This window comes from Sebastes umbrosus, chromosome 8 (genome assembly GCF_015220745.1).
Source record: "Sebastes umbrosus isolate fSebUmb1 chromosome 8, fSebUmb1.pri, whole genome shotgun sequence".
In the NCBI taxonomy this organism is placed as follows: Eukaryota; Metazoa; Chordata; class Actinopteri; order Perciformes; family Sebastidae; genus Sebastes; species Sebastes umbrosus.
The window spans coordinates 5,738,471-5,810,559 of NC_051276.1; the positions used below are offsets into that span (position 1 = coordinate 5,738,471).

The following is a 72,089-nucleotide window of genomic DNA, read 5'->3' on the forward strand; positions in this document are numbered from 1 at the left end:
TTAATGACAGATCGTAGGTCAGCTCGTTGGTGCCTGTGCAGTATTTCTACATGGACGAGCCTGTTTACATGACCGGCTGCATAATGATCTGAGAAGTGTGGACATGGAGGGGCTGTACTGTGGAGTGTCTTGTCAATCCTGTGGTATGTTGTCAGCGAATGTGCAGCCCAAAATAAGGCTGAGTATCTCAGCCAGGATTTATGGCTCCATATGGTTCGCATTAGTGGAAATTTAGTAGATTATCACAGATGGAGTTGTTTAAAGCCTAATTAGTCAATAGGACATGGCTTACTGTATTTGGTCCCACTCTGCAATTTAATGTTTTAACTTCCTAGAGCACACAGTGACCCAGACCAAACCTCGACATTCATCAGATCCAGCGAGCTCAATTTCTTACTAAGGTTAGGGTTAAGTTTGATGATGAACATGTGGAAATTGGTTATTCAACCTTGTCCTAAGAAAAAAGAAAACATACCCACCAGGCTTAGTTTGAACAGAAAACAAAGGGATGACTATGTCTATACACCCGTTTGTGTGTTTATTCTTAGGAACGGCAATGTTTGTCAGTTGGCTGTTTGACGACTATTGGATGTATTGCCATGACATTTGGTACACACATTCAGGATAAATCACAGTAGCTTTGGACATGCTTTAAGCTTTCATCTAGCGCCATCATAATTCAACTTTCTCCATTACTCTGGTTTATGACCTGCAGAGCTAACGGCATTTCCATCAGCCTCAGCTGTGCTTTTGTGCTTATTAACAAATGTTAGCATGCTAACACGCTGCCCTAAGATGGTGAACATGTTAAACAGTTTTACCTGCTAAACATCAAACTATTAGCTTTGTCATTGTGAGCACGTTGCCATGCTGACCTAGCTCACAGCACAATTGTTCTACAAGTGCAGCGTCACAGAGCCGCTTTAATGACACGAACATTGTCAACAACCAATAGGTGCGCTCTCTCCAGCACCAATCAGGGCACAGCAAACAAGGTAAAACGTAAACATGGTGAAACTAGTGGAGCTATAGCTAGCTAGCTAACCACTGTCCCAAACAGGACTACTTGCAGGCTAGCTAATGGAATGTTTGCTATTAGCCTACAACCTTACCAGGGAACAACCGGGGAATTTGAGGGCTGGATCAATTTCTGTCCACAGATTGCAACAGATTTTCTTCTTGTAAATTTCCACCAGGAGCAGGATGTGACATTATCTCAAAAGAAATGTAGTTGTAGTCTTGTAAATAGTGACTCTGAAAGATCCCAGTCTTTGCAAAATATTATAGTCTGTGACTAAAAACTCTGATTTAAGACGTATTGTGTTTAGATGTGAGACGGTGTCAGACTTCAGTCTTTTAAAAGTCTTTTCAAAGTCTCCTAGTGTATAAGTCTGTGTCATGAGCAACACCTCAGACATCACTTATCGGATTTTAGATTCACTGATGCATTTTGACATTTTTAAAAACACTAAACCTGTCCAATCCAGCCTTGAGACAGAAAAGCACGAAACCAAGTCAGTCAGTCAAACAGTGAGCCAGTCAGTAGGCCAGTGTGTGAATGACCTTATCCTGTGTCTTCCCATTGGCATGTCCCTGTCCTCCCCTCTCAGTGCAGGGACCCAGATGGCATGAGGCGGCAGTGACCGGGGCAAAGGCTTGTCTGTCTGACTGACAGCAGCTCAGTGCCAGAGGCTCATTATCAAGCAGCAGCGGCCGCAGCAACAGCAACGACAACAGCAGCCGTGCAGCCTCCAGACAGCAGCATGAGGCGGACCACACGCACAACACCATACATAAACCCATCATAATGCCTTTGGTAAGTGGCAAAAGAGCCCTTTTCCTGAAGTCTGTTGCTGCGAGGGATACGATTTAAAAAAAACTGAACATGAACAATCATGAGCACTCATTGAGAAGAATTAGGAATTCAAGAATGTAATTAGCAAAATCTGCAATAAGAAACAACAGCAACAACAACAAGACAGTTTGAAAAGTCAATTTGTCTGCTAGGAGAATAAACTGTTCATGAATTTGTTTTAGTGAGACAAGTGTGACAACAACATGTACTCATACATCTGGCACAGTAACATCAGGACCTTGAAAGACAGACTTGACAAACAGACTTGACATATTGTGACATAAACTAGGAATAATGAACATGAACAATAATAAACAAGAGGAGAATTAAATTATTGTTCTGACATACCAAGCAGCTAAATCTGCTCTTTGCATCACTGACTGTGTTTTTACTGCTGTTTCTTAACAAGCCTTCGCAGCTTTTGATTTCTAACTGTGCAATGCGAACAAATCATTACAGCCGCTCAATCATCTCACTTGGCACGGAAGCACAGTAGCAGATTACTTATATAGCAAATTAGAGTTGCTAGAAGAAGCTATGAGGCTTGACATTCACTTAAAACACTCGCAAACCATCTGTACAAATTATTTTTGAGCATCTGAGGGTTTTTACGTTTTTATTGCCAAAATATCATCAAAGCCACTTTCTGCATGGAAATGATACGGCCTTGTACTAAATTACCAGAATTCCGGTATTTTGGGGGATGAAGACAGTCAGTCAATCTGTCACTTCCCGATTAAGAGTGAGAGCTTTTAGCTATAAGTCTGTTTTTCATGACAGGATAAAGACAGAAATCATTTGTAGACCGAAAAAGAAGATGAAAATGTGCATCGTGCAGCTATTGCGCACAATTTGGTGTCTTCCAGATTGCCACTTTTATCACTACATAAAACAAATGTGTAGGAATCTGTCGAGGTGCAGAGACATACAACCAACTTCCCAAGTTTCCGAGAGACGACAGGATGTCTGATATAACGCAAACAGATGGTGCTGTACATACAGTGGGGAGTACAAACAGAAACGCATACTCTCAGCTAAACTCCTCAGCATGAAGAGCTAAAAATAATTTCATATCACAAAAATGTTTTGAGCCGAGTTGTTCTAGGAGGATTTCTCAGAGACAAAGCTATTTTTGAGGCAGAAATAATCTCATTGGTTGAGTTTAACTGTAATTGCACAAATAAAAAAAAATCACAGGGTGAGAATTTCTGACAACCAAACAGACCTTTGTAGATCAAGTCACTATATAGTAGCTAAGTCGTTTAAGATTGAGTTTCATGATGAGTAATACATGTTTTAAAGCATGGTTGGTTTGCAATCTATAGTACAGTGAAAGCCTATTCACTATCAGAGCACTACAATTAAATACACATTAATGGGTGCATTTCTGTTATATGATTATTTATTTTACAGGATTTTTATCATCTAAGAATAAGGCTGGCATTGACTTGATCCTACTGACAAGCAGGATTGAAGCCTGATTTATTTCTCTGTGCATTGGACCTCTATTGTTGTCCAAAAACTATTCAGTAGGGCTGAGTATCGGTACTCGATACCTTTAAGGTATTGAACGAAACAACCCGGTACCAAGTAGTATCGAAACTTCTCCAGTCAAACAATACCTGCAATTGATCCTTTTTGTGCCCAGCTCCGAAAAAGATGACTGTTTGGCTCGAAGTCAATCACTGAGAGCGTTCTTTGATTTATTGCGACATAATTGGCTCACTACCACAGCAGCTACAACCCATACAGCCGGAATTGTCTGCCTGCCCACGGCTCTTAAGACGGAGATGTCTGAACCGATGGCTTGCAGCTAATGGTGCTTACAGTGCTAACAACAGCAACAAGTGCTGACAGAGCTAACACTTAACGTGGGTGGGGACCAGAGGGTGGCCGTTACAGTTCCGCGACAATGCGGTCCCGCAATCATGGGTCGGGTCAGCAGTAACCGCTGTTTGAGCGCTGTGCAGTGCTGCAATGATTAGCTAGCTAGTGGGATACACACACACAGCTTCGATTCACATGATGGGTATCGAATTAAGTACTCTATTGGTAACGGTATCACTTTAAGGGTACTGGTATTTGTACTGGTACTGGCATCGTCATTTCTGAAACGATACCAAGCTCTACTATTCAGTGAGCCTCACCGTTTGCTTGGGTGTTCCTTCATTATCATGAACATAGGAACTGTAGTTTATTTTGAGTCACTCTCTCATACAATGTTTTGCTGCCAGAAATACTCACTAGTAATCCGCAGCTGAAAAGTCCCCACAACAGCATGATTTATTCCTGACGTTTGCTAAAAACCACAGCTAAAACCTGCCACAAACAGGGTAAGGAAGTCTGAAAGTATTGACAGATGATCTGAGCATAGTTGGAGTCTTTTCATGGGATTTGTATAAAGAATATTGCCAGACTTTTTGGCCCCTCCCACTAAAGCTCAACTCAACCAATGAAATCCTTTCAGCCTCTAGAGCAGCCTTGCACCCAGAGATGTTTGAATAACTAAAAAGTCCAATGTGCAGATGGGCACACAGGCCCTTTGTAGCCCCCTCCATGTGTTCCTTCATTGTGCCATATAATATAAGCCCAGTGTTTGTTGACTGTGTGCTGTAAACTGGCACATTGCAGACTGTAGACTGAGCGTGAGTCACGGACAAATCCTGGCAAGCTTGTTGCTCTTCAGAGCCTGCGATGATGTCAGCACAGAAACAGCCAATCAGCTGGCTACGCTCTCTGAAATAACTCCAACCCAAATTAGAGCTCAGACACATTCCTACAAAACATGCACAAGCACAGCATATGCAATCCACCCAATGCATGTAGCCATGCACAAACCAATGGATAAACACTTGCTCACGTGAGTACTATTCAGAAAACACTGAGGACAAGCATGTTCAAGAGAAACTGTTAGCACACTCACACCTACTAAAAATACACACACCACAAAACACACACACAGACACACACACATGCACACATCCTGCCAACAGACAAGACACAGCTGTGGGCCCAGAGCAGCGCTCCAGCCAGCACAGCATCGGGCCTGCTGCTGACTGACAGGACCTAAGGGCTTTCCTGCCCTACAATAACATATTTTCATAATCATCCTTCTTGCGGCTAATAATAACCTTTTGGGGGAATTGTGGCTAAATAATGAGGGTAGCAAATGCACCTCCACTCCTCTGCTTGGAGAGGCTGGTTGGCAGAGGCCTTGAAGTTGTAAGTGGAAACACTGGATTAGAAAACAGGCTGCAAGCTGCAGGCAGACCAATCCTCTCATCCTCACTCACTTTAATAAATGTTAAGCACATCAACCTGGAGTTATTCACTCAAAAGAGTACTTGTGGTACTTGCACTTCCTCTTAAATATTTCTATATAAAAAAAAAAAACACTCATTTGAGCAACTCAAAATCTAAATGCAACAGAACAGCATCCCATGAAGCCTTAGTGAAACACTGATTATTTTTAACACAACTAGTGGTAGGCCTAGTCTTTCAATCCTTACACAGTGGACAACAACATACAGCTATCAATATGAACCAGTTCAACCTTAAATCTGTGCTATATGCCTTTGCCATTTGTTGATACCTTACATAGTTATAGTATGTGCCAAACCGATTAGTCGGTCGACCTCTACTGTGAATAGAGGTTTTCCTTTCTTTAATTCAGTTAACCAAATAGATTTTGGGGTCTTTCTATGAGATCTGTGTTGACGGTTTTGACAAAATGACAAAATGTGTGAAACCAATACAAAGTGTTAATAACACATTGGATCCCAGCATCTTAGAGAATAAATTAAATCAGTTTAATACACTGCTATAAAAGAATATTAAGTTGTTTGGGAGATGCTCATTATACGAGATCAGTCTATAAAAACACTGCAGGGAACCCTGATATATAGGAACAATTGGCCTTTTTCACAGAAGACATTTCAAGATGTAATAGTAGGTACATGTAGTAATTTTAATGACTGAATTTTAATTAGCGGGAATTTCTTCTCATGATGTTTAACTCTGATCTTATCCATCATACAAATCAGTTCTGTAATATCTCAAAGAATAATAGCTAGGGCTGTCAATCGATTAATGTATTTAAACGCAATTAATCACAAATTAATCACACATTTATCTGTTCAAAATCTACCTTAAAGAGAGATTTTTCAAGAATTTAGTACACTTATCAACATGGGGACATGTAAATAAGCTTGCTTTATGCAAACATATGTATATATTCATTATTGGAAATCAATTAACAACACAAAACAATGACATATATTGTCCGGAAACCCTAGTAGGTACTGCATTTAGCATAAAATAATATGCTAAATTCATAACGTGGCAAACTGCAGCCCAACAGGCAACAACAGCTGTCAGTGTGTCAGTGTGCTGACTTGACTATGACTTGCCCCAAACTGCATGTGATATCATAAAGTGGGCATGTCTGTAAAGAGGAGACTTGTGGGTACCCATAGAACCCATTTGCATTCACATATCTTGAGGTCAGAGGTCAAGGGACCCCTTTGAAAATGGCCATGACAGTTTTTCCTCGCCAAAATTTTGTGTAACTTTGGACTTACTTAACATCCTTTGTGACAAGCTTGTATGACATGGTTGGCACCAATGGATTCCTAGGTTTTCGTATGATTCCAGTCTTCACTCTAACTTTAAAACTGAGCCCACTGCAACCTAAAAATCACAAGTTGCGTTAATGCGTTAAAGAAATTAGTGCCGTTAAAGCAAATCTGCTTTAACGCGTTAACTTTGACAGCTCTATCCATTATTTAAATCAGTTCTGTAATATCTCAAAGAATGATATTTCTTCAAATAATTTGTTTGCTTTGTAATTACTCTGAGACATGCCACTTTCTCACCACTCAGTAGGGTATGATCAGGTTTTCTGTGTGCATCTGCTGTTAAATTTCCAGGGCAAAATGTAGGTATGTATGTAGATCATGGATAAGGGGACAATTACAGTAGACAGCAGTGGCGGCCGGCCAATAGAGGGCCACGGGGCCTGGCCCCACCCACCTTGAGCCACCAAAAAAAAAAAAAAAAAAAAAAAAAAAATTATAAAATTATTAATTATAAAAATTATAAAAATTCTAAAAATTGTCAATATGTGTGTTTTTGACCTATGGAATATACCCGTAATATTTGTAAAATAGGATAACTGCGCCAAATATCTGCTTTCCTCCTTGAACTCTCTGCTAGTGCACCTCTCAGCTGCTCACATGCACTTTCTGGGGCCAAATGGATTTGGCCCAAGGAAGGCGGGTCTAATAAGCAGTACAGCCAATCACTGATTAAAGATATATGATTACAAGCATGAATGACATACAATTCATCCAATCAGCGCCGTAAAAAAGACTTCCGGGGGGGCCAAACTGATTTGGCCCATGGCGCACGTTCACGTTCACGTGTGTCTCTCTCTGTTCTCGTCAGGGCTCATGTCAGTTCTCGCGTGATCTTGACAATGGAACAGCCAAGCACTAGTAGCGCTACTCTTGCAAGACTCAACCCTAACTCGATCAAATCTCTCCTCCAAGACCCGTTTGAGAGAAGGACTTTGGCGGAGAAACTCCTGGTGAAACAACTGGGCCCAGATCAACCTCCTGGACTCAGCATAGAACAACAGACCGGCGTACAAGGCAAGCCACACATGCGGAGCTTCTGTAAAGACTGGTACGCGAGGAAGGCCTGGCTAGCTGGATGCAGTCAAGCTAATGCTGTATTTTGCTTCCCATGCGTGCTTTTTAAGTCGACAGGGTCAGATTCAGCATGGGCAGAGACGGGAGTAAGAGACATGAAACACTTGTCTGAAAAAATAAGAAAACACGAGAACACCAGGATGCACATAGATAACTCCGTGAAGCTAGCTATGCTAGGCAGAGTGAACATTGCAATGCAGCTGGACGAAGGACACAGGCTTGCGGTAAAGAAGCACAATGAGGAGGTGGATAAAAACCGGCACATTTTATCAAAAATAATTGATTGTGTCAAGTTTTGCGGGGCTTTTGAGTTAGCCTTGCGTGGGCATGACGAGACTGACTCCTCGGACAACCCCGGCGTGTTCAAGGGACTTGTGGACTTTGTAGCGTCCCTCGACAGTGTGCTGGAGGAGCACCTCGAGACAGCCAGCGTTTTCAAAGGCACGTCGAAGACGGTACAGAACGAGCTGCTGGACTGCATGCTGTCGGTTGTAAGGGATTACATTCTGGAGGAAGTCAAAAACGCGGATTTTATCGCCATTCAAGCGGACGAGACGACGGACATTTCCACCCACTGCCAGCTGGTGCTCGTGCTACGCTACATAGATGCTAGCGGTAATGTACAAGAGCGGTTCTTCGAGTACATCACCATCCAGAACGCGACCGCTGACACCATCGCTACAGCGCTTATGGAGAGGCTGAGCACCATACTCCCACCCGGACAAACAGACAAACTTATTGCCCAGGCGTACGACGGGGCTGCCGTCATGAGGGGAATTGAATTGTATGAATAAGATGTCCTTATGTCAGTGTTGGAATAAATGATAGAAATGTAACTGCAAAGTAGTAATGCGTTTTTGATACCTTTTTTTGCATTGAATCGTACTAGGATGTTTGTTGAAATTGATTGGCCCTACCCAAAAAAAAATCCACCAGCCGCCACTGGTAGACAGTATACACAGCTGAGCAAGCATTAATATAGAGTCAATACTGGCCTCCTGGCATGCAGTCGGAAAAAAGATTTTTTGCCACACTCAATCTGTAATGTGGAAAAGGACAGTAAAATAGGACCAAGGTAAGTTATGCTTGCAGATGGTGATTCACCTCCTCACTGCATTCATTATGGATGAGGTTCTCTTGGTGCTTTCATGACAGCCTCTTTCATCCCCACAGAGACCGGAGAACTTTGAACTCTCCTCTCCCCGTAGCTTTAACAGTGCTAACAGTAACAAAAGCATACAGTTTCTCTGGACTAGACATACTGTACATGACTGCTGGTAGAGCTCTCCTGGCAGTTTACAGAACATGCTAGCATGTGTGTAAACGTGTGTTCAGCAGGTCTTAATTAATGGAAGCCCTGAGGATCTGTATTGTGTTATGCATGAGAGTAAAATAGACCTATGAATATATTACCCTGTACAGTATGTTAAAGGCATGCTTTGTGTAGTAGCTGCAAATGCCAAAGCACACACACACAACAGCTCCTTTATGGGGAAATTTATAGATGACAGAATTCAGTCTGCTCTTGAAAAATGGGCAAGTGGAGCTAAGTGCGGCTTTCCAGGGAGCGATTCCTTGAGTCTGTGGTCCTTATGTCGATGGTTGTTAACGGCTCCCTCTATTGCAAAGTCAACATCCAGCATCAGTCTGTGAGTGAAATACCTCCGCTGTTGACATCGTAAGTCTGTCGGAGGAGACTTGAAATATGGCTCTCCTCGGACCACCTAGGAGTTGAACCCAGAATAAGTGCTGAGGTTTGTGTTCGAGCCGGAGAGTGCTGCAGCTTTTAGTTCAATCATAGCACCACCCTCTTGTTCTTCTTCTTCCTTCCTCTTCGGGATCAGCTTCTCTTTGTCCCACTGTGGTTCACAGTGTGGACACCAGACCAACAAGAGACCGGTCTTTGGGGCAACAGCTGATGAATCCATAAAGAGATTACTACCCTACAAAAACCCACCAACATATAAAAGCTCCGGTATTGATTGCACCCTGGTTGGACTCCTCCTTGTTTTCCACCCACTGGAGCATGCCTGGAATATGAAGTCATGAAAAGCTCTTTGTGCTCATGTTGGGAGTGATCACTAATACATGTGTAAAGTTTTAGTTTTTTTCTGCATTTCACTCAACTTAAAGGTTTTCCACCCGATCATTTTCGCTTGTCATCTCTGCTCCCACTTTGATGTTGTACCTGCATGAAGTGTTGCACAGACAGGAGGATCATAAAAGATGCAAGAGTAGCAAGAGTTTAACAAGAGAGAATGCCTTAGGAACACGGTGATGTGCCCTGCACCATCAAGTGTTTGATCTATGATAACTTTCACTGTAAGTTTCATAAAACTCTCAAACAGTGTGATATATAGTATAGTCTGCTGTCCATAGAAAATGTTCTGTGCTTTAGGCAGTGTACGGTCCTATTGTACTGGCGCTATGTCTTTAGGTTTATGTACAGTTCAACCAGTATTATTTTAGAAGATGGATAAAGTTTATTATTAAACATGCTCTATTAATAAGTTTTAGTCTAGTTAGTAACTCGGGATAGCTGATCATGTGTGTCAATACCCGTTAGGGCTGGGACGATATGCTCCCGATTTGATAATGTCACAATACTTGGGTGCCGATTCGATATGTACTGCGATTTTTAAGTATTGCAATTCTACAATTAGATATTACGATTTTTTTTTTAACACTAGACCATTGGAAAAGTTGAATCATACACTTCCAGGGACTTTTACTTTGAAAAAGATCAAAATGTATTCAGTAAAAATGCTTGATTTTGTGTCTGTATATAGTCAGAGATGTCCTTAAGTCAAATATATCAGTTATTGCCAGTAATTATTTAATTTTTTCCAGCAAGCACAAAATCAAACAAAGACATTTTCCTCACAATTAAGTGTTATTTTCTTTTTAATTTATAAGTGACATGTAATGTTTTATACTTCTGGTGAATATAATCTAAATCAATCTTATTTCCATATATGTATTTTGTATATACTGTACAGTTTGTTAACACCGGATGTAGTCACACGTGTATACTTCCGCTAACTTCACCAAGTCCGTCTCTAGCTCTCCTGTCAGCTCCGTTCTCTTTATACATCTATGGTCAGCTCCATCGGGGCCGTTTTAATGCATTTCACATAAATGTCAATAAATGTCAGTATATGGGTGCTCTACAGTTGTAGCGTCGGCTGATTTGTCCACGGAGATGCTAGCGGCGCCTCGACCGCATGTTACCGCAATACGATAATGTTTCCAGTCCATGACAGAGTTAGACAGAGTTGCAGCTTTAGCCGTGATGCCTAGCTCTGCTTTTCCTGACAATGTGTGAAACCCAAAGTGTTTCCATACTTTACTATATGTGTAGTGTTTACCACTTTGGATTTAAAATGTGAGGGTGCAGGTCGTTTCCCCACCAGACCCTTCACCGTTTTCCGCTTTCTCGTTCTAATAACGCATCCATGGTTTCAGTTTTCTGCAGCTCTGTTTTGGTTATTGAAGCGGATAGGGCGTCATGTTACTCAGACTGCAACAATAAAAGCAGTAACTTCCTTCTACCTCTGCAGATACTCAAATGAAGCAAATGTGTTGATTCAGGCATTAAAAAAAATCAATTTCAAAACCATGAAAAAAAAAAAAAAAAGAATGGCGATACATCGGTGAATCGATTATTTCCCCCACCTCTGACACCCCATATGTTCAACAACATATTTTTCTTCTTTGGGAAGGTGTGAAAGCCTCCCACAGGACCAAATGGTGCATGAGGAATCAGGCTTAGGGCATCCCATAAGCAATCCTTGCAGTACTGTTATTAATTACCCAACAAATACGTAAACAAACAAACTGCATCACACTGTATGTATCATATTAGATATCCAATAAAAAAGACCAGCATTGGCCCTCTATACTGTATTGTGAAACTCTAAGATACCACTATGTGTCCAATCTGATGACATTAATGCCAAACTCCTTGCATTTATTCAGGGTTTATTATTGCTGATTTTATTTATCTTCATTCATTTAGAATATTAAAAAATCTGGGTGTAAAATCAGATTGTAAAAATTCAACTTGCAGTGTAAACACTGTACTTTTAGCCTTTCGATTGTATATAATTGTTTCATTAATAACTTAAAAAGGGACTCAAAGTGCACAAATTCTGCAGCGTGAGAGGGGCCAAGCATCAATAAATGATGGAAATATGTTTAAAACAATCCGCTGCTTTTAAAAAAAAATACAGGTATTTTTCAATTTAATTACAAGAAAAAGAAAAAGATGAGTGATATTTTTTGTACCTTGATTATGTTGTTTTTGTCTCCGAGAGGCCAATAGACTGGTGCGGTTTGTCTGTGAAAAACCCACTTTGAGGAAGCTCTTCACCACAGTGAACATTCAGACAAGTGGAAAGTGCTTGACACTTGCCATTAGTGTTTTCCTTGTGTCAGCGAGGCCCCCTCAGCTGCCATCACATCACAGGTTATCCCTGTGACTAGTAAACAGAACGACCTTTTGACCCCTGGCGGATGGCCACCCGCCAGCTCAGACATTCTTCACCTGCTGCACTTGGAAGGTCACTGCCTGTCATGGTTTGTGCATTTGTTTGTGTTGTCATTGTTTCCCCATGACTTTTGCTGTGGTCCGGGTGAAAGACCTGTAAAAGGTCTATTGATGTTTATTTGTTTGGATCAGTTCTGTAACACCAGTGCGCTAACATACAAATACTCATTTAACAAACATTTATGTAAACACATTCCATGAACAACATTTAGTCCGTTATAGGACACGAAGCCTATGTCAAAACCCATAAACCTCCAAAATTCAATATTGAATTATGTCCCCTGAACACTCAAATCATTCTATCTGTGAACTAAAATCTTGTCTTTTCCCAGCATTTCAGACTACCACTTTGAACTCCTTCAGTTTGAATCACACTATCAAAGACTTCAAATTAGCACAGCAATGATCCTATTAATTGACTTCATCCTGTCAAAGTATCAGGCAGAGAGAATATCTCATTTGCAGCTCAGCATGACACTGAAAAGAAAACCTCTAATGAGCGAGCCCTTTTTGTCAATAGAATATCTGCTTGATAGCTCAATTTGTCTATACAATCATATTTATCTCTGTGTATTTCTGGACAAGAGTTGTCATAGCTGTAGCACATGTGGGTCAGTCATAGGGAGGATTAATCAGTGTTCCTTATTAATGCCTCACAGGGGTCACCTGGCTAATTGGCATTTGGGGGACCTTCCTTTAGCCAGAGAGAATCAGCTGATGATGTATGTTCTTTTCAGCTGATCCTTGGCTCTGATCCATACAGCTTTGCACAAATACACTTGTGAGACTCAGAGTCTCGAGCAGCTCAATCTCAGAACCCATCGGCTATCGGTCTGACAACGGATAAGCCTCTGGGGGCAGGGGGCTATATTTCTGGGGTTCAGGTGTAGCCAGCGGATATCCAGGCCAAGACTTCCTTTTCTGCACGCTGCTCATTGTTTACACGCCGATTAGCAACTTGAGATGGGACACTGGACTTGAGAGGCGACGTGTAACACCGGATACGACCTACAGATTCTGCATATGAATGCAGAATCTGTTTATAGAGATTACGAGCAGCTCCACTAGAGTTACCTCAATAATAAATTGAGTTGCTGGGGAATAGGAGAATGTTACTAAATTCATTTAGATCCAGCATGCAGTGCTGCTGCTGCAGAAGTATATAAACAATGTGCATTGGGCTACAAACATACATAATTTAAATTGTAAAAGAAATTTTAGGTGCTGACTACCTTGCAGAGGAGTCTTAAAACTTCCAATAACTGATATTTGTTGATCCCTTGGGGGCAGCAAAAACAAGTTGTGAGCACAACATTGTGTGTGTGGCGTTTGTCATCACCTGATGAACATAAGTCAAATATTAACTTTCTTTTAGCTTTGTTTTGGTCTCTACCAATTCTTGAGGGAAATATCTGGCTCTTCAACTGCTAAATGCTCCATTATGTTCACCAGCTAGCTGCTAGATTTGAGTGATACTCATCTGTTCATCACTACGAGTGACCCATTTGATACATTGTTATTCTAAAAAAATTATTAAAGCCGCTTTAATGTTTTGACCTTGAAAACAAACACACACAGTCATATAGTTAGTCATTGTAAATCTGAAAGTCATGTTTGCAAATGCTGGAGTCAGTAGCTGTCAAATTTTGTCGGCTGTTATGTAGAAAACTTTGATTTAAATGTACAAAAAACAATCATTGAATTCATAAACAAAGTCAGCAGTATTGCAAGACAGCTTGAACAGAAGCCACCATTCTGCAATTACACCGAGGACTTATTAAGTACACTGTGCAACAACACAGAAGCAAACAGATTAGTGACAAGCTTGTATTGACCAAGCCAACCATTCTTTTGTTTGATTTGCTCAGCAATCCTTGAATATCGGACAAAGCCTGTCCTGTAGCGGAACAATAATTAGATCCCAAGTCTCTTCAGTTTACACCACTGTAAGTGGTTCAAAGTGGATTTATAGCGTGTGTGTTTGAAATAGCAGTGAAAGAGTCTGCAACCTAATTGCTCGAAATCCATGTCCATTAATAGGATATACGCCATGACCTGAATCAAAAGCAAGTTCCACATTTATAGTGTCACATGGTTCAGTGCTGCAGTTTACTGCTGTTCATGCTGTGGTCTTCATGCAAACATTGCAACACGGTAGAGATAATGGATTTCTCTCTCACACATACAGTATTCAAAAGTACAGCATCCATTAGAGCCGTTTTAAAGTTAAAATTAAAGTCAACTCTTTCAGATCTGAAAATTGACCATTAGAATAACACAGCTTATGAACTAATTATTTTCAAAGTCGGAGACCAACTCATTTCAACTCATACTGTAGGGTTATATGTGAATGCAGTGTTGTCTTACAGCAAGAACATCCTTACTGCTGCTTCCTGTACATAATGGAGGGATGTCACAATACCAGAAATTTAGTAGTCGATACCAATACCAGTGAAATTCCACGATTCTTGATACCCAATTCAATACCACAGTAAAATCAAAAACAAAACAATAAATCCGGCGTATTTCAAAATACACTCCTTTAGTGTTGTCACGGTACTGGAATTTCTAACTTCTATACAATACCTTGAAAAATATTGATATTCTATATGTTTTGATACCAGAGTGAAAATTTTACACAACATTGAGGGCATTACATTTTTAGATTTTTATTAAAAGACATGTCAACTGACACATTGCTGACGGAGAGAAGAGAGACCAGAAAATGCAGCTGGTACACGTGTATCGATACTGTGGAGAATGAGTATTGAAACGGTTTCAAATATTCAGTATCAATATTCAACACAATATGTATTGATACTTCAATATTTTTGACAACACTACGCTCCTTTGTTACCGATTTCATACTTTTTTTGCAAATTTATTATCAATCGCTGATAATCCGCCTCAAAAACTACATTTTACAATTACATTTGAACACATCATAATAATGTTATAATTTACCTTCGCCCAATACTAATTTTTAATGAATAGACATCAAAATGTAACTCAATGCAACCTCCGTCCATATATTAGCTGTTGGCTTTGTTATTTAGCCAAGCAGGACTGTGCTTCCCTCCTGCTGATAACAGCTAACGTTACTAGCGCTCCTCCTGCAGATTTCACCACAGATTTGTTGTTCACAGTGTAGCATTATCAGGGACATTTTCTATCGTCCCTGGAACGATGTTAGTCTCAAGCCCTGATCCCCGGTAGAAAAACAAATATCTTCACATTTTCAGAATTTTGGCATTGACTTGGTACCGAAGTATCGGTTCTCGTGACATCCCTTACAGAATGGACACTAGTACGGACACAGTCTCTACCTCTTCCTCCATCAACTACTCCTCCAATGACAGGGGTGCCAGAGTTGGAGGAGAAATGTAGGCTGGCATCCAGCTCTGAGTCACTCTCTATGTTTGTGATGGTCCAACCTGCCTACTAAAGAATGATTCCTCCTCAAATTAGTTCTTATTTTAGGCAGATGTCCTCACAAAGAAATGCCAGTTACTTTTGTCTTCATGACAGAAAAAAAACTAATCATTGCTGGATTGTGGATCATTTCCACCAACAGAGTGACATCTTCCAAGTTGCCCACAGTGGAAGAAACAATCCACCTTTACACTTCTTCCTATTCCCTCCTCAGCCGTGCTCCCTCTCATCTCCCCTCTGCAGTCTCTGTGGTCTGTTTAATGAGCTCACCCTGAGCTGTGTTTAAGCTCATTAACCTTTGTGGGTGGTGAGTCCCACTGAGAGGGGAAGCCATTGATACACAGGCAAAGATATAAAGAGGGAGGGTTTTTTACACTTCAAACACACAGCGGTTTAAACGTATTAACATTCTGCAAATTGTACTTAAAAATATTTGAGAATTCTTCATAGATCTAAAATGGCAAGAATTTGAACTGTTTCATAATTTGTTGAATAAAAAAGCAGTTTCAAACAACTTGATTTGTAATGGGAACCTGACATCTATTAACTGTCTTACTACTGTACGCGTTACACAAAAACTTGATTTCCCCTTACATTTCCTTTCAGGGTATAACTCCCATGAAAATGTAAACGCAAATAAAATCTGATTATTGAATGTACATCTTTTAATGGAAATAAAACATTTGATCGACTGAAAGAATGAGGCTAAAGCTTCATGTCCCAGGCAAAAAGTTTCCCTCACCACTTAATGATCCATGTAGAATACATGGAACCAGTTGATAATCCATGTAGAAGACATAGAACTAGGGAGCAGCATTGTCCATGTGTTGCAGTGTAGAGCTAGTTAGTCATAGTATGATAAGGAAAAACATGAAATCAGACCGCTGTTTTGCTTACATACTTTCAAACAGCATGTTTTCACTTGAGAAAAGCCTTTTAGGATGAGAACTAGTCGTGTTTGCCAAACGTAACTCTATCTTGGATAAAGAGTTTGGCTGGGGTTGCTGGAGCGTAAACTTCCCAAATCCAGTAAAATGCAGGAGAGAAACCCTAAACAGCATCAAGGCCAGCTTCCATGCAGTGGGGGAATACTATACACTGGATGTGCTAGTCGTGAATGGGGCTTTTTTGTTACATATATGTAACCCCCCCCCCCAAGCTAATGCAGTCAGCTAATGATATGCTCCTTGGCCTTGAACGCTGGGTTACCAATGTAGCTAGTAAGCTAGTTAGCTCAACATGATAACAACTGTGCCTCACATTAGAGCAGATAAAAACACAATTTAATCCATTCCTTGCATTTTGCTGTTGTGTTTTGGGGTTTTGGAAAGGCTAGAAAAAATCTTTAAATGTGGAGTATTGCTCTTACCACAGCCCCATGCACCAGGTGTATGTGTAGAAATACAAATGTTGACAGACATGCTGACTGCTTAACTGTAATTGGACAATTGCTGTTCAGGGTAGGGGGTTAGGGAATAGTCAGCTGCCCAGCAGGATGATTAGAGCCCAGGTTCAACCCAAGCCTGATTAAATATGTAATAATAACAGCACTGCATTTGTTTCATTTTTGCCATCTACTGAAGACGGGGAGTATTTTGAGCAGCCGTAGACCAATTAATCGACCAAACCGATTAATCAGCACCAATAGGACGTTTTACAAACTATCGTTATCAGTTGAACTGGGCTCCGATAGTGGGCGATGTCTGATGGACAGTCTCCCCCAGTCACATTGGGACGTACATCACCTTTTTGTATGGAGCCTCCATACACAAAGTCAAGGTAGAGGGGGAGAAAAAAAATGATCTGTCAGATCTATAACGCATCACTACCAGCTCTTTGTCCACGATACAAGACAGGTAGACAGGGAGGAAAAGAAATCATTCACTGTTATTTTAACTTGCCTACCAATTTGGTGTTCTCTCTTCCAAATCATCCAGCCATGTAACTATCCATTCATGAAATGAAATATCACACTTTGGGATCTTCCTAACCCCGGGAATATTCACCAACCTTAATGGTTTGTAAGAGTGGAATTTAACAACATGCAACAGAAGAAGTCCTGGCAAGTCATAAGCCACAGAGCGGCGCATCGCACATTGTAAATAAATAGAACATATTCCAACAATGTAATCCACCAAATCACACTTCAGATTCAAATTAACAGTGACATAAAACCGTTTAATAAAAACGTCATATGTAAAAGTAGCCAACTAGGTTGCTGCAGAAGTAAAGAAGATATTGGCCAACTAATCGGCTTTTCCCCGCTCCAAACTGTCATATGGGCCTTAAAGATCGGTCAACCTCTAATTTTGAGCAAAATAAGGATGAATAATAAGATACTTTGACACACACAGACAAACACACACACACACACACACACACATTGAGTCACCTAGCATTGGACTGTTTCCAGTGAAATCTTGAAGAAGCAGGAAGTAGGCATGAGAAGTGAGAATGGTGTCAATCCCAGGGTGTAATATCCTCATATTTGGTCAAATAAAAATTTGAAGTGTGTGTCAGCCAGACGTCAGACAGCCTTCATCTGTCATTCTACGGTGTGAACGAAGGAGAGAGGATTTCTTTAGCTTCAGAGGTAAAAACCACCAGACGCATCCTCCAAAATAACACAGGTTGAGAATGTATTGTTCTTCATCCTCAGATCAGACAGAAGTTGCAGTTTTCATTCTGCTCAATTTAGTTATTTTGTTACACAAACAAACAATCCTGTACTTCTTGCTTTTCAGCTCATCTTACTCCATATTTTTCTCTCTCTTAGTGACTTTGAACAAACACACATTCATACAGACACTTCCACTAACGGATTATGTCAGTGCACAGACAATAGTAGTAAAAGCGTGTGAAGTGCATTAGCTGCGGTTCTGACATAACATGCTCCATTACCAGCTGGCATCATGCCCTGTTTTAGAGCCTCATACCATCCTCCCACCACACCGGGACAAGTAGAAACGGGAACCTCAATTCACTTCTGACCTTTGACCTCTGAAATACAGCAGCTGAACATAGCTTATTTCTCATCCCTTTCTATAAAAATGTCTACAGCAGTTTTTCAAGGCAAACAACATTAAAAGGAAAATACATTAAGTCATTCATTTAGCAGTATTCAGACATGTTGCTACTTGATTTCGGTCTGGTTAGCACAGGTTAGATTGCTGAATTTGTATTCAAAATCCAGAGATAAGTTACTACTATGTTATTTACTATTGGAGCTACTTTGTTATTTTTCATTTTCCCTGTTGTCTAAATGGTAAATGGAATGCATTTATATAGCGCCGTATTACCTTACCGGAAAGCCCTTTATAATTTGCCTCTTGTTCTTGCCGAAGCACACGCAGACAAGCGGAGCCAGGGATTGAACTGCCAACCTTGTGATTAAAGGACACCCCGCTCTACCTCCTGAGCCACAGCCGCCCACACGTTGTGTTTCTCAGCACATCCCTTTCATATCAAATTAGCAGGGACTAAAACATCATTGTTACATAGCTATTGTGAAGTAAATAAGTGGCATACATATTAAATGAGTACACAGATTGACAGTGGAAAAAAGATATCCCTCCCGTCACTCTCTATACTCTCCCACCGGGACTTGTGGTTTAATGCTTACATGTTTCTTCAAGAAAGCCTGGTTGTTTCCATCCCTCTGTCTCTTTCTGATTGTCTTTTACAGCCACTGCTCCCTGGGGAGGAAGCCGTCATATTGTTTCTCCCTCCAGCAGATGCTCTCCTCCTGCCGTAATCTGTCTGCCGCTGAGCCAATATTATTAGGCGCTGATTTTTACAGGGGGTGGGGGGGGGGAGTGAGGGGGGGTTGCATATTCACATCTTCACAGCTCAGTTCACTTATTCGGTGGCAGAAAAGGTTAAGAGCTAGTGAGACCGGAGGAGAGGATTAGTGCTGTGAGAATTGCTTTTTATTACTGTTAAGGTCACAGCCATATTTAAAATCCATGAGAGAGCAGCGTCGGTGGATATGTGGCCAGATGGGAGAGCTTGTCTCAGCGCCGTGCTGCAGAATCAGCTCTGACTTTGATTTCATTAAAGAGACACTGCGAGGCTTCTTATGAATACAATATAACCACGTAGGAGCGGGAGATAACCGCAACAATGGTATCAGCAATCACTGGAAATCAAAGTGTATTCACATGGAGAGGAGCAAAGATCCTGTTTGTGCCATGTGATATAATGGTCTGAAAAGGATTACATCATCGTTTGGGATGTAGGTGGGGGGGCTGAAGAGAGAAGACTTGGACTGCCACCTGGTGTCCGTCTCACCAACTACACCCTCCTCTGATCTAAAACCACCAGTGTTGAAACAAAGCTCCCTGTGGGTGCTGCTGAATGAGAACATTTGTTCTCCCAGACGCGCTGCATGAATTACCAGCAGCAACGCTCCTCTATGCTAGATGAAACAGGAAAGTGTCCGTACACAGGGGGAAGAGTGGCAGCCATAGTTTTCCATATGAGAGCATGGTAAATAGTGCCTGCACAGCACCCATACATCCTCTGGCGGAAGTGTTGCCATTGCCAAGATGCCATTAGACAGCTGCTGCGTAGTATTTGCAGAACTGCAGCATAATGACGCAGAGGGCTGCGTTTAGTGCTTGTCATTACTTGGGGATTAGGACTCCTCTTTCAAGTCGACACATCTCTGAAGATGTGTGCAGCCACGAGGGAGCCATCGGGCCTCGTCTGACGATGAGACGGCAACATGTTTTCACATATTTCCAGCAAAGCGAGCGTGTTTGTTTGCAGCCAAATCGGGAGCAAATCTCAGAAGAGCCTCTTAATGGCACTTATGAACTAATAGCAAAATGGCAACTGCTACATCAGTGTGTGTCTGCAAGAGACACTCTGCCATAGCAGCGTGAAGCCTGTTTCTGCCCTACCTACTAATCATTTGGTTCCTGTGGCAATTAACATTTTCATTGTCCTATCTCAAAGAAAAACCTAGTTGAATATTAAATTAATTACACATCATTATAGAGATGCTTATGTGACATTAGTGAGGTGAAAACAGCAGATGACTAGAATAGAGTATAAACTCATGTCTTGTTGGGTGGCAACCAATGCGAGAAACACCTGATGAGCCTCTAGTGGCTTGAGGTCATTTCAAATAGACTTTCTATACACAGCTTAACGTTTGACTTAGCTTGTGTTTCAGGGCACATACATAAACTTTTACATCTCGTAGCTATCAGATCTTCTTGATGCTGAGAAACTGAAGCAAATGGATGTCAAGGACCTTACTTTAGGGCACCCACCCAGCAATTTTTGCCATTTGATTTGCCAGGGTGTCCCAGCTGGTCCAGTGAATTTTCTGGGATCCTCAGATTACCACCACCCATTAACTGGAAAGGTCAGTACCACCAAAAGAAAATCTCACTTAATCCCGATGGTATTGAATCATGCAGATAGTTTTGTTTTGTTTTGAAATATCCTGCTCTGATTCTCAAGCAGCCCTCTCAATACGATGGAGCCAATAAGATTGGTCTGTGATGCTCAAAGAACTAAAAATGACAATTATAAAAAACACTTAACAGGAACATGTCTTTCCAGAAACAGGGTCCTGGCCACTCTGGATAATCCACAGACCTCACCGTCTTTGCCAGAACTACTTTCTACCTAAGAAATAGTCCATATTATCCAGAGTAACTGTGACACTTCACAAGATGCTTCTGCTGATATTTTTAAAAGCAAATTTTCAATGCTGTGACCACCACAAAATGACATTCACATTCATTGAAAGATAAGATAAGACTTTATTGATCCCCAAAGGGAAGGTCACATGTTAAAAGGAGCACAAGAGATGGACTACGAGGTAAATAAATGAAATGAAATAAATACAAATACAGCTAAAAAGGTGCAGTCAGTAGAGTGGAGATCTCCACCAGATGTGCAACAGCCACTGCTTTAATGTTTGATTGGATGAATACAACCCACAATTGGCTAACCCCCGGTCAAGCCTGCAAGTTTATTGGACCGTTTTTTCACTCGCACGTCTCACACAAAAAATAAGTCTAATGAGTCAACCATTTTCCCCAGTGTGTCTCTGCGATGCAGTCATCAGCAGCTGAGCGGCAGCAATGCAGTCAACAGTGTGTGTAGTTTCGTTAACTGTTAGCTGATAGCCAAACACACCGTCCTAAATAATCAAAGTGAGCAAACAGTTTTCCCTGTATTCGAAAGCACATACTATTCATACTAAGTATGACATAAAATTGAGTATGTAGTGCGGTCACAATGCATAATATGTGGATTTTGTGTACGAGAGAAATGCCCGGATGTATATTACATTAGCAAGAATTTCTGAGTATGAGACGTGAGCTTACTACACATTCTCAACTGCCCCACAATGCATTGAGTCTGGGTGCCTTGAAACCGGACGTCAGTCAGAGATTTTGGGCCAGGATAAAAGCTGTTAATGTGTGTCACTTTATTAAGTTTCAACATGTTTTCATGCAAGAAAATAAGCGTTTAGATTCCCAATATGTGGTCAGTTTATCCAAATAACACCTATTTGGAAATTTGCTGCGATCGTTTTTCGGAAACGCAGCTGGGTGCCTTAAAACCGGCCCAGCTGTCACTTGAGTGTACTTCATTGTGAACAGTGTACTCAGCTGTGGGATCACTTGCGGCCCCTAACGGCCGGGGGCGGGTTAAGAGTAGCGAATGAGGAGTCAGTCAATTAATGGCAGTATCAAACAGGTAATAAAAGGTGTTTTGAGAAAGTGTGAGCCACTGCAACCACGAGAGGTCCTTGAGCATGCAGCCATAAATGAGCACCCTAAATATTGTGCAGTTTGGTGGATCAGTATGAGAAATTAGCCGTGGACAGACACAGAGATGCACACACACAACCAATCTCATTATCTTCTGACAGAGATAAGAAATTACGGAATTTTAAGGGACATTACATTAAAAATCACAGAACCTTAGACTAAATAAGAATATTGTGCAAACATTTCTGCAAAAGATGATGTACATTATGTATAATGCAAGCAAAAGCACTGAGGAGCAGGCAGAAATTTTACAAAAGGATATCTCAAAACCTGAGCAAATTAAATTATCTGCAGGGCCAATAAAGTTAAATGAGAATATGTTCGTTTTTTGTTTTATAATTTGGTTGTACCTACCCTTTAGAATTAATCAAAATGATGATATACATTTGGGGTGCAGACATATTGGGGGCACTAAACCTGCTTTGGCCATTAGCATTTTATATTCATTGAGTCCACAGCCCTGCACTGAGCACTGTCTGAAATGTAAAAGCAAAATTGTCTCTTGAATGCACAAGAGTGGTTTTGAAGTGATTTTCATCACTTTTATATTTTTTGAAGCACTCGCTGGTTGAGAGATCCCAGCAGCACCATAAACTATGTCGTCCTGGACCTGCCACACTGCTCATTCTCAAAGAAAATGTAGCAGAACTAATAACTCCAAATATTAGTTCAATCATTCACAGCGGCTAACTGCCAGCTCTGCCAGCTCTGAACACTCCACAGGCGGAGATATTTCATCCTTGCTTTGTGATTTCACAGCCACCTCGCAAATGCTGCTTATGATCTCATTTCGGTTGCTAATGTATTCCCGTTTTTCCGACTCGCTTTGTTCTCAGGGTGGAAAGTGTTTAGTGTGCCAAAGTAATGATTTCTGAAAAGTGGTGTTTACAGGCTTGAATGGGAGCACCAAAAGCAGAGTGAGGGAGGCCTTGAAGCTGCATGTAAATCTAATTAGGTTTTCAATCTCAGCTGGTGATTTCTGCCCCTTTTTCAGCCTGGACATCCTAATAAAGATGACTGCCATGCAATTCAGGTTTTACAGCAGACATGGCCACAAATTAAGGAAATCGTTTGTATACTATATATCCTGTTTAGCTGAATTTGTCACAGAGCATGACTAACGCATTTCATTCCTTTACAGCCTCTTGTATGGGATCTGTCTCACATGCACTCAAGATTTTATGGATCTATTTGTGTAAAAGCTCACTAAATTAAGATTTTTGACATGAAAGAGAGAACCCTATTCCGTAAAGCGAGGAGGAGATAAATGTGTATATATTTTCAAGGACAGTGGTCATTTGCATAGATAAACTGTATTTAAATAGCTGATGCAAAACCACAGTGCGAGATGGTTTTGTTTTCTTGCAACACTGCGGTTAAAAAAACAAACAAACTAGACAGAACAAAGAGACAAGTTCAGAAGAGTACACTCAGTCATAGCATGAAGTGAGGCGACGCTAAAATTGTTATTCAGGTCAAGTACTGTACTATGCTACTGAATGAGCACATTTTAATAGCGCAGGATCCCCGAGGCAACAAACTCCATTCACATTCCAAACACGGCGGTTTCATTTACTGACCTTGAAGAGTCTTGTTTATACAAATTGAAATTAAACGGCAAAGAGGAAGAAAATCATTCCCTGGTTTAATTTACCTTCATGAAGTAAACAGATCACACAGGGAGAATATTACTTTGCCCACAAACTGAGATAATGAGCATTATTCCATGACAGGACTGCTTACATATTCAGTGCATGGTCACGCCAAAGGGCCCGACCTGTGGAACAAAGAAGAAAAACATCTCCCATCTGCAAACTAGTGGAAAATGTGCACTGGAGTGTTATGATTTGTAGTCTTTGGGTTTTAATGTCTATAAAAGTTGCTGTAATGGAACTGGTTGGGTGGCGGCACAGCCGAGGAGGGACAGCATCTCCAGAGCTGGCTGTAAAAGCCTGGGTCCCAAAGGTCCTCTATATGTCACCCAGCTCTGCATCTCTTCGCCCCCTGCCGCACACACAGGCCAACCTTTTGAAATGTCAGCGCGATAAAACCCGATGGATTCAATGTGCTGGACCTGGTGGTGTCAAACGCCATTAGTTTTAATCCTATTTGCGGTGAAATTGCTCTTGAAAGGTAAAGGGATCTATAACTGTCTGGGGCCCTGGGCTAGGCCATTGTAAATCTCTCTGTGTGCTGATGACTCCTCTCCGCAGGTTTATAGGGTTGGAATGAGAGTGTCTACATGCTGTGTGGAGACGTCGTGTCCCAGAGAACTCTTGGCTAAGTAATGGAGCTGTAGTGGATTGTGGGAGGCCATGCATCTCACTGCACAGTGGTGTATTCCAGTCGCTGAGAAAAGAGCTGTCCTTTCCACTCTGCCGCTCCCCGTTTGCGAGGGCCAGCGGAGCAAAGAGATTCATTGGTACTGTGATGACTCTATATGCTCTGCTTTGCTGTGGCCCCTTTAAACTCAAATTGCTGCTGTTCACTTCTCTTTGCTCCATGACAGAGATGTGCAGAGGAATAAAGAGCAACATTGTGCAATGGCAAATGTTCACTATGGGAGAACAGAATTCAATGAATGTAAAATAAGGGGAAATATATGGTGGGATGAAATAGTGTAATACAAAACGAATACAAAAGGATGTATGTTTACAAATAGTGTAATGGAATTTGGGGATTTTCAGGGTTAACTTTTTATTCTACTACATTTGAAAAAGGTAGAAAAACCCTGGAGGCACAAATAATCTCATGGGTTCAATTAAACACATTTTCTGTTTTAGTTACATCTGACTGTGAGCCAATGAAAAAGACAAGAGTTTAAAATGTGTTTGCCTGCAAATCTCTCTAGTACAAATGCTGATAGTATCTAACTATAAAGCGAGGAATCTCTGTCTGTGTATTATTTGCATATCTCGAGTAGTAGACTGTCGCAATAACCGCAATATCGCAATACTATTGACAAGCCAACCACAGGGGATGGCAAGCAACCGCCACAACCGCTATGTTCACGTTTTTTCTTTTTTGAATTCTCTGCGGTGGTAGCGCCACATTTTGACACTTTGCTACAAACGGCGGCAGCGTGATGAGGCGCAGAGCGTCTATTCTGCGCTGAACGCTGCACGTTTGGTGTTTTTTTTTCTGGTTGCCGTGTGTTGAAAAATGTTCAATTTTGGGTACAACGCTGCACTCGTCACTGTCACTTTACCCAGCCGTCCAATCACAATGGAGGAGGGGCGAGACAAATACCACAACAACCAACCTTCACATCCTACATTTAGCTACAAGTCCTGAACTACAACAACAATTAATGCACATAGGCCGGCAAGTGTCTCAGCTGAAAAAAATACTACACCCCATTGCCCTTCTGTAGAATAAGCTTATTTATATCACTAAAATCAGGGTAAAATAAGTAATTTGCAAAAAGAAAAAAAAAATACTAAGCTGTTGAGCCAATGAGAATTTGGTGCAATTTGGTCACGCAACACGTTCAATATTAATGAACTTTGAATAAACAAGCACACAGCGCTCTGTTCAGCAGCGGGGGCAGGGCTTCAGGGCTCTGCACACTGAGACGAGCATGTCGTTTGCAGAGTGTAGACCGCTCACTTTTGCTGCTGGATGCTGGATATAGCCTGCTAACGCTACATGAATGCTGTATAATGTCACAACCACACTTTTCTTTCACTTCCCTGGGTCAATGAGCACGAACGGAAAGCCTACAGAACAGCACCACTCTGCCACTGCAACTCAAATTGTGTAAGTTTGCCATACTAACTTATAACTTTACTGCCGGCAAACTACCTCCGCTAATTAAATCCATGCTCTACTTTAAAACAGTGGTGGGTATTTCAAAGCAAGGGACTAATACGAAAATGACCTCCGCTAAGTGTATTTCGCCAATGTTTCTGAATGCAGCTTAACTGAGGAGGTAAGATGACAAAAGATGTGAAAACCTAGAATTAAAACATGAATTGTTCTGGTTCTGTTCACTTCAAGCTTCATCAAGCAGAACATGTGCAGAGCTGACTTCTAAAAAGTTTGAAATAAGCCATAATCAATTAGTTTGAGTGAGCATTAGAAACTGAGAAGTCTTAAGTGTTATTTTTCTTGCTATGTACTAGTGCAGGAAATCTGTCACTCAGTCTAGAAAAACTCTTCCAGCAAGTTCATAAAAAAGCTGAAATGTTTTGCAGTAGCATATTTTCTCCCTTATTTGAGGAAATAAAACTATTAGGAGCCACTAACAGACAAAATGACTTGTTTGTGGAAATTTAAAGTGATAGCCTCAAGGTGGATCTTGAACAGATACGTATATTTTACTCAGTAATATTAACAAAAAATAAATAAAAAATACAGTTTCTAATCATGCCCAGGCGTGAGGCATTTACCTGAAGTCGTAAGTAGTATTGCTTACTTCAGACTAGATAATATATGTTATCTAAACTAGTCCAACAACATTTTAAAATCAAGCATAAGATCATCCAGCTCACTTGGATAACGTTTCAGCAGTGTAGTATCTAGTCCCTATGCAGCAGCAACAAACATCCTCTGGTCATATTGTACTGTATGTCTGACCCACTTCCTCTCTGAGACAGAGAAGGATGCAGGGAGCTGCTTTCCACTTCCTGATTCTATGATGAATGTGGTTTCCGGTGTGAGACTGACACCGTGTCTATATGACTGTTAGTTGATTCAGAGTAAGAATAACAAAAGTCTGCATGGAAATAAATGCATACGGGTGAGTAGAGCAGAGCATGCAATAAAAAAGGTAGTATACAATCAGTGTATATTATCCTCATACAATGTTTGAAAAATGAATTAATTTGAGGAACATGGGGATACTTCAGGTCAGTTTAGTCTGGGTAAAGTGGCCCTGACCTTTACTCTCCCTACTACTTAGGGGAATTCAAGATATGTTTCTTTGAGTAAAAGCCTAGTCCAAACACTTTAAATGCAAATGTGAAATGTGTTTGCTGGAAACATAGGGCAGTTTTGGGTTTCATGCTTCGGCTCTCCTTTCAGCATACCTAACACTGATTTGGCCGCGTCCACTGTCACCCCTGCTGCTGAACACTATCCAAACAGTGCACTGCACAACTCAAGGAGGACCGCAGCTGCTGACTGCATTGTGCGGCCGACCTCATCATGCCAGCCCATCATGAGTGGCCTGCTTGTTTGTATTTCCGTGCCATCTCTCTTGCGGTCATGATTGCATTTGAACCGCGGCAAAAGTAGCGTCAGGAAGAACAAGTCGGGCATGTCTGTCTCTCCCTCTGCCCGATGTCCTATAAAGTCCACAGTTACAGTGCACAGATGCTGCACAGCCGCTGAGGCTTCCAGGAAATCATCACTGGCTGGGAAGAACAACATCCTGTGGTTGTGGGTGAGCCTCTCCCTGTGTTTGTGTGGTTGCCAATGCTACGCAAGTGTCCCTGTGTGTTAACAGGGGCTAATATGAGCCAAATATGAAGCGTGGATGTGAGGACACACCACAGTCACAGGCCACAAGAGTATACTGCGGTGTCATGGTAATGTAACTAAACCCCTCTAATTTAGAATATCAAGGGAGGGCCTCTGAACACCAGACGGTCCCTCTGCTCTGCAGCCTCGTATCACTGCAGAGAGTTTCAGGTTTTTGGACTCTGATGTGATTCTGTGCAAGTGGGCTTTTCTGGCAGGCATGCATGCACTGCCAGACCAGAGAATGCACAAGAGGGAATTTCCACCATCCCAAAATGTTTATCTAGGCCTGGGTTGGCACATGCACAACACAGCAAAAGCACATGACCTCAGCAGCTACAGCCGAGGATGAGCCCACAGCCGTATTTGCATTGCGAGCGAGCCATAACTAGACCTCTCCGAAGGCAAAATGAAAAATCCTCACACCTCGCCGGCATGTAAATCAATTGTGAAAACAAAGCATTTTTTCCAGTGAGTTAACGAACAGCTATTAAATGTAACACAGAGAGGAATGCACGGCATCACAAACCTAATCTCATTTAAACCTAAATCATTCAGATTACAGTGTCAAATGTATTCAAATTCAAAATCAAACATGCAGGCAGATCTTGCCACCGTTGTACATGACACTGAATAAAGTATTTCTGCTGCTGTATGCTTGGTGGGTGGAAGGAACAGGGGGGGGCTGGGTATACCGAGAGGTGGAGGTGTATTGGGGTGCAGCAGATACTTCCAGGGCAATTTAATGAGGCTGGGAATGAAAACGTTTCATCCGCAACCTTGCTGTCTATCATCTGCATGACTCTCGTGCAGACAAACAAATAGAACAGGAGAGATCATTTACTCGCCGCCTACGTATTGTTTGTTTGGATTGTTCTAAAGACTCGTGACATTTGGTGATTCTGTTCAACTCAGCTCCATCTGTTGGAATTTCAATTTATGTGGAATTGATGTGGCTCTGTGAAGCTCAATGAGAACAGCTTTAAGGTTGTTTTTCATTGTCTAGGGCCACAGATATTAAAAAGGATTTAATGTGCGTACTGAATGGGTTAGGTCATATGAATGGAATTTGAATCTTATTATGTTTTTACCTAATATTGGTAACATTATCCTTATATCTTTTTATATCCAAGTAAATAACAAATTAAGTGTGCAGCAGCTGCTTTTTATCCATGTTCTGTATGACAAAGGAAACAACCCTAACCTTAAAGGTTACACTCATTTTTAAAAATCACATCTTACTTAGTGTTATCTGCAACCAATAATTATTTGAATTATCAATTAATCCAACAATTACTTTGATTGTTATGTAAAATTAAGAAAATAGTGACAATGACAATAACAATTTCTTAAGTCCAAGGTGATGTCTTCAAATGTCTTATTTTGCTAAACCAATACTTCATTCACAATTATATAAAACAGAAAATCAGCAAATCCTCACATTTTGAGAACCCAGAACCAGAGAACGGAGTGGAGTTTTTACTTGAAAAAGACTCAAATAACAAATCTATTATCAAAATAACTGCCAAATTATGTTCCTGTCGCTCAACTTTTAGAGCAAATATGTATCAGCCTCTAAAGTCAATAGAGGTTCAGTGGCTTGCTAAAGAGAACTGCGACAGATACTGAAAAACACCTCAGCTGGCTGTGTTCCCTTAGTTATAAATACATTATAATATACATTGAATATACCTGACTGAGGTAGTTCCACTAAACTGCAGTCCTTGTTGACTTCTTAACAAGTCCAACCATTTATAACGAAACACTGACCTCGAGTGGTGGTCTGGATACACAACACTCTGACTGCACTACTGCACTCTCTTAGCTCTCCATTATAAAACAGAAAAACTGCTGTAGAGGATCAAGCTTTGACTTGCTTGAACTGAAGTATAGTAACTGCAATATCTTGCTAAACCAAAGTGATACCACTTTGGTCACATCATCAGTATGCTCAGGTGAAAGTGATGCTGTGGAACCCGAGAGAAAAAAAAGAGAACACGTGAAGCTGACAACCAGTGTCATAATTCATTAAACCGACCAAATATCTTGTACAGTATGTGAGTTATTTCCCGTCTGTCCCCAGAATTGTCACTGATATAAGCAGGTTTTTAAGGCAAGTGATGTTAAATGTTATTTCATGTAGGAAGAAAACTGCAAAGGCAAAAAAAAAAATCAGGCAGGGGCAGCAGGGGGCAGCATCTATCCATCCTGTGCATCATAGTAATCCTAACATCAGCCACTGCACTGTTCTCTGCTGCTGTATGAGATATCTACTGAGGCACATGCAAACATACAAAACACACAAGCAAATAAAGAAACATCTTCACCAATTTGACGAGTCACGACACATGAAAACATCAATTTGACGACATATGCAACAGCATTAAGAAAAAGCACTGCAAGAAGCTCGCAACAAGGAAACTGTTTCCAGAGGACGCTAAAAAGTGATGCACACAGCTGGGACACGCTTGCTGTTGCCAAGTCGGCTATCCCTCAGTTGTGTTGGAAAATGACTCAATTTATTTATTTTTGGGGATATTTTAATATTCTGATGATTGTATCTGCTGTTAATCTAGCATTAGCCTTTTGCTTATTTTCATAATAATAACTTCATAAGCCACAAACCACGGTAACAACAAGCATGTCCAAGCCGTGTGCATCACTTGTTAGCGTCCCTTGAAAACAGTTTCCGTTGTGTTGTGAGCTTCTTGCAGTGTCAATAGTGGATCTACGGGGTTGCATAGGGTGGCAGCTGCCACTCCTAAAAAATGCCTTGCCAGCCCAGTTTTGGACAATCTAATTAAACAAGCACTAATTCGCAATAGTTGCGACCACGTACGTGCATGGATCCGTGCGTTCATGCCTTCAGACACACCCACACACAAAGCCTCGCCAACACTATACCCCCATGGGAAATTTCAGGCTCCTAGGGCGAAAACTGTGGCCGCCAAATAAGCTTTGTGGGCCGACCGACTGATGAACAGAGCAAGCTATAAAGCTGCTGGTTGCAGCTAAAAATATATATGAAATGTGAAAAGTTCTGGCTGACGCAAAACTCTGATGTCCAAATGCAAGTAAATGCAGAAAGAGTTGTCGCTATAGGCGGGTTGTCTAGATCCACAGCTGTACAGCGCTTTTTCTACATACTGTGCATGTGTCGTCAGATTGTTGAGGATGTTTCTTCATTTGCTTGTGTTGTGTCTATTTGCATGTGTCTGTTGAGCTTTCAGGGCCTCCGTAGATCTCCCATCATCATACAACGACGGGCAGACTGCTGAGCATGGCTGCCTTCGGGCGCCGTCTGAAATATTGCATTAAAACTTGGGCTCCACATGAATGACCTAACAAGGTATGGCTGAGAAAAAATCTGGATCTCCTATGATAGCAGACTTGCTGAGACATTACATTTAGGAGGTAGTGAGCATGGAAGCCAGGCAAGCAACACAAAAAAAAAGACTATATTTAGTTCTGATTTCCCAAAAAGACACTAGCTGTATTCGGATTGTTGAACCTGCCAGTCGGAGCTGAAGAGAAGCACTTGAACCTGAATTTGACAGCTAATGGGCTTCCAATACATGTCTGTTTGCATGTGGTCGTCCTCCGTCTCGTCTCCTCCTCCCTTCTGCTTCTCACTATAAAAACCCTGATCTAATTATGTGCACAATTGATCAGTGGAACCATTTCCGCTCTGTCTTCATTAGTGGCTAATTAAAAGACACCTATAAAACCAGTGAGACTACTCTGTTCCCCCCAAAGAAAGGAGCAGTTTACTACCAGCTTAGGGAGACTGGAAGATGTGCACCAAAATATTCAGGACTAAAACTACTGGTGTATAACTGGTGTGTGTGAAAAAAAGCTAGTTTAAAATGCACTCCGTATTTTACAAGATATGTTATTGTTTACTTGGATGTCTATGTATATACAATCCTCTTTTTGCAGATACTTGATTTAAGGAAACAAAATGCCTCTTTTAATCTACTTTGATTAAATAATGTTGGCAACACTGAGACTAAACATTGACCTTTTTTGAACTCACAGCAGCCTGCGAGGTAATTGATGTTGAGCTTTCTGAAGCACCTCGCAGATTTGATATAACCTGGTGCAGGGGCATGGTACTCTGTCATTTATCTCACTGATAGGAATCAAAAGCAAAAGAAAAGTTAAAGAAACAACTGCCACTGCTCATCTGTCACGGTCTTAACGCAATGAAAAAAACTGTGCATGGTTCTCAAGTTTTGCATTGGTTGAAATAGAAAGTTTTAATCTCAGAGTGAGTGCCTGAAGGTTAAACAAAGGTTTTAAAAAACTGCTCCATTTAAAACACGATGTTTCCGCATGCTTCAGGAGATGTGCATGTGTACTGGCCACAGGGCTCCGTGTTCCTGTGTGGAGGGCTGCAGCATTCTGGGCTGTGGAGATGTAGTAGTTCACGCTGAGCCTGGGGTCAGATCAGACACAGAGGAGGAGAGGTGAATTCATCAGCCCCCGCAGAGCCTGTAAGGCACTCCGGCCTTATCCATCACCACACAGCCCTGCTGCTTTACAGGAAGATGTGGAGAGAGGGAGAGGAGGACATGGTGGACAGAGCAGAGGCACGGCCTCACTCCCACTATACAGAGCCTAGGGTTTGTGTTTTTAACTATTCTAGCTTCTCATAGCCAAGATTTAGCAAAACTAGTCAATATCTTACGTCTTGTCAGAACATACAGGCTTCACATAGACAGTCATGAAACAGTATGTCTCTATGGAGAGCCATACTAATAACATTCTTTCAGATGTGTTAGAGGTCCCTTAGGCAAGTTGAGGCAGGATATATTTCAGGTTTTTACGGACTGAACCTGACCATGAAGCTGCGGAGCAAAAACCTCCCACACTACAGCCACACAGTCAATATACTGTAAAAAAAAAAAAAAAAAAAAAAAAAGCACATTTTCTAGCTGTGGTGAGGGAGAAACCTCCGTCATATCAGAGGTTGACAATGCTGACTGGTCGATACGATTTCTAAAGTGATGAACTTTGAGTTCGTACCCGTTTTTATTTTGGTGCCATCTTTGCTGCCAAGTACTCGATGCTGTGGGGTTTTTCTTCTTATGTTTTCTCCACTAGTGAAAAGTTTATTTTAATTTTATTATTTCTGATTTTATCAATAAGGTATATAATATAATAATAATTTATTCTAAATGCTATTTGTTGTGAAATTAATATTCATGGCACCTTGAGGATGATTTACTAATGACTTTGGAGAACCTTTGACCCTTTATCTTATAGACTGCATTTAGGTGGTGCTTTTATCCAACACACTGTAAAATGTTCCTCTCATTCACCCACACCCTCGACAGTGAGCAATTTGGTGTTCAGTTTCTTGCTCAAGGGCACTTCAATATGTGGACAGGAAGAACCAGAGATAAAATCCCCGACCCTTCCCAAGCCACAGCCTCCTGTAACAGCACCATTGTCAGAACAAAATTTGCTCTTGACAAAGGTTTTGGTCCAAGGTAACTCCAAAGCTAATAGCCTGATTTCTAGCAGACTTTCCGTCAACATTCTGTGAACAGATGAATCCTGATGCTTTAGCTAAACCCCCGAGCTTTCCTCTGTATACAAGCAAAATATATAATCAAAAAGAGATGAGAAAATTCATGCTCCCAAGGGGATAAATTTAGATTTTAATGAACCCGTGGTGTTTTCGTAAGTACCACCCACAGGACAAACGCTATCTTTATCTTAGCTACACTATGAGGGTACTTCGATCGATCGGCCACCGATCGTTATCGGCCGATACGCTTCTAAATAGTTTGATCGTGGCCTCAATAAAGGCCAATCAGAAGAGATGTCAGATGACGTTTCAATTCTGAATTGAAACGTTTTCAATACTCATTTCCCCTGCATTCTCGCCTGATCTTTAATTCTCTCTTTGCAGCGACACAGCTGTACATGCGCGCGCACACACCAGGCCCGTGCCGTAGATCTGCAATGATATTTTCGGTGTCTGTCTATTTTTTTCCGCAAGCAAATCTGGCAAGAAAATAGAAATCTAATATATAAATGATCTGATAAATGATTAAATTTGCATTCCATGCTTGGCAACCCTTTTGATTTTCCTCCCCCTCTCCCTGCTGTTCTCCTGGAGTTTCAATTCCCCCTATTTTGAGCACATGATGAAATTTCAAAAATCGGCCCATCCACTATATTTATTAGAAACAGCCTAGTGTCACTGTTTGTGATTGCATTTTTGAAATGATGTACTTATTCCACATATTTGTCAGTTGTGTCTAAACGACCAGCACACACACACACACACACACACACACACACACACACAAGTAGACAGACAGATGAGAAAAGAGAAGAGGAGCAGAATCACATGTTGACCGGCGCAGAGAAATGGCTTCAAATAGACCCTGTGATCGCTGATCAGATCGGCGGGGTCTACTTCCAGCAATCGGCAAGGAAGCTGCAGGGGTTGCCATTGAAAGGGCGAACACTGAACCTTACTAATTTAAGTTACATATATTTATTTTTTTTCATCAAATACCACTATACTGTAGTCGGATAAAAGCCATTATTGGGTTAATTTATTCGTCTGAATTGAAATACTGCCAATACAGCGTGATAAATGGCTGACTATCACCAGCAGATCTACCGACCTTCCGGTGAGTACACAACAGCCGTGTGCGATTTGAGACAACACTACCCTGCAGAAATGCACGCACTACACAAGCAAGTACATAGTGTGCACAGTTCACAGATCCGATTTGAGACACAGCTCTGGCCTTTTCCATGTGACTTTCCTCACCACAGGTAGATGTGATAGCCAACATCTGACCAGTCTCACCTCCTTCAGTCATACAGGAAGTGGGCCACATGTCTCGGCGGGGCCCACCACCATATTAGTTGTCATTCGCAGCAGGGTTGGCACTGGGAACAGGAAAGAGAGCTGTGGGGTTATTAAGGGACTCAGCTTGGCATCACTGAACTCTTTGGCTCCATGCTGGAGAAGGGCTTACATTGAGCTGATGGGTTTGGGGAGAGGGAAGAGAGAGGGGAGGGCAGGGAGGCAGGTGGGAAAAATACAGAATGTGTGTGTACGTGGTGTCTGGTTTAGCTACAACTGTGAGCGCTGATTCTTGACAGACCAATAGTTATATGAGGACAATGTTGGTTGTGAGGACATTTTGCCTGGTCTTGATAATGATTTCAAGGTAATAATAACATGCTATGGGTACAGATTCACTTGTATGGTCCCACCGTTTTATGCCTAGTATAATTTTTTACATTAGAAAAACAAAAAGGAAATGTTATAGATTAAACAAAAAGAGTCCACAGGCATGCTAGTGGCTCCGTGAGACTTTATAGTACTTGGCCACAATAGTGACTTTGAGCTAAAAGTCAGCATGCTAACAAAGACAATGCTACTGTAAGATGCTGTTCATGCTGTATGTCATACTTTTTGTTGGATATATTTGTATATATCATAGGAAAATGCCTTATTTCCATTTTGTTCATTAGTTTCTTAATACATACATATATCTCATTTAAGGGTGCTGCTCCGATCGATCTGCCACCGATAGCTTCCGGCCGCTACGCCTTCTAAATAATTTGAGCGTGGTCTCTATAAAGGCTAATCAGTTAACGAATCGATTCTGAATTGAAACATTTTAATACTCCTTTTCCTGCTTTCTCGCCTGCTTTTATATTCACTCTGAGAGCGACACAGCTGGACACACCCACCTGGCCCAGCGCCGCGGATCTGCAAGCGATAGTTTCGGAATCTGTTTGGTCTATTTTTTCTGTGAGCCGCGAGCAACTCTGGCAAGGAAATATAAAGGGTCTATTATATGAATGATCTGATAAATAATAAAATATGCATTCCATGAGTGGTAACATTTTTGATTTTCTTCCCCCTCTCCCTGCAGTTCTCCTGGAGTTTCAATTCCCCTAATTTCTACCCAACGCATGATGAAATTTCAAAATCTGCCCATCCACTATATTTATTAGAAATAGCCTAGTGTCATTGCCGTTTGTGATTGCTTTTTTTTAAATTATGTACTTATTCCACATATTTGTCAGTTGTGTCTAATCAGTGAGCAAGAGAGACGAGCACACACACACATAGACAGGCAGAGAGAGAGAGAGAAAAGAGCAGAGGAGCTGAATCGCTTGTTAGCCAGCGAGGAGACATGGCTTCAAATAGACCCTGTGATCGGTGATGGGTGATCGGTCCGCTACTGCTTCCAGCGATTGGTGATCGGCCCCAAAAATCCTGATCGGAGCAGCCCTTAATTTTTAAAGGAATTTTGGCAACCGTTTGTGCTAGATGGATGCAAAACTGTACTGGTACTTACTGTGCGCAGTGACAATAAAGATGAAACTAATCTAATACTTATGTTTAGCAGGGAGTCAACAAACCCGCTAAACATGTAAGCATTAAATTAGATTCAGCAGATGTTCACCATCTTAGTCTTGCGCGTTAGCCAGTCAGCACTTGCTGATTAATATTAGTAAAGACTAAATATAAAAGAGGAGATGGCTGAAGATGGCACTAAAGCAAAAGTCAGGGATCACCAAAGTTATTACAACTCATCCTGAGAGGAACATGAATGTCTGAACCAATTTTCATGGAAGTTCATTTAATAAATGTTGATATATTTGACTTAAAACCACAAAGGCCAACATCACAGTGGCACTAAAGGAAAAGTCAGGGGATCACCGAAGTCATTAAGATGTATCCTCACGGGATCATGAATGTCTGTACAAAATTTCATGGCAATACATCTAAGTGGTGGACCAACAGACTCACAGAGAGGCAGACAGACATTGCCATCAACAGAGCCACACCAGAAGCGTGATTACAATTAATCTAAATCTGACAAAAAAGAGTCTGTTTAGCTAATGGCTAAGGTGTGAAAGTTAAAGTTTAATGAAAAGATAATTATTAAATCAATAAAGAGATCCCAGGAAGCCAAAATGGCTTGACCCAACTCATGTCAGAGGAGTAATAGATGACTCAGTCAGATTAATAACTTGAGTATAATTATTCAAATTGCAAATGTAATGAAACAACTGGTAGTGCGTGTGTGTGTGTGTGTGTGTGTGTGTGTGTGGACAATCACAGACCCTTTGATCTGAGGGAGGGAAATGCCAGATCACACTTTGTGTCTGTCTCTTTCTCTCTCTCCGTCTCTTTTTATATTGCCGTCTCTAGAGAGGTGTGTGTCAACTATGGTGACATCTGACCAGAGAAAGCCTGTGACTCCCACTGTGGTGCACACAAACACACACAAAGTCTTCCCAGGTGACTTTCTGCAGTACAGCCCCTTCACTCAACCCCTGAGGCTGCACTCTGAGCATATTTCCAGTGGCCAGAGAGAGAGACTAAGCTGTCAACGTCTTGCCAGGGATGTCAGATGGAGGGTAGGAGGGAGCACTGAAGGAGCACTAAGGAGTCGGGTAAGGAGAGGCAACGCAACTCAGCCTGACACAACACAAACTCAAAGGTCCTTTATTATCATCAAGTTTGTAGCAAGAAAACCGAATAACAAACAATAGTTACAAAAGTCCAATTTCAGAAAATAAACATACAATAACCCAGGGCTACTTTTCAAGGAACTAAAAGCTTCCTTCAGCCCATCATTGTCTGCACTTTCGATAGTGGTCTAAAGAACTGCCAAGATTAGGCAAAATGCCACCCACCTTAAACGAGCGAATCTGAGCCATTGTTTTCGCTAACTTTGGGGCTAACCCCTTCACTTTAATCTGCAGGTGACAAGCAAGACACGGCAACAGGAACTTGGCCTGCTGTATCATTTATTAATCGACAGCCTATACTGTACACACTGCACTGCTTCGTCCACAGCTATAACGTTACGGTTAACTTCATACTCACGTCTGTCACACACACGCTCTCTTAGGGGTGGGGGAAAAAAAAGAAAAATCGATACAGCATAGTATTGCAATATTTTGCGTGGCAATATTGTATTGATACTCAGATGTCAAGTATCAATCTTTTATTATATAAACTATTAATATTGCAAATACAATTTCAACTTTTATGGTAACGATTGCTTTTTTAGTCCACTAGATGGTGCCGAGTATTTTCTGGTGCAGACATGGATAAAGTCAGTGGATTGGCAGGAAGTTAGTCAAAACAGAGATGGAGTCATTGGAGAGAGAAATCAGAAATGCACCGACGTTTTAAATCAAACCTCAGGACTTATTTTGGTTTTTTTTAGCAAGGAAGGGAAGAAGCACTTGGATATGAGTGTGTATGAAAATAAAATACTCTGGAAATACTACGAACATGAGGGCTCACCTCACATGCCACCAAACAGAGATAGCGATCGTTGACAGCCAAGCTAACGTTAAGACAGCTCCACCGAAAAATCAGCCAAAGCTGAGCACACTTGACAAAGCTACCTTCCAATTGAGCGAGCTAAGAAAATAACACAATTCATCATTTCAAGACCTGCGTCCATACAACGTTGTGGAAAAGGCTTGCTACATGCTCAAGACACTAGAACCCAGGTATGTGACTCCATCACAACGTTTTTATACCGACGGAGCCGTAACCAAGCTCCACAGAGAAGTGAAGCTTAAAGTTGAGGAATATAGGAGCACAGCAGAAAGGATTGCATTAACTTCTGATACGTGGACGTCAAGGGCAGTGGATTCATATGTGACTCCAACAGCACATTATCTCACAGAGGACTGGCGACTGCTGTCTCACGTTTTCCAAACTAGAGCAATACACAAAAGTCTTACCGGGGCTAACATTGCAGACCTCCTGCAAAGTGCAGCACAAGAATGGGGGGATTGCCGACAAAACCTGAGCATTGCCATTCAGTTAGCGGGATACCTGCATGTGAAGTGTTTCACTCAATCTGGATTCACAATGGGCGTTAAATCCGCCAACAGTAGCCAGGCTCATAGGGAGAGGGCAGGGCATGACTGCCCCTTTTTCAACAGAAGTACGGTGGCAAACCACTAGGGCTATGCAATTAATCCACATTTTAATTTCAATGGTTTTGGCTACCAATGATTATGAAAACAAGATAAATCGACAAAACGGTTATTATTCCTTTTTGCAATGACGCTCTCATTGTCTTGTGTTATAAATCCAGCACAACCCTTTCCTTTACGGCGATGTCCTTTCACCCCGCACAGTGGGTCAGGGACGGACCAGCGCTGTCTGGCCATTGCCGGGCGCATTTCCACCGTAGTGGTGTGCTGCGACCGGCTCTAAGTCGGCTTGGAAAGGCCTGGGGTGAAGATGGCGCTTTACAGAACCCCTCGCCCGGACCTAACCGCTTAGTGCTCGCTGTGGCACGGTCAGCTGGGGCAGACTGTCCTCAGTGCGGCGATGTCAGCAATCCCACCCGACCCGTCCTGAAACACGACCCCGTCTAATTTACCATGCTTTTTTGGGGACCTTTTTTTGCCGTTTCATCACAATTACTATCTATACAACCAATGTATTTATGATTAAATTGTTGTTTACTACAGCACAAAGCTCCCTCGAAAACCTATTATTTAGCTTTAAAATGTAAGTTACAAAATTTTCTTTCTAAATGTATGATGTTTCCAATGTAAATGGGTCATCGGGTTAAGTAATCGTGATCTCAGTATTGACCAAAATACTCTTTTACATAATCGAGCAGCCCTACAAACCACGCTTTGGAGAAAAAAACCCCGGAGCCACAAGCTCAACACTGATGTCAGCATTAGATGAAAGATGCTTATAAAAAGCTCTGGCGGTTCCTTGAACAGCCGCCTGCCATTTGCACAGCGCTGTTGTCTTCCGAAGTCCACGACTGATGGGTATTTCTATTTTTTGCGCTATACATTAACTACACTTCTTTCCCCTACATCTTGATCATGTCTGTGCTGCTACCAGACTGTGGTGCCGTTTCCAACTTCCAACTAATTTGAATTTGCCTTCTGATGTCTCAGTTGGAGCAAAACACACTGATGCATAGGTAACAAAGAGAAAACATGCCTTAGCAGAAATGTACTATGTTAATTGTAATCTAACTAATAAAAGGGTCTGAGGCACTTTGTGTTGTTGTATTGCTGAAAGGCGGGGGCCCTGTTGAACTGCAGGGATATAATTTATGGAGCAGATAAGCAGTGACAGGATAATAACAGTTGCTGAGATTGAAGATGAGTGTCCATGAACAAGAGGACAGGAAGATGCTGCTTATCTTTGGAAAGAATTAATGCTATGGTAAATGCTAGTCCTTCATATTAATGATCTGCGGTGACATTAGAAGGCATTATATTAACTCAAGTGTCACACTTGGTATTAATTAAAAGAAGCCTTCAGTCCTTGAGCAGCCTTGGCAATAACAAACTGTCAAAGTTTCAATAATGTAAAGTTTGAGCACACTCCAGTTGGTTTTCCATTTAGTATGCATGAGAATTCATCAATAGACTATTCTCAACAGTAGAGAAGTACAAGTACAATGGCATCAGCATAGTGAAAAACCTTGCTGTCATTTGCTCTTTAGGTGCGCAGGAAAATGCTTAGCTGCAACAGATATGTCAGCCTTTCCTCAGGGATATAAACAGGATAGATGTTTGTTAGAGCTTTGCAAATCAACTTTGAGTGAAAACAAAATGGCAGTTAGTTTTTACTCTATACTCCAATACTGAAAGGCCCTGAAGGCCACACATCAAATCACAGAGCTTCAAGGACAACTTTTAATAAATATCAAATAAGTTTTAACGATGCTTGGCCATAATAACCTTGTGGAAACTCAATGTGCCTAACTGCATAATGCAATAATTTAACTATAATATAATCCATGGTGAAATGTAACCAAGTACATTAACTCAAGTACTATTGTTACGTACAATTTAAGTAACATTTTTATGTACTTGACATAAGTATTTCCATTTTATGTTACTTTATACTTCTACTCCACTAAATTTTGCAAGCAAATATAGTATTTTTTACTCCACTAAATTTATTTGATCGCTTTAGTCACTTTTGAATTTAGATTAATACAAAATATTCAAATCAACCAATAAATTATATATTATAGGTTAAAGGGACTATTTGTAACTTTCAGAAATGCTTCTTAACAGCGACACCTGTGGCCGTGAAATCAACGAAAGTCAACGTCGGGCTCGCGCCTGCTCGCTCTAAATATACCTGAACGAGCATCACTCAAAACAGTGAGGCGACACACGTCAGCTAAAACCACAATATCACTCTATATTTCAGCTGCTTGGCAGTAATGTTAGTTGACCAGACGAAGGTCTCTCCATGAACATGATTTAGATCTGATCCTAGTATTGGCTTTTACTGCCTCAGCGCAGGCTGATGCAGCGGGGCTCTACAGCGTTTCTCCCAGCTCTCTTCGCCCGCAGCCGGAGAGAGTAGGGAGACACCGGCACCCGGTCGGTAACGAGACGATAACGTTACTAGCTGAGGAGCTCCGTCACTTCACAAGACACAGGAAAGCTCTGTTGGTCTGGAGGAGCTGCAGCAGTTATTTCTGCAAAAACATCCACTGTACATTCACTAGATATTCTCAGAGCTAAACTAACTCTTCTGCAGCGAAGAGTGAGCGCGCGTTCACGTCTAGAGGTGGAGCGAGCTGAGAACGCGCGCGCTCTCTGAGTGAAGGCAGGCAGGCAGAGGAGGAAAGGCAGCGGCCACACGCGAACGCGCATATGCGAGCGCGCATGTGTGGCGACCCGCTACATTTATACGCTTAAAAAGTTACAAATAGTCCCTTTAAGCTACCCAGCAGAAAATTAAGTGAAATTAGACCTACCTTTACCTGTTGTAATATCAAAGTGATGTACACATTAATGCATAACTAATTAGAATTCAGTAATATAATATACATGATTGATATACTTGATACCTTTAACAAATGTATTTTACAGTGTAGTACTGCTGCTTTTACACAATTTAAAAATCTCAATACTTCTTCCACCAGTGAATATAGTAAAAACGTTGAGGGTATTCTAACTTTAAGTTATTATATTATATTTGATACTCAGTCTCAATGACTTTGGTGTCAATTTAGTTTTATATCTAGGGACATGGTGGTAATTTCAAAGAAGGATAAACTAACATCACAAGGCAAACAACTACCAATATGAACCAAATCAGTTTTGTTTTAACAACTATGCACTCAAGCAATTAAGATTTATGACTGCCCAGAGGAAAGGATGGTGAATTCTTATATTAGAAAGTGAGTAAAAAATGAGTTTAGTGGATTTATTATTGGCCACGTCCCTGCAGCTACAGACATACACATCCTTTAGCAGACTTCCTTTCATGTAACACTCTTTTCTAACCTTGCTTTGATGCTGTGCTTTTATGTTCCTGGCCTTGGATTTTATATCTCCTTCCTTGGTTTTACTGCTTTTGCTGTGGAGCACCTTCTATTGTAACTGTGTTTTGAGAAAACAAATTATTTTTAATGTTATCATTTAGCTGTGCTGAATTTTTTGGGAGCTAAATATTCAATACAAAGAGCACTGACACAACTGAGAGACATTCTTCCAACTGCACACGTATACACACTTAAATGCAAATATATCGGTAATCGCCAGTTGTTGGGCTGACGGTGGCCGGTTGGAAAATATTAACATATCGCCCAGCCTTAATATGTTATCGAGATATGAAATGACCTACATCCTGATTGAAGATTTTGGCCATATCGCACAGCCCTGACTGTGAATGTCTGTTCTACTCCTATGGATCAATTACATTTAACTAATCAGGGAGGATATCGTACCACTCAAGGATATTGTACTAAAGCTGAATTGTATTAATTAGTAAATTGTATTAATGTAATAATTACAATTAAAAGAGGGGAAAACCAGCAGAAAAGAAACCATTACACAGTGGAAAAAATATTATCTTTTGTAACTGGATTGAAGGCAGTTATTAATATTTCTTTAGTCCAATAAATACGTTGCAGATCTATGAAAATGTTCTATAGACCTTTCGTAGATACTGGACAGTATCTATATATACACACACACCTGTATGTACGCATGTCTGCAGTACACATACCGCCCCGCCCCCCCTCTTTTGCTGACATCTCATAAATGGAGGTGTGATATCTGTCCTTGAAAATCAGGATGCCTGAAACTGCCACCTGCAACAATACTGGCTTCCCATGGTGTACTGCTCATCCATGCGTGAGGCCATGAAGGGCACAGGGTGGAGTCGAGGTGGGGAAGGTTGAAGCAGTCAGGTGTAACAGGATTTTTCTGCAACCCAACCGACCTTTCCTCAACCGTCAACCCGTGCCTTCACATCTGCCCTGGGTGACCGACCTCACCACCCACGTACCGCCCACCCATCTCCCTCTCTGCCCCCTTACTCTGACCCCGACAGCCCCTTGCGTCTGGAGGCAGGAGGAAAACCAGCCGCTTTCTTTTAATGGTCCAGTGATAGTGAGATGGAAAACTATTCTCTCCTTTCTATCCTCCTCTATGAACTCAGAGTTTTGTGGTGATTGAATTCCAACGCGAATGGATTTACAATTGCACGCCAGGCGCCATTACTGAAGCCTATTGTAGACCCTGCAATCCCTCACTCCCTATTTCCCCCTTTGTTTTGTCTCTTTCAGGGTTTTTTTTCCCTTTCCTATCCTTGTGAGAGATAATGACACACTGATGCACTCTGGGTAATGTGCAGAGGAGATGAAACAAGCCCTGTAGCATGCCCTTGAGATTCCAAATCAAATAGCATCTTAACCCTTACACAAATTGATTATTTAACCCTCAGCCAGCACGGCTTGAACTTTGAATTATGCCATTGATAGGCAGGAAATCTTGAGAGAACACCTCATTTTCATCTTGAAAAAAAATCCGGCATGGGGCTCCTTCCCTCAGACACACCGGATAGATAGATTGTTTCTCTTAGCTTGAAATATTACTGATAGTAAGCCCCGAACAGTGCAGGAAATCGGAATTCATTTCTCACTCACACAACCCTCTGCCACCTCTAATCCAGTAGCGGCTTCCACAGTCAGCGCCCCAATAGGCCTAGGAAAACACGATTTTCCCCACCACATCAATAAGCGGGGGTTTATTCAGCAGCATGGTGGTCCATGTGGACTGGCTGCCTGCCCTGCCTATGACAGAGTTTTACTAGTAGGAAGGGCTACTGAGGCACACTGAGACAAGGAGATGGATACTGCCATGTGGATGAAGAGCAACAACAGATTATCGCAAAGAAAAGCCACACTGTATTTTTCTATTATTTCTCCACTAACTAAATTATACAGTTATTGGTAGAAATTCATCGAACCTTTTGGTGTTTCAAAATTGTGGAGCTGAAAACAATTAGTCAATCAATCAATTAGTCGAAAGACAGACAAATAATTAGCAACTGTTTAGATTGATTAATTGTTGCGGTCATATTTCAAGCAAAAACGCTAATTATTCTCTGATTCCAGCGTCTCCATGTTATTATAAACAGAATATGTCAAAACAAGACATTCGAGAACGTTATCTTGGGCTTTGGGAAATTATGATGGGCTTATTTCACTATTTTCAGAAAAGATTATTAATTTCTTAATCAAAAAAAATAATCTACAGATCAATCGAAAATGAAAATAATCGTTAGTTGCAGCCTTAAACTATTCTGTAATGTCAATATAATCTACAGACGTCAGTGATAAAAAAAAAAAAGTCTTACTTTACAGCATTAACACCTTCCTCATTTTGTCCCCAAACTTTCCCTGGCTGCCTGTCCTAGTTCCTCCATGTTACAGGAGAATTAGGACACATGCTGATGTTCACCACCACATAAACCATGGCAACGAAAAAACTCCTGGATTTTTATGACCTTTTAAAGGCCGGGCCACACTAAAAGATTTTTCAAATGTCAACAGTTGGCAAATTAGATGACATTCGCTGATGGTAGTGGCAGATGTTTATCTGTTGTGTTGCATCAATTTTGCACCGGCTAAATGTTGTGTTGGTTGTTTGCGCTCGGTCTCGGACAACAGTCACCAGCTGCTAATTCAGAAAAGAAGCCTCTGGCTGGACACAACTGTGACGGTGGGTGCTGTGAGTTGTGCGCATGTGTGGTTTGTTTACAAATAAAAATTAAAGGAAAAGTTGTCCGTGTGGGAGTATTACACTGTCTTTGAGACAGATCAGCTACAAGATTGTGATGTTTGACGAAAAATTAAGCAATTTTGTTGCCACCAAAAAATAAGTTGGTCCTCCATTTCTCAGGTCCATCTTACTACTACTTTATGCTTCGCATTAGCCCATGCAAATACCCACAGCCGCCATGACGTCAGTGGTTGTCCTTCCGCTTCAGTCAGACTGACTATTGTCCTTTCCCAAGTGACTGTGGCTGTCCTCGGGGTTCCCCCACAGACAACAGGAGATCTGATCATAAATATTGACCATGTTTAATATTTGCCATTTGAAAATTGGTGCAGCCAGGATGGACTTTTGAGCAGAAAGGAGAATGTAAAAAAAACACTTATATCATACCTCACATCACAGGAACATCTAGCAAGATAATCTTTAGAACCATCAAAAAAAAATGTGTCTTTGCCGACCATTGTTGGGAGGGGAAAACAGGCCCAAAATCGGCTTGATTTTTGTGTAGTGTGTACCAAGCAGAAGGAAGCAGATGAAGTGCTCAGTGGAAGAATTTAACAAACTCATACATGATGTAAATCCACACAATGAAGGAGAAGGCTACAAAGGGACTATTCATATTACACTTTGACAAGGTGGGTTGTGTTTTTATTTTTTAAACTTTCACTTGGCTAAGCAGACTGGTATGAAAAGATCAGCGCTCTATGACATTTGTTTTTACCACCTGAAGCAACATTGTTTGAGGGTGAAACAAATTATAGTCCTGCTTCAAAGCACACAATATGAAAAAATTAGATGACTTTTTCTCAATGTGGATTTCAAGTTTACCCAATGATGTTCAAAAAATTAATTCTTTATTCTAATCTATGTTCATTTCCATGTTAGTTTGACAAAAAATTATAGTTATTCTTGTAAATGATACCTTTTACAGACTGAGAGTACTACTATGACATGGATGTCACGGCTGTGCGGTCAGCAGCTGGGAAGGCAATGGCTCTAATGGAAGCCAGATTTACTCAAAGCACCATGATGAATGTAATTATTCAGGATTTTACCAATACAGTAGCTTAGAGTAATGTGCAGTGCAATAATAAGATCAGATGATCAAGGAAATTGCTGACAACCATGCACTCTGTAACAAAATGTGTCTAACACACTTCACATTCAATAAGCAATTTTTCATATGAAAGTTAACCGAAAAAGTCACAATGTCTTTAATCTCTGCTCTAAATATGGCATTTCTGAAACAAGTCATAGAAAAGCCTTGTAGTTGTACAGCAATGTAACCATTAATACCATGCATTTATGTACATGGATAAATAGAGTGCTATCTTATCCTATCCTATCCTATGCAAGTACAAGTACAAACAGGAAAATTACAATAGACAATTCTGAGCAAACACCGCTTGCCTTTCCTTTCAAATTACACAATCCGCAATACTCTGGTTTATCAAAATCTGTCACAAAGTCACAACCACTTTGGACCATAAAGGGATTAAAGTTACAAATGAATTAATTAATTGATATAACGCAATTAGAGCCAATATCATTAACAGGCTCACTGTACAGACACGATGGTTGATTGTGTCTGTAAATTGTGTCTAATTAAACATTATTAGCTACACCTGTGTTTGACAAGTCCATCATGAGAAAGGGCTATACCTGTGTCTCACAGCACCATGTCCTACATTTTACAGGTATTTCTCTAAATATGCTTGACTGAATACAGTGTGTGGAGAAAATAAGACAACCTTTCCCATGCGAAAAAATGCATACTACTCATGAAGCCAAGTTTAGCATAAACACAATAGCGTGCATGTTTACACCCCTATTGCTATACATTATTACACCCCTATTGCTATACATTATTACACCCCTATTGCTATACATTATTACACCCCTATTGCTAACATACATTATCACACCCCTATTGCTATACATTATTACACCCCTATTGCTATACATTATTACACCCCTATTACTAACATACATTATCACACCCCTATTGCTATACATTACACCCCTATTGCTATACATTATTACACCCCTATTGCTATACATTATTACACCCCTATTGCTATACATTATTACACCCCTATTGCTAACATACATTATTACACCCCTATTGCTATACATTATTACACCCCTATTGCTAACATACATTATCACACCCCTATTGCTATACATTATTACACCCCTATTACTAACATACATTATCACACCCCTATTGCTATACATTATTACACCCCTATTGCTAACATACATTATTACACCCCCATTACTATACATTATTACACCCCTATTGCTATACATTATTACACCCCTATTGCTAACATACATTATTACACCCCCATTACTATACATTATTACACCCCTATTGCTATACATTATTACACCCCCATTGCTATACATTATTACACCCCTATTGCTATACATTATTACACCCCTATTGCTAACATACATTATCACACCCCTATTGCTATACATTATTACACCCCTATTGCTAACATACATTATTACACCCCCATTACTATACATTATTACACCCCTATTGCTATACATTATTACACCCCTATTGCTATACATTATTACACCCCTATTGCTATACATTATTACACCCCTATTGCTAACATACATTATTACACCCCTATTGCTAACATACATTATTACACCCCCATTACTATACATTATTACACCCCTATTGCTATACATTATTACACCCCTATTGCTATACATTATTACACCCCTATTGCTATACATTATTACACCCCTATTGCTAACATACATTATTACACCCCCATTGCTAACATACATTATTACACCCCCATTACTACACATTATTACACCCCTATTGCTAACATACATTATTACACCCCCATTACTATACATTATTACACCCCTATTGCTATACATTATTACACCCCTATTGCTATACATTATTACACCCCTATTGCTATACATTATTACACCCCTATTGCTAACATACATTATTACACCCCTATTGCTATACATTATTACACCCCTATTACTATACATTATTACACCTCTATTGCTATACATTATTACACCCCTATTGCTAACATACATTATTACACCCCTATTGCTATACATTATTACACCCCTATTGCTATACATTATTACAGCCCTATTGCTAACATACATTATTATACCCCTATTGCTATACATTATTACACCCCTATTGCTATACATTATTACACCCCTATTGCTAACATACATTATCACACCCCTATTGCTATACATTATTACACCCCTATTGCTATACATTATTACACCCCTATTGCTATACATTATTACACCCCTATTACTAACATACATTATCACACCCCTATTGCTAACATACATTATCACACCCCTATTGCTATACATTATTACACCCCTATTGCTATACATTATTACACCCCTATTGCTAACATACATTATCACACCCCTATTGCTATACATTATTACACCCCTATTGCTAACATACATTATCACACCCCTATTGCTATACATTATTACACCCCTATTGCTATACATTATTACACCCCTATTGCTATACATTATTACACCCCTATTGCTATACATTATCACACCCCTATTGCTATACATTATTACACCCCTATTGCTATACATTATTACACCCCTATTGCTATACATTATTACACCCCTATTGCTATACATTATCACACCCCTATTGCTATACATTATTACACCCCTATTGCTATACATTATTACACCCCTATTGCTATACATTATTACACCCCTATTGCTAACATACATTATTACACCCCTATTGCTATACATTATTACACCCCTATTGCTATACATTATTACAGCCCTATTGCTAACATACATTATTATACCCCTATTGCTATACATTATTACACCCCTATTGCTATACATTATTACACCCCTATTGCTAACATACATTATCACACCCCTATTGCTATACATTATTACACCCCTATTGCTATACATTATTACACCCCTATTGCTATACATTATTACACCCCTATTACTAACATACATTATCACACCCCTATTGCTAACATACATTATCACACCCCTATTGCTATACATTATTACACCCCTATTGCTATACATTATTACACCCCTATTGCTAACATACATTATCACACCCCTATTGCTATACATTATTACACCCCTATTGCTATACATTATTACACCCCTATTGCTAACATACATTATCACACCCCTATTGCTATACATTATTACACCCCTATTGCTAACATACATTATCACACCCCTATTGCTATACATTATTACACCCCTATTGCTATACATTATTACACCCCTATTGCTATACATTATTACACCCCTATTGCTATACATTATCACACCCCTATTGCTATACATTATTACACCCCTATTGCTATACATTATTACACCCCTATTGCTATACATTATTACACCCCTATTGCTATACATTATCACACCCCTATTGCTATACATTATTACACCCCTATTGCTATACATTATCACACCCCTATTGCTATACATTATTACACCCCTATTGCTATACATTATCACACCCCTATTGCTATACATTATCACACCCCTATTGCTATACATTATTACACCCCTATTGCTATACATTATTACACCCCTATTGCTATACATTATCACACCCCTATTGCTATACATTATTACACCCCTATTGCTAACATACATTATTTTGTACAGATAACGTTACAAACCCAAAGTTGTTACCAGCCAACATGAGACACCTCAATACAATGGCAAGAACCATTTTAAAAATATAAAATGGGGAAAAACTCTTAACAACCGAGAACAAATAGCTCACAGGCACATAAATGTACATAGCAGCAGTAAATGATGCTAGCAGCCAACAAGGCATGTCCCTCAGCAGCATCATTACAGCTAGCGTTAGCTTACTGATAGGCAAGCACACAAACACCAACTAACAAGACATTAAATCACTTAACCTGTTAGCAGAAGCAGCAAACACTTACCTGGTGAGGTGAAGCAGTCAGCCAAGGTAACACCTGGGCAATAATCTGCGAGGCTGTCCAAAGCAGCTAGCTAGGTCAGGAAACGTTAGCTAGCCTCGGTCTTGCAGTGCGCCTCTAGAGCCACAGAGGCACACAAATGGCCGAACATGATTATTTCCTCCACAAAGCTGTCCCCAAGCGACACGGTTGAAGTGTTAGGAGTCGAGCTTTCTAATGAAATACTAATGTGAGCAGGAGGAGCACCTTTTTACCACAGAGTTACAGCAGTAGTTACCATAATTCACTAATTAGCTGTGCGGCTGCAGCAACAGGTGGGTGAGTGGGGTGGGGGGGGGCATCAATCAAGGAAGGTAAACCATAATTTGGAAAGGTCGTCGGGCAGCGAGTCTCGCGAGAGTTTCTGCACGTTTTTGCAAGTTTTCGCAATATGCGGGTTACCTTCTAGACACGACCCAGAGGGTGCGCTCTTGGGTGCAAGTTCTCTAAACTAGACATTACAGAAGGTTATGAAACAGACTTATCTTATCTTATTTTATATAATTGTAATCCACTAATATATAATATATACAATAATAGTAAACTCTGAAATGGGACATTCAATATAATGAATCATTTTGCTGTTGATATATATTTGTGTTCATTTACTTGTAGGCCTATTTATTGTGAGTGCTTCTTTCACTACAGTATGTCATCTGTGCAACTGTACAGTAGGCCTACATAAAATATATTTTGGTGGAATATCATATGGTTTTAAGTTAAATGATATGATGATATGTTTTGAAATTTAATTTAAATTAAGAAGTGGAAAGAACTAACAGTTTTTTTAACACAGCAAAAGTAATTTTCATTTTAGCTAGGATCTTTCAATAATATTAGGGACTAAAGCATATTGTGACATTTATTTTTGTGATTTCCAGTAAAGCTGGTGAGTTAAGGAGCCGGTGAGAGTAATGCTGGTTGAAATGTCAACTCCAGTTCCCGTTTCTTTGCCGAGCTGTGGCATAGTGGCCAAACATCCTGTCTCACACCGCCAGGCTGCTGTGAAGGGTCCATTTTGTTTGTCACCATCTGTCTACACCTGTCAGACATGTTGTCTTTCATTTGGAGGCCCCAGCGCCAGGCTTGTGTGTGCACCTATGTGTGTCAGTATGAAAGTGTGCTTCTGTGTGTATACCTGTATGCTATTGATTTCCCATATATGCCTGCACATGCACAGACGTGTTCCCCGGAGCGGCGACCTGTCAATCCCAGATGCTGTCTGGGAGGATGCGTCCTGCTTTTAGACTCCTCGGTCTCTCTAACACAGCAGCTGGTGAGACGGCCACTCACACACACACACACACACACACACACACACACTCACACCTGTATAGCTGCTGAAAGCATTCCCTGACTATTGGGGCACCCAGAGAATAATGTATGAAATGCATGTAATTTTCCATCATGACAATTTCGATCACGAGAAGAAAACAGCCGCTGCAGGAGCTTGAAAGATAAGGATCTGAAGGCACTCATTGATATTCCAATTATATCAAAAAGCTGTCATTGTAGAAGTTGTATTATTACTACAATTGGTAGAGGCTGAATGCTGCATTTTTCTCTCCCCACCCAGGAGGAATTGTTTGGAAAAATGCAGTGTTGTTTTTATTTTGTTTGTCAGATGGTACAAGGGAAGATCTGGCAGCCAGCTGATTGAAAAACATGAGTTTTGTATTTCAAGATTCTTATTCAGTTCTGCTTTATAAGACTTGGTGAAGAGGAGGATGCAGCAGGATGAAAGATGCACCAGCGTCCACACACTCATATAAGTCTCATGTTGTGGTTCAAACTGCACAGCAGAAATATATAGAGTTAAAACAATGGGATTTAAAGAAAAAATAATAGACCTATGCAGACAACTTCACAGTTTTCGGTCCGTTACTACACATACTGTATATTCACATTCCTGCACACACCGAATTGTGCACCATCATTAATAATACGCCCACAGAGGCCACAGGGGGTAAATAATATCTATTTTTCATGTCACACACATAATGGATCCCACGACCCAGAATGATATGTTTCCCCCCGAAAGCAAAAGCAAGAAAATCATGCTTTGGAGTTGGTATCGATCAGATGTGCCTGGATTTCCCCATTTCATCACTTTCTATGATTACCCTGGTGATTTATTGTGCCTTAGCATGTCGGTATGTTTTATTTGAATGACTGGAACACCTGCAAAAGGAATGGGAAACTGGTCTGCTCTGGTCACGCACAGATAGAGGAGAGAGAGAGAGAGAGAGAGAGAGAGACCAAAGTGAAGGTGAAATTCACAGTTTTGCAATTAAGGCAGAAAGTACAAGGCGTTAAAGGAGGGTGACAACTAATTATACTGAATTCTAAATACAATCTATAGTACATGAATTGACACAATCAGATTGTATTCGCCAAGTACAAGGAATTTTATCAGCTCTCTCTCAGTGTACTTACACAGGAATAGAAATAACAGCTAGGCAGAAGGACAACAAAGCTGAACAAATACATGTGAGGAATAAACAGGACTGTTATGTACACAAGTAGTGGAAAAATAGGTGCATTTATATATAGGTGCGTATATATATAGGTGTATATATATAGGTGTATATATATATATATATATATATGTATATATATATATATATATATTGTATATGAAGCACCATTGACCAACAATAAAATAAAATAAAAAATTTAAATATCTATCTACAACTCAAGTGTTCTTTAAGTGTAAACAATACAAATAGTGCAAAGAAATAGATACTGAATGGATATACATGGACTGGATGATTATGTACAGTATGTACATGTATACATGTCTATATACTGTATGTACAGCATGTAAGATTTATATTGACAGTGACAGATGATAAATACATATTTAAAAAACAGGTCTACAGGACAGGACTGAAAAAGATGGAGCAGGCACTTGTTATAGAACTTCAAGTTGCATTTTTCGTCAGTTTAATGCCTTAGTTTTTGTCACAATAACAGCTTATTATATTATCTCATGCAGACAGTCAGATTAGACAGTACACCATAGCAGCCTTGGTATTAGAACAACAGGCTTTTCCACCACGACAATGAAAATCAACTGAAGAATCAGCAGCAGCAGTATCTTGTGTTTTTATGTTTATCTATTTTGCACAGATTAAGACTACACAAACATAACAAAAATAAATAATATACAGTGCAGGAAGAGGCTAAAAACCCACTGGGTTTATTTGAAGCCTCCACCTAAATACAGTAGTGTTAAAATTTCACAATGTTATAGAGAACACAAGATTAATATACATAAATAATATGACTACTTTATAGTGATGACAAACAATTTGAACAAGATATATATAATAACAACAACAATAACAATAAATATATCAAAAATGAAAAAGGCTTTGCGTCCATATTGGACAATTCCACTCCTCTGGATTTATGTCCAACGCCAACAGTGCCAGTGCAGGATGTGACGTGTCCTTTATGTAGCCAGGTGAAGAGTAAGTGGATGGTGGTATAGTGCAATCAATCTTTCATTGATGCATGAGACCGGAGTTGGCCTCCTCCTGGCACAGGTCTGCAATTAACATTTGGCTATTTATTAATCCTTACAACATAATTTCCCCAACCTTAATAAGGTGCTTAACCTTTACCATAGAAAACGCTGGCCTTGGACATAAAAAAATCACAGAAATTAATCAGGGATTTTGCAGAATCGTCTGACAACAGGATTGGAAAAATACAAGCTTTCTTTTTTTCTTTGTATTTAGAAATAGAGAATATTATGGTTACCTACTGTAATATTGAATATCAGTAATATTTATAAAAATATATTGTTCTCATCCTTAAACAAACAAACAAAACCTCAGTGAAACGCAGCACAGTAGCTGACCTACATACCTACCTTTCAGTATACTGTTGTGTTAATAGCTGGCACAACTTTTTACTGGGGAAGGTCACAAATGGATTTATATTATTCAGTATCTTGAAAACCAACCATGTTAAAGTCAGTTTTTCAACTATGACTGCATTGTTATCAAAGTGAAAAGACTTCTTAAAAACAACATTTAGACCATCTGGAGAACATCTGGCTTCTATTGGATTAAAGTCATTGTTGTCTTTCTCAAATTTACTTAATTTTAAAAGTACATTTTAGACACGGACAGGCCTCATAGCATCCTCTTGTACTCCGAGGTACTCTTCCTGCCTTGTTATAGTATTCATAATTCACACAGATCCAATGTCATGTCTTTTTAGGTTCACAATACCAGCACTTCCATGATGTTTACCAAATCGCATGTATAAAATAATGACAAGTGACTCTTACAATAATTAATTGTGTTCAGCTCAAGGTTAATTATTTTCTGATAAGGGCCAAAACAGTTTATCTGCAGGAAGCAAACACTAGCTCCTAAATGGTGGCTGATGAAATATTGCTTTGTATACGCAAATGTGTCTGTCAAAATGATATCTGATGGATTTTCAAAATAAATCCTATTAACGTTACAAGGTCAAATTAATTGAAAATGTTTAGTTATTATTACCTCCACATAATCTCATAGTGATAAAAATAGATGGATCACAGAAATTGCTAAATGCTTAGTAAGCACCTATTAGTAGGCAATATTTCAACACTTAATAACTCTCAAATCCTCTTTTGAAATACAGTAAACAGCTTGTAATATATGTCTCCAACTGCTCCTTTGCACAACATATAACAGGTTCTGATGTCATGTTGTTGTTCTGTGACATATTAGGTGAATAAAGTGAATTTATGATTTTAAAAATGACTAGTGCATTTATTACACCCCCTCTATACTTGAAATTGTGTATTTCCCCCACGTCATATACAAAAATTAAAGATAATAAAAAATGCATACTGTTTTTTTTTTTTATAATCATCCTGATTGTATCTGTGGCTTTGCATAAATAATGCAACTAGTGACTGGATTATATGGAGCACTTTGATGTCCAACTAGTTTTGCAGCTGATTTAGACCAGTTAGTTTCGACTCTTTTTCTTCTGAATTCACAGCCCGCTGAGAAGAATCGGGCTCGATAAAAGATGTGCAAAAGATGAGTCTAAATCTGATATCGACCGGAGAGTGGCTGAGCTTTATGTAATATAAACAATATGTGATGATGTCCCTTCCTGCAAATCTTCTGTCTTGTGGTCAAAGCTCAGTTTGTCATCAATACACATGTCCAGGTATTTGTATTTGTCATGCCGCTCCACAGCTTGGCCCTTGACAACATTGGCATCTGAAATCGATCAACACGTCCCGATGCTAAGCTGCGAAAATGAATTCTCGCACCACTGAGCAAAGTCCACCAGCAGATCCAAGGCTGCACATTTATCCTGTGGGAGTATATTTGTAGAGGCATATGGATAGTCTGCTGTCTGTCATCTGCAGGGCTGTAGTGGAAGGGACGCCAGACTAAACTCTATTTGATCACATTTTTAGGCTCATATAAATCTAAAAGATGTAAATGCACGGTTTAAATCATTATAGACATTATGAAAGATGTGCATGTTATACAAGAACAAGACTTGAGAGGCACTGAGATGAACTAGAATCTACAAGAATCTTAGAAACCAACAAAGGATATCTAATTCAGATCAGACAGCATTGTGCTCATGCTTTGACTCACCTACATCACTGAGTTTTTTGCTTTATTTGCTCCATTTGTTTTTGAGGTCACATTACTCTTACTGTGTGTGTGTGTGTGTGTGTGTGTGTGTGTTTTAAGGGAGGAGTATAGAAGTTTAAGGAAAAAGGAGACATTAGAAAATTGACTTTCAAATTGTAATCCGCGATTACAGATTATCTGTTCAAAATAATAAACTTTATGACGTCAAATAGGTCATTTATTTTTCAGAAAAATTGAGAATTAAGTGGGTTAAAGGTATAGTGTGTAGGATTTGGTGGCATCTAGTGGTGTGGTTGCAGATTAAAACCAACCAAGTACCCCTCCGCTCAATCCTCCCTTTCCAACACTGCAGTAATGTGAGCCGCAGAGTGTAAAACTGCGGTAACGCTGTTTGCCTCGCTCAGAGGCCATCCTTACCATAATAACACGACTTTAGGAGCAACGGAAGTCAGATGGCAGCTGGCGGTACTACGGTTTTGCACTCTGCCACTCACGTTACTGCAGTTCACGGCTTCAGGTAATGAAAATTCATGAAAAGGCTCTCTTTAGAGCCAGTGTTTGGTTTGTCCGTTCTGGGCTACTGTAGAAAACATGGCAGAGCAACATGGCGGACTCCGTGAAGAGGACCCGCTCCCTATGTGGATATGAAGGGCTCATTCTAAGCTAACAAAAACACAACGATTCTTAGTTTCAGGTGATTAAACACTAAAGAAAACATAGTTATGAATAGTATATTTCATTTCTGCCAATAAATCCCCCGAAAAGTTTCACACTGTTCCTCTAATCCTCCCATCCTGGACACCATCTTTTTCAGACTCTGCCATCTGGCAGGAGGTTAAGGTCCATCAGGACCAAAACCTCACGTCACAAAAACAGTTTCTTCCCCATGGCAGTGGGGCTCTCCAACAGCCCATCCGCCCCCCTGTGACTGTCTCTCCCTCACACACACACTACTGCCCCCCCCCCCCCCCCCCCCCCCCCCCCCGCCGACACTGACTCTCCCCCCTCTCTCAATATTTGCACTATCTTTATATCATGTTTATAGCTTATTTGTAATTTGTAAATTGTACATTTTTATTATTTTATTCTAACGTTTTTATCTATTCTTTTGTTTTTATCTATTCTTTTGTTATTATACAGTTTGTCTCGCACCAATAATGCCAAAGAAAATTCCTAGTGTATACCTCTTACACCTGGCAATAAACACCATTCTGATTCTGATTCTGATTCTGATTCTAAGACACTTTTTTGGAATTTTAAAGCTATATAAACCATTCTAAAAACCCATTGTGATTTATTTGTGCTTCCAGTATTTATTAGTATGCTAAATTAAACTGCTGGCTCTCGCTTTCTATTTAGCGTACAGACATGAAAGTGGTATCGTTCTTCTCATCTAACTCTTGGCAACAAAGTGAACAACTATGTTTTCCAAAACACGTTTAACTATTCTTTTAAATAGGAAACCTAACAATCACTAGCCTATTTCTCTATGTGTGAAAGTAGTGGATTGAGGTTGATAAAGGATTTGAATCTGAATGTATCACTGTGGCTTTGCTTTAGTTTCTTCCTTTGTAACCCTTAAGGCAAAAGAGGCTAAACTCTGTTAGACAGGAGAAGCTCTTGACATGTCTTTATGAGCAGAGTGCTGCACTCAGCTGCTGCTGCCAGCTGTGAACTGGCTGTGATAGCAGCCATGATAAGTTGAATACATAATACTGTAGCTCATCTTTTGTAGTGGGAGTTGAACACTCTGCTCTACAGCTCCAGTCCCCAGACACTGGGTGAAGGTAAAACACCTCATATTATGCCTGTGAGGACTTGTCAAGACCTGTCTTTGTAAAAAGAGACATAATAATATCGGTGAGAATAACACCTAGCAGTTAACATATTACACATCATATCATTACATATCTTTGTGCCCCAGAGGCTGAGGCAGGAAAAGCCAACACTAGGATCAGCAGTGATTCATGGAGAGACCTTCGTCTGGTCAGCTAACATTACTGCCAAGCAGGTGAAATATAGAGTGATATTGTGGTTTTAGCTGATGTGTGTCGCCTCACTGTTTTGAGCGATGCTTGTTCATATTATTTAGAACGAGCAAGCGCGAGCCCGACGCTGACTTTCGTTGACTTAACGGCCACAGGTGTCGCTGTTAACAAGCATTTCTGAAAGTTACAAATAGTCCCTTTAAGTGCTCTATCATGGGTTAAAGGGACAGTGAGTTAGGATTTGGGGGCATCTTGTAGTGTGGTTACAGATTGCACCAAACTGAGTACCCTTCCACTCATTCTTCCCTTTCCCTTTTCCAGAGTTTTGCACTATGCAGTTCACGTTACTGCAGTTTCGCAAGCGTGTCGAAGAACTACGGTGGCCTTCAGGTAACTTAAAAACGGGAAAGTCTCTCTCTAGAGCCAGTGTTTGGTTTGTCTGTTCTGAGCTACTGTAGAAACATGGCGGAGCTACATGGCGGGCTCCTTGAAGAGGACCCGCTCCCTATGTAGATATGAAGGGCTCATTCTATGATTATACACTACTTGTGAATATCATATTCCATTTCTGCAAATAAATCCCCCGAAATGTTACAGACCATTCCTTTAAGAAATTTCTCAGACTTTGAAAGCTACAGAAACCATTCTAAAAACCCATTGGAGTTTCACAGGACAGCAATTTAGACATAACTTAGGTCACAGTTGAAGATGACGCTAAGATGAGCTAAAACTGCACTAATATATATATATAATATACCACTAATGTATGAATGCCATATTCATTTGTGAATACATTCTGATAACAATAACGTACCCTTCTACACAGTTTTCTCAACATAATGGTACTTTCATCAAATTGTATCCTAATAAAGATATGTAATATAATAATATATAACATATATTAGTGTATATTGTTTCAACTATAATCTATACTATCTACTGTGCGAATAGAGTATATATGTATTATAAGTAGTATATATTGTATTTTATGTTTTTATTCTGGCTTATACTGAGATTTATTTATTTATCTGTCCAATTATTTACTGTATTTTAACTTTTTAGCATTTTAATTGAGATATATTTATTCATCTGTCTAATTATTCATTGTATTTTACCTTATTAGTCAGGCCTTTAATTGAGCTTTATTTATTCATGCATTCTAGTCTGTTTTGCTTATTGTGATATCTTGGTATACCAAGTTGCCTCTGGTGTTTCCAGTTCCAATTTACTGTAAATTGATGAGATTTATGCTAGCCCTTCCTCAGTTCCTATTTGTATTTTTATTGAAAGCTGTTATGATTGTACGGTTTACTAATTAAAAAGTCATTTATTGCTTTGTGTTACATTTAATTAGTATGGAAAGTGCTATACAAACAATGTCTGCTTGATTGATTGATTGATTTGTGAAAAGCTGAAAAGTTTCATAACATTTCATTCACTTACAAACTTACAGGTTATTTTATAGCTTGGTCTTGAACAAAATGTTCTGCCTTCTCAAGCTTTGCAAATAAAAGGTTCTCTTCCTGAAGCACGACTCAAGTTTTTCACATAGTCATCCAGCCAAAAGAAATCAACACAAATGGAGGTAATTTTTAGTAAAATAGTACATCTCTTATGTCCTGGTAGACATGACAGTAAAACAAAAAGTGAACCTAATTCTCAATTTCACCCAGAAGATGTGTTCATGTCAGATGTGACATTTTTTAAATGTCATTCATCATCAATAATCATTTTGCCATTTTTTTCTAAAGTGTTGCTTGGAACAAAGTCATAAATGAGTGTTACTGCACATGGAAATGGAAATGGAATTGTAAATGAATGTACAAGAAAATTGAGGTAGTAGCAAGTTGTTATATCTCTACAAACTGGTGGTAGGTTGCACTGCTCTGCTTGTCTACTGCATCATATATGAGGGACGTGTAAATAATAAAAAATAATATAGGCATAGCTCAAGAGATAGAAGGAGACAAGCATCAGGAACATGTATAACTCTACATCAAATGGACTCATTTCATAATGACCACAGCTATTATCTCCCGCATATCATCTGCAACATCCACAAGGGTAGTGCTGTTTTTATGCCTGAGGCGACATTGTAAAGACCCGTGTGTGTTCCTTGGCAATCCATAGCATAAGTTACGGATATAATTTCCTCCTGAATTGTTGCTGATGGCGTCCGTTTCTCCCATGCGTGAGTGGTGCTGTGAACCCCCCCTGGTGTGCTGAGTGGACACCTGCCATCCACAGCTGAATCTGCACTCTGGAGCATTATGTCTTTATCTCTGCCTTTCCCTTTAATATTTAGCAGCTTAGAGCTTTTAGTTTACAACCCCTCATCCAGCTAAACCCATAAAACAAACCAATCAAACGCCCAGCACAACACTGAGGCTTAGAGAAATCCAATGGCTTTCCTGGGCTATTGATCCTGCCCTCCAGATCCAGGGTCTCTCTATTGCTCGGAGGCTTTACGCATCTACAGTGGCGCAAAAAATGACATTGATTTACCTCTTTAAGAGGCATAAATTACCTGGTGATTATTAGCCCATGAAGGGTCATGTAGCTCTGTGTGGGCCTGTAGCGATCTGGATTTGGACAGTTTGAGACCCTCTTAAAGCTACAGTAGGTAGAATTGGAGCAAATATGTCATCCGGTGCTCCTAATGGCATCTGCAAGATTTCACAGACCGGAGGAAAACAACCAATCAGAGCCGAGCTGGAGCCTTGCCGTCTCTGAGCAGCTGTCAATCACTCGCAAACTCTGATCAAACTAGGCAGCCCTGATTAAATATGAATCAATATTCTGTTACTGTAGAAAGTTTGTGACCTGGCCGTCATGTTGAGATCAGTTGAGGAAATACCAAGCACCGCCCACCAGCCAGAGCAAACTTCCTCATTTTACAGCTAAACAGTACAGTAAAAGATGTTTCTGGAAACATTTGAGGCAAGAAATAGACATTGCAGTAACAGAATATTGAATTGAATATTGCGAGTGATTGAGAGCTGCCTCCATTGAATGAACAGTGAATAAGAACACTCTCTCTCCGAAATGACCTGTGATTGGCCAAAGTCTCCCTTCACAGGCTAGATAAACCTGGAAACAGAGCCATGAGGAGGTGCAGAAGTCTAGTTATCTCTCAGAACACTTGAATTACAATATGCTGAAAGGTTATTATGGAATTTTTTGCCCAATGATGCCAAAAACATTCTGCCTACTACCACTTTAAATATAAGGGAAATTAAGGTGTCCGTCTAAATATGTTATTGACTCAAGTCACAGGGGAGGTTTTGACCTTGGCTGGATGTAGTCAGCCTGCAGAGCAGCTTTGAAGACCAACCGGCTGTCCATCCATAATGTACACGTGCCAAGTGACATATGACCAGCCAATAAACACGGTCCAGATGTTTCCATGTGATAACAGCAAATTGGAATTGTAGAAAGCATGTTGTGTTCTTATTCACAGGGGCGTCTATGGCGAATACCCATTTGCATGAAATTAATATGTGGATGTGGGAAGAAAATGGCTGAGCACTCAAGTTAAACTCATTAGCAAGCCCAGCAGGGGCATTTGTTCCACAGCTATCAAGGAATCCGAGGCTGCTTTTCATTATGTATTCTCTGCTAATGCTTCCAGTCTCTATTTGGTTGGATACAGAGCATTTAACTACCGGAGACGGGGAGAAAGAAGGAAGAAATGACACTGCCTTCAAGCAACATGCTTAAGTGCTTAAACAAAAACTGGGCTTTGTTTTCTGGACAAGAGAAACTGATTCAGAAATTGTAAGAATTTAGTTAATTATAAAACTTGTTTGAGAACAAGTATTGTATGATGCCATTGTGGTTATTTTAAAATGTGTAATTAGTGCTTTATTGTTGTCAAATTATGTCCCAAACATAAGCTCTTCAATCGCTCAGCTATAATGAGAGACCATTTGACAGATTTCAAAATTCACGCATCCGTTTTATTTATCTTGCCTCCTTTCTTCAGCGTAAGGCTGTGTGCTTTAGTGATAGATACTTCAATGACAGATCAGTAGCTTTAGAAATATAACCTCAATGACACCCTCGGTCTGCTTTATTGAACTCTGGAGCCAGATAGGTGCTTGCTATTTAACTCAAGTAATGTATGATATAAAACCTGAGTGCTGTTATTCTTCTTCCTGCTTACAATGACGACGCCTGAATGTTATGGAGACCTGAGTTGCCTCTCTGCGTCTCTGAGCACTGCAGGGGAAAGGCTATATCAAAGTGTAAATGGATCTTTGATTCAGTCGCTTGACAAAAGTCTTGGCAGGCAGCACCCACATGTTCCCAGCACCTTCCTGTATAAGGACAATGTGACTGTGAGAAGAGGTGAAAGATAAATAGCCACCTTTTTGCAAGCTGTGATACTCAGGGGGTCGATCAAGGGCAACGCCGTCCGTATTTGGTTTTGGCGGCACTCTCTTCCACAGATCAATATTTATTTGTTTATGATGCCATGAAAGCAGCATTTGAACTTAGTGGTTCCTGTGGCCAAGGACACAGTTCATCCAACAAACTGTTATATCCACTAATACAAATCAAGTTACATATGTGCTGTCTCCTGAATGTTCAGTTGCAATGGTCCATTATATATTAATGAAAAAGATTTACTGCAGAGCGCCCTTACAGCTCTATTCCATCAAATTTCCAACCCGTTTCAGTAAACTTTAGTGAACTTAAACATGCAAATTTGATCCCTTGGCTTACGTTGTGGAAAAGTTGTATTTAAGGTCAGTCTTCACTTGGATGAATAAAAGAATAACAAGATGAGCCCCAGTTGTCCTAATGTACTGTATGTTTATTACAACACAAAGCTGATCAGAGAAGCTTTTGGCACAGCATGTGTGCACGGACAGAGAAGTACCAAAAACTTGAAGTAACATAAGATTCATCCAGCCTTAAACTGAATGTCCCACGTCATACAGAATCATGTAATCAATCATATCTTGGAGGAAACAAAACAATCTAAGCCTTGATTCAGACTCGGGAATATCTACAAGGTCCTCAGTTCATCTTAACCTCCATGCAGAGACCCGGAGCCTCCTCACACAACGTGTGCGGGAAGCCTTTTAATATACCAACAGATGACAATGAACAAATAATACATTTATGATGGCATTCAAATGTTTTCATGTCTTACAATTTCACAACAGCCTATAGCGAGCTGGCTTGACAAAGCTGACCTTTGAGAGCCAGAGCCAGAGAGTTCGAAACAGAGGAAGTTAGCTTATTAGCTGTGTTGCACCATCTACTTTATATATATATATATATATATATACAGACGTAGGCAAAGTTGTTGGTAACGTTCCGTTAAAGAGAGAAAAACCCACAATGGTCACTGAAATAACTTGAAACTGACAAAAGTAATAATAAATAAAAATTCACTGAAAATTAACTAATGAAAATCAGATATTGTTTTTGAATTATGGTTCAGCAGAATCATTTAAAAAAACAAACTAATGAAACTGGCCTAGACAAAAATGATGGTAACATTAACTTAATATTTTGTTGCACAACCTTTTGAGGCAATCACTGCAATCAAGTGATTTCTGTAACTCTCAATGAGACTTCTGCACCTGTCGACAGGTATGTTGGCCCACTCCTCGTGAGCAAACTGCTCCAGCTGTCTCAGGTTTGAAGGGTGCCTTCTCCAGACTGCATGTTTCAGCTCCTTCCACAGATGTTCAATAGGATTTAGATCCGGGCTCATAGAAGGCCACTTCAGAATAGTCCAATGTTTAGTTCTTAGCCATTCTTGGGTGTTTTTAGCTGTGTTTTGGGTCATTATCCTGTTTGAGGACCCATGACCTGCAACTGAGACCAAGCTTTCTGACACTGGGCAGCACATTTCGCTCCAGAATGCCTTGATAGTCTTGAGATTTCATTGCACCCTGCACAGATTCAAGACACCCTGTGCCAGATGCAACAAAGCAGCCCCATAACATAACCGAGCCTCCTCCATGTTTCACATTAGGTACAGTGTTCTTTTCTTTGGATGCTTCATCTCTTTGTCTGTGAACATAGAGCTGATGTGACTTGCCAAAAAGCTCCAGTTTTGTCTCATCTGTCCAAAGGACATTCTCCCAGAAGCTTTGTGGCTTGTCAATATGCATTTTGGAAAATTCCAGTCTCGCTTTTTTATGATTTGGTGTCCTCCTCGGTTGTCTTCCATTAAGTCCACTTTGGCTCAAACAACGACGGATGGCGCGATCTGACACTGATGTACCTTGACCTTGGAGTTCACCTCTAATCTCTTTGGAAGTTGTTCTGGGCTCTTTGGTTACCATTCGTATTATCCGTCTCTTCAATATGTCATCAATTTTCCTCTTGCGGCCACGTCCAGGGAGGTTGGCTACAGTCCCATGGACCTTAAACTTCTGAATAATATGTGCAGCTGTAGTCACAGGAACGTTAAGCTGCTTGGAGATGGTCTTATAGCCTTTACCTTTAACATGAAGGTCTATAATGTTCTTTCTGATCTCCTGAGACAACTCTCTCCTTAGCTTTCTGTGGTCCATGTTCAGTGTGGTACACACCATGACACCAAACAGCACAGTGACTACTTTTCACCCTTTAAATAGGCAGACTGACTGATTACAAGTTTGAAGACACCTGTGATGCTAATTACAGGACACACCTTAGTTTAATATGTCCCTATGGTCACATTATTTTCAATCTTTTCTAGGGCTACCATCATTTTTGTCTAGGCCAGTTTCATCAGTTTGTTTTTTAAAATGATTCTGTTGAACCACAATTCAAAAGCAACAGCTGATTTTCATTAGTTAATTTTCAGTAAATTTTTATTTATTATTACTTTTGTCAGTTTCAAGTTATTTCAGTGACCATTGTGGGTTTTTCTCTCTTTAACGGAACGTTACCAACAACTTTGCCTACGTCTGTATATATATACCCTCCTCCTCACTTTGGCTGCCTCTTGGTGGAGTTGTTTACTGCCAGATGCAAAAGCAGTTAGCAGGAGAGCCAGCACTTTGAATATACGGCCATAATAACATTTGCCCCCCAGGAATGGAATTGCATTGGGAGTGAGTTGTGGGAGTTCAGTTTAATCTGAGTATTTCTTTTGTTCAGGAATGAGAGTAAGACGGAGAGCGAGGCAGATGGGAACAGTCACTGTAGGTGTGAAGTTGAACCATATGATAGTGACAGGGGAAGCTGGAATTTGAAGTGAAACTTACTGCGCATTCCCACTCTCACCATATGGCCACAACATTTGGGTAGTGATCGCAAGGAAACATCAGGGATACAAGCAGATGAAATGTATTGCTTTTCTAAATATCATGTTCCATCATTAAGTGTGTGGGAGGAGCTCAGTTAGCAGGGAGTTGTTGTTCAAAGTAGAGCTGCTGCCCCTCTCAAGTGAAAAGCGCATGTTCAGGTGGATTGGGCATCTGATTAAGACGCCTCCTGGCATAGTGTGGAGATATTCTGGGCACATCGAACTGGGAGGAGATGCCAGGGAAGACCCAGAATACACTGGGGACTTAATTTATATCTCTAGTAGCTTGGAGACATCATGGGAACTCCCCCGACAGAGATGGAGAATCAGGGCTGGCTCTAGCCCTTTTGGTGCCCGAGGCAAAATTCTGATTTGGAGTACACATGGCCACATTCTTTAAGCCGTGTGTACGCGAAAGTATCCTGGGCCACATTAAGGACCGCCTATTCAACTAACATCCCGCTGGGATCCACGGGGTCACTGCGCTCCTCATGTCAATAGACAGGCAGACGCGAGCGCTTGTCGGCCTCTGTGCTCTACTGTATTCTGTCAGTACAACTGTATTTTATTAAAACTATCTTATTTACAGGCTACATGATTTACAGACTATCGGACGAGGCACGTGAAGTGCATTATTATCATAATGTCGGAGAAGTGCCGGTGTTTGTGTTCCGATGCTATGCAGAGAGCTGACACCCGCCTGCCCGCCTGCCAGCTCACTTGCTCGCTCTCATCCCGTGTTGTCTGGCAAAGACAGCGGTGTCGGTGGCATGGAGGTCCTCTGGGACCGCCGGTACAATAACCTTATATCTTGATGTTAATAAAATCTACCCAAATTCACAAATATGTAGGATATTAATTCTGACATTCCTGTAATATTACGTTAAAATATCTGCTTTGCTAGCCATGTGTTTACTACGTGTTTATTTGCATATATAGAGGGGGGAAGTGAGATCCGATCACAAGTGGTCACTCAAAACGCATGACCCATGTGGCCTAATGTCAGGTGTGAACAGACGTACTTAAAGCTGTCCTCTTGTGATCGGATCACTCAGGGCGCATGTTAATACCAGGTCTGAACAGGGCCTGAGTTACAGGGGTGAAAAGTGCATTTCTTTCTTTCTTTCTTTCTTTCTTTCTTTCTTTCTTTCAACCGCCTATATGGCCTATGCCTTAAGCCGACCCTGTGGAGAATGGATGAATGGATGGATGTCACTTTCAGGGTAAAAGCCACAATGCACGAGTATCTATACAACGTATCACAGAGCATTTAAAAATAGCTCTATCTATAATTGTATGTGCTTGCAGCCACATGACATGAGCACAAGATTAATCTTATAGCAATTGGCTGTGGGGACTTCAGCTTTGAATATTATGAATTGTTCCCTCAGAGGTCATATTCCTTAGGCTGCTGCCGTTATTTACTCTCTACAGTCAGTTAATCAACACCGGCCACAGCAGGGACGACATAACAGGTTTCATGAGAATGTTTAGTTAATCTGCTTAAAAGAGACTGCGGCGACATCAAGGTTGTCAGCGATAAAAAAGGGCCCGGGTGAAATTCAATTGGATGAGATGAGTTGCGACAGTTGATATAGAGAGCTGCTGCGCTGATGAAATGGATTCACTGTGACGGTTGAAGATAATGAGCTTTACTCAATCAGCTTGAGAGGGCATCCAACTGCTGTTTCGACTGCTACCTTGGTGACGTTCGGGGGTCTGTCGGGGACATTACAGACAGGCGGCGCGCCGTGGTCCAGCTGTGGTATGCAGAGAGACCTGCCACGGTGCACTGAGTGATTTCTCCTCAGGAAACACAGCGCACGCTGCTCACCTCTCTATGGGGACATTTTGATACTGTAATTGAGGAACTTTTATGTGTCTGTCTTTAGTACAGATCAAATAAATCCCAGTGTGTTATTGTGGTGAGGCTCACTATCAACAAAGTGGATAAAACAGACACATATGCTGCTCTAACTCGGCTCGAAATAATGCCTGATATCTACGTCATAAATGTTAACATTAGCTTTTTGTAGGGAACCATGAAAAAATGTGCATTTACAAAGGATTTAAAAGCAGTTGGTTCAGCAATAGTCGGTTCTGTATTCCTTAATCTGATTTTGCAACACCAGTAGAGCTTCAGGGTAATTCATTTTAGTTCCAAATCCACCACTACTTTTGTCCCAAGTGTGTTAGCAGTTTGCAACGCTAAATACATTCATGAAAAGCTACATTTTAAACATTTGGATTACACTTCTTACTGTTACAGACAGAAAAAATGGTAAAAGTACTATCATTACAGGGGACATTTACTCAAGAACAAGCAGTTAATGCCAACATATAGGGCACTCATTTTGGTGCATGCTGCACAGTGTGGGTGCACAGGATTAGCAGCAAATACAATACCTATCAAAATGTCCCTGCACCACAGTGTTCTGACAATTTCCTTATAGAGAAGAGCAGATCTGTCCCAAAAGGGAAACTGGTGTCATTGTGTGGGAGGTGCAGTGTCACCACAAGCAAATACAATACACAGAACCTTAAGTTAGCTTAGGAGGAGATAACACATTTGGTAACCTTATTTTTCTGGTCCAAGAATATGCACTGTCCAAAGAAATAAAACGTTTAACGACAGTAAGTGATGAGCCAACTGGCTGCAGACCACAGCCAGGGAACACCCACCATCCCTGTCATTTATAGACAATCTCCATCAATGCACATACTCACATTTCTTTGTGCGTGAAAAATTGTATGTAGTTGTCCTAAAATAGTTCTTTCCTGCTTGAGGGGTTCATATCAAAGTTAATTTGGTCATACTGCATCACGTGGCAGGGCCACAAAAATAGCACAGAACACAAGTGCACCTTACATGTTTGACCTGCAGGCTGAGCAGGAAGTGGCAAATGCACAAAACCCCGGTGAGTGTTGACACCTTAAATTTGCACTACGGTGTGCAACTTAATTATCACTGACATGTGTGTTATTGCTCCATTAAGGTTTTACGACCATGTGCTCTCGAGATCAGGGCAACAAGCAACAGAAAATTCAAAGAAGGGGGGCACATTTCGGAAGTGTTTTAAGACTGAGATTTAAAGCACTGGTTCTTGGCAAGAATAAACTGTACATTACTAACTGCTACAATATTTATTCAGTGTAATAAATGGATGCCAGATAAACAACTTCATATATTCTTATATGAAATAATATCAATAAATAGCTGCTATTCCTAACTCCAAATTGCCTGTAGCCATGGACACAGTCATGTAAAAAGCCCTTCACCCCCTCGAGCAACATACCAGCTAATTATAAAGTTCATCAACTGCAGTTTATTTTTAGCCTTTTTTTTTTTTTTTTAGCATTTTTAATCACATGATTGTCCATAGTCCATACTAATCACACATTTTTATCAGTTCAAAATGTACCTTAAAGGGAGATTTGTCAAGTATTTAATACTCGTATCAACATGGGAGTGGACAAATATGCTACTTTATTAAAACATATGTATATATTTATTATTGGAAATCAATTAACAACACAACACAATGACACGTATTGTCCAGAAACCCTCACAGGTACTACATTTAGCATGAAAAATATGCTCAAATCATAACATGGCAAACTGCAGCTCAACAGGCAACAACAGCTGTCAGTGTGTCAGTGTGCTGACTTGAGTATGACTTGCCCCAAACTGCATGTGATTATCATAAAGTGGGCTTGTCTGTAAAGGGGAGACTCGTGGGTACCCAGAGAACCCATTTTCATTCACATATCTTGAGGTCAAAGGTCAAGGGACCCCTTTGAAAATGGCCATACCAGTTTTTCCTCGCCAAAATTTAGCATCAGTTTGGAGCGTTATTTAACCTCCTTCGCGACAAGCTAGTATGACGTGGTTGGTGTAAGGTTGGCCGAGTGGCTAAGGCGTAAAAACTGAGAAAAATTCCAGTTAAACAGTCCAGGTGTATTTATTAACAATTAGTGGAAACCAACAATCCAGTGCAAAAATATGTACAGTGCCGGCCTGGCATCCAAGAAACAGGTTTTTCAAAAATAATGAAAAATAATAAGCAAAATGACAAAAATATATAAAGATACAGCATAGGCTATGCCCCTTTAAATGTTGGGCCCTTGCAGCTCTCCAGTCTGGCTTGTCTCTCATCAAAGGTTTGCTCTCCACTGAACCCCCTCCAGGTATTCAAGCCTCCTCTTTTATGAAGCTGGATCCTACTAAGTAATCTTGATAATAATTAATAATCAATCAAACAACACACCTCCAAGCCAGCTTGATTCAATATATGATGGAGGTGGCGTTACAGTGTGTGTGTGTTGCATCCTACTTTATAGGGCACTGGCTAACCCGTGACAGCTGGTACCAGTGGATTCCTTAGGATTTTGTAGTTTCATATGATACCACTATCTTCACTCAACTGAGCCTGCTACAACCTAAAAATCACAAGTTATGTTAATGAGTTAAAGAAATTAGTGGTGTTAAAACAAACTTTGACAGCCCTATTTATACATTTATTTATTTGTTTATTTGTAATGGACAAATATAGAGAAACATTGATGATTGCAGAAGCAGTGTCTGATGTACTGTACAGTACATGTGTTTATAGCCGAAGCTAATTTCCAACACCCGTCCCTTGATGGACATTGACATCTTGCTTGAGAATGGCCCAGCTCTGAGCTCTGGCTCCAGCCAAAGATGCTGCCGTGGAAGTTTTAGCAGCTCAGGACAGCACAGTAGTCCAAAAAAAACTATCTATGTACTTCGTTTTGTGTCTCTCTGTGGTCATTTTGCATCACTGTACTTTCTTTTTGGGGTCGTTCTGTGTCTCTTTTATAGTTCATTCGCATCGGCATGTGGTTGTTTTGTGTTACTTTGTGCTCACTTTGTAAGAAATGTTAATCACTTCATACTGAGCCTCTAAAACTAGCCAACCACCTCTCACTCGTGGCTGTACCCTCCATTGAGGTCACCGAATTCCGGACCTTGGTATTTTCTAGGAGGAGTATAAAATGAAAGTTGTGACATAATTGCTTAAATATAACGTTACTTCGGTGCGGTAAAGATATAGGTCTACAAAGCCAAGATTATCGACTTGCTCATCTGATCACCATCATTGCTTGTGCGTGCCTGGCTGGTGAAGTGGATGATTTTGTCATCACTACACAATCTTTACTCAACAGGGTGGTTCTTGGATTAGGTCAACAACTTGAGGTAACCGGACAGGCTGCTGAATCCATAAAAAGCGTGATACAGGTAACGAGAGAGTTACACTAGTCGACTGCATGTAGTCCAATGTCATTCATCCCCAGACATCATCTGATGAATGGCTCCTGTGCGGTGGCTAGTTAGTTTCACTTTCACCCCTATATACACCCCTATACAGGGCATGAAACTGATGAGCTGCACAGAGAGTTTATAGCAAATCTTCAACTCTTGTCCCTGGTTGGGCTTTTACATGCACAATGTAATTAAAATATACAGCTTTCTAAATTATAAAACCACAATACACTGCAAATATGGAATTACAATAAAATACTCATCACACAATACACATACCACAATACACCTTGGTAATTTACAGTACAATTTGCTAAAAATGGATAGAGCTCTGCTTTACCCAGATCTTAACTTTTGTTGTAAAGGACTTTATATCTGGAATTATTTTGATTTTTAGTTGGTATTGTGTTCCAGGATTGACAGCCGTCCAGATCTCTGCATTTTCTTCTCACAGGAGACATTTTGACTTGTCATAGTGAAAAGCACAGGTGTTACTCATAACATAAACAATGGCCCTGTCGTGTTCAAGTGTTCCAATCAGAGTGACAGTGAGACAGCATGCACGTCACCTGGAACCTGAAATCAAAGCAGCTAAATGTAATTCAGCCATCATTAATTTCAGTCTTTACACCTGTGCTTTTCCTACCGGGAGATGTCAAAATGTCCTCTGTGAAAAAAGGTTTATTACAAGACTACTCTAGTGGCGGCTGGTCACATTTACGTATAAATATCAGTTGACCCTGTGTTTACTTTCTTCACTCAGACGGGTGAAAATGAAATGACTCCGTCAGTCAAAGCTCAGCCTTGGGAAGGGAAGAGATACGGGACAAGATGAGGAGACTGAGAGAAAAAGAAAGAGAGAAGGTGATGGAGATGAGAGAGGAAAAGCAGGTAATGCCCACTGCGCCCAAGATAGGATCACCATTATGTCCCTGTGCTGTTCAACACAAACAAGAACAGACGTGATCCAATTCAAACAATTACTACAGAGATATATTTGTTCTTTGTGGGGCTGTGTATTGGCAAGAATCTGGCGATACGATACGTATAATGATGCAGGGGTGACGATTCAATATATTGTGATATATTGCATTTTTTAAATCTAATTTTAGGAGAACTGTCACAGTATAAAGACACACCACCATATGTATAAAATCTGAGTAATCTGAGTCCCCATAGTAGCCATTACACTATGTGAAATGGCTACTATGGGGACTAACATCATTACACATGAATTACACATTGGATCCACAAGAGCCTCAGCTTTCCAGCCATATCCAAATTATACAATTACAATACACCATTCAAATACATCATTTGAGAATAGGTGAAATTAACACATATAAAAACTGCATGTTTTTTGCCCCCAAAATTGCATGTGATTATCATAAAGTGGGCATGTCTGTAAAGGGGAGACTTCCGGATACCCACAGAACCCATTTCCATTCATATATCTTGAGGTCAGAGGTCGAGGGACCCCTTTGAAAATGGCCATGCCAGTTTTTCCTCGCCAAAGTGTTACATAACTTTGGAGCGTTATTTTGCCTTCTTGGCAACATGCAAGTATGACATGGTTGGTACCAATGAACGATTCCTTAGGTTTTCTAGTTTCATATGTTGCCAGTACCTTCAATCTAGCTTTAAAACTGAGCCCGCTACAAAGACAGATGTTTAAGAGGTTAATTAAAAATGTATACAATGTTTTGGAGAATCAATACAGTATCGCAAAACATAATAATTGGATACTCGTGTATCGATATTTTCTTACACCCCTAGTTCTTTGGTAATTACAGTGGAACCTATGGACTTAATTGAACAACACAAACACCATAATTATAGTGTAATAATATAGTAAAACTGTATGAATATAGCCTATTATTAAACACACATTTTGCTTACGTTTATGTACTGTTTGAGACACATTTCTCACCTTCTTAGGGGAGGCACCAGGGTGGCCAATAAGATTTTAGGGACACTCCTCTGTCCGGCCTCTGCTTATCC

At 40.4% G+C, this 72,089-nt stretch overlaps 2 long non-coding RNA genes across 2 annotated transcripts in view; one reads left to right on the forward strand and one right to left on the reverse strand.

Annotated features, from left to right (window-relative positions):
- Positions 1 to 32,070: 32,070 nt before the first annotated feature.
- Positions 32,071 to 50,024, reverse strand: LOC119493263. The gene is made up of 3 exons (XR_005207937.1): positions 49,896 to 50,024; positions 34,643 to 34,725; positions 32,071 to 32,245 (listed from the first exon to the last, which is right to left on the reverse strand). It is a non-coding gene; the product is annotated as an uncharacterized LOC119493263 (long non-coding RNA).
- A 19,870-nt stretch (positions 50,025 to 69,894) lies between these two features.
- Positions 69,895 to 72,089, forward strand: part of LOC119492583 — a 2,692-nt gene continuing 497 nt past the window's right edge. Inside the window, exons 1-2 of the long non-coding RNA XR_005207815.1 lie at positions 69,895 to 70,064; positions 70,852 to 70,979. This is a non-coding gene — a long non-coding RNA (uncharacterized LOC119492583). The remainder of the gene's footprint in view (positions 70,065 to 70,851; positions 70,980 to 72,089) is intronic.